We start from the raw sequence: 72,089 nt of genomic DNA, 5'->3' as shown, positions 1-72,089 counted from the left end.
CTTTTGTCTTCATTTAACTTTAGATGATTAATAGTAGACCAGTTTTTAATATCTCTGACACATAGTTCAAATACTGAAATTGCAAAATAACATAAACCTGACGTGTGTCGTCTGCACTTATTCCGTGAGCAACAATTATGCTTTCCAATGGGGATAAGTATAGTGAATACTAATGCAACAGCTCTTCCTATACCTTTGTACAGGGGTCAACCGTTGTTAATCCGTGATGAATCCACACTTGTACAATAGCGTTTACGCGAACGCAAGCGCGAATATGCTTTACGCGTGATTCGTCATGCCTGGAACTTGTGTTCGCATGTACACACTTACAAGTTGAATTCCGTATGTTTTGGAGGTAGCGGCTAAACATTGCCGCCTTATTCTGTAGTTTTATTGCTGAAATCGCCGATCTTTTTGTAAGGCTGACTGGCAATGATTAACTAATGAGTCCATGATGTCTGCTTTTAGTGTGCAAAAATTTAAAATAATTTAAAAGTCTAAGTGGCATTTTTGACAGCAAATATGTGTTTTGTTTACACACATTTTGCTGGCGTCAACAACATACCGAATGCGCGTAATCACAATATTTCGCATTCTCGCATTCCTGACTCATTATTTCCCGCCAATTTACTAACTTGTCTTGAGCCATGTGACTTTCAAGAGTTGAAAAGAATGAAATAAATCAAGTGAAAGAATACATGTCATGGACGAATGTGTCTCCATTATTCTGGCCTTCACTGGTAAATCATCTAATCTAAAACAATAGTTTGCAGCCGGACTACATGGTAAGGTAACTGGGTGGTGTGTTTTGGAAGGACCGAATAAAATATGTGTATGTGGCCCGGAGCAATACCTAAAACAGCACGATGGTTAGAATTTCAGCAGTATCGTTCAGCCAAACCTTTACAAGCTGCGGAAAGGTCCTCTGAATACTTGTGAACACTTTTCCTGTTGCAGAAAGGTCCTTCCTGTGCTAAAGAAAAGGTCTCTGATTACGGACATAAATGGATTTGTTTCTACAATGTTAATTTCTACAATTTAAATTTTCGTGCTCTGAAATTGTTAAAAAAACATTAATACCTGAATTTTTTTTGATCAATCCACTCACAAAGATTGTGTAGATTATGTGAAAGTTTTTTTTCCGAATAGAAATCCAGGTTATTGTTGCCATGATTTAAAACGAAAGTATTGTCCAAATGTTTTGTAATTTGAATATGAGACACAAAATTGTTAATCAGGTCTGTAAGCTTCCATGCACATTCAATTACACAAAATCTAGATCAAGCACTTGAACCGACTCAGTGAACGCATCAGCAGAAACTATGAATGAAATACCACCCGAGGAAGGTGAAGGAGATTCGTAAGTGATTCATACTCGGATTCACAACTTATAAATATCTTCTCAATACATGGAATTACAAATTACCAAAACTAATTACAACCAAATCAAACACTTGAATAAAATATCATCCAACTAGAGTTGTAAGTGTGATTCATACTCGGATTCGAACTTTAAAATATCTTCTTACCATGGAACATATTATTGGTTTTTGTTGGTGTTCTCACATCAAACTAAATCATCCATTCCTTGAACGCATCATCACAGTACGACAGCAACTTAGCTCACTTCCGGTAATTTTTACCGGCGTGACCATTGCTGTTACGTAACGTAATGTTGTAAATCAGGTGGCAAATACAGTTTTTCAGAAAACATCAAAAAAATGGAATACATGAGTGGTTTCTCCCTTCATTTCCATATTGAGCCCATAGATAAGATATGAAACATGAGTATAAGGCAAACAGTAACGTGTAAAAGTCCAATTATTGTGGAGAAAATGCATGTCACGATCACCAAAATGGTTATATCTGCAACTATGCGCCAACGCCGGTCGTATGCTTTTCTGTAATGATAGACATTAGCTAACTTGAGCGAAAATGATTGGTGGAACAATCGAGTCGTAGGTTGGAAAGTTGCTTTCAAAACGGCTTCCCCTCGCAATCGTGCGTGACCATAAGTGACCAGTGTCAGCAGGAAAATTAACAGCCGGCCTTGTCCATATAATCGATTAATAATTGTCAGGATCGTCCAGTTGACTACAGTGATATTTATTTATTCATACAAAATACTGCCCTGTCATACACAATATCGAAGTCAATATAAAACGTAATTTCAAGCCATTTGACTGAACTTACAAACAGTTTATAAAAGATTATTGTTGAACGAGACACTGAATTAGAAATGACATTGCAAAAGGTACGAGAATAAGTTAGCAGGTTGTGATGGTCTAGTGGCTAAGTCCGTGCCTGAAGTGCGTGAGGTTGGAAGTTCGAACCCTACCATAGCGGGTTTTTTTGTTTTTTGAAAATATTTATGATATTAGTAAACAACTTTCAGGAAGGGTTTCTGATCATTTGAAGCAGAAATAATGAGGTAAAATGAAAGAAAGCATTTTTTTATCTTGACCGCTTGTGGTGTTCTATTGAAGATAATTAAAGTTACTCTAGACAACGAAACGCTGATTCCAATTATGTGTATGTCTGGGTATGGTGTAAGAACGGTATAAAAATTACAAATAATATTATGCCAAAATATCAGGTTTGAAATTCGTAAATTATGGCTGACGCTATATTATTTTTTAATATGTAGGCCTACGCATAAAGAAAAACATTGCAAACGTGTTGCATAGAAATCAGAGAAGATGTAATAATAATTATTACATCTTCTCTGATAGAAATATTTTTAATTGATAATAATTCTCTGATAATACTGACGGGCCTACACCATAGGCCTAACAGAACAAGAGAGAAAAAAAAATCGAAATGCTGTAAGATTCGAACCTTCAACCTCTCGCACTTCAAACCACGGCGTCAACCACTAGACTATCACAACCTGCTGTAACATACTCGTATCTTTTGCAACCTTATTTCTCATTCAGGGACTCGATCAACAATAATATTTTTAAAACTGCTTTTAAGTTCAGTCAAATGAGGTGATATTACTTTTTATATTGACTTCAATATTTTGTAAGTCAATGCAGTATTTTACTTGAATAAAGAAATATCACTGGAGTCAACTGGACGATTCTGACGATTATTATTCGATATAATGACAAGGCCGGCTGCTATTTTGCTAGTGACACTTGTCACTAACGGGACACGCACGATTGAGACACGGGCCGTTTTGAGAGTAACTTTACAACCTACGACTCGATTGTTCCACCAATCATTTTCGCTGAAAATTTAATACAAGCTCAAGTTAGTTAATATCTATCATTACAGAAAAGCATAAGACCGGCGTTTGCTCATAGTTGTAGATATAACCATTTTGGTGATCGTGACATGCAATTTTTCTCATTTTCCCGGCCACTTTGGACACGTTCAAGCTTCTTTATTTTCAATATTATTCAACTTTTACTCGTTTTTTGTTCTTTGCACAAATGTTTGGTATCTTATCCGTGATCATGGTACACAATTTAAGCAAAAAAAGACTCGTGTCTCCCATTTCTGGAGCTATTTCGCTAAAACATGTTTGCCGGCCAAATTTTCAACATTTAGTTACGTAACCCGTGTTCACCAACCCGTAAAAAATTTCTATCGAACAAAAGAGGTCACAAAGTTGCCGTCGTACTGATCACTTTGTTTATTATATCATAATAAAGATGCATTCTTTTACATAGACATGAGTTATTATCAGTCAATAATAAATAAATAAATAAATAAATAAATAAATAAATAAATAAATAAATAAATAAATAAATAAATAAATAAATAAATAAATAAATAAATAAATAAATAAATAAATAAATAAATAAATAAAGGAATAAACGAATAAATAAATAAATAAGTCAAGCTGCATTATAACAACTTTGAGACCATCTAACACATAAGGAGAAGCTCCTAAAAGACATTGTTTTCATGAATTAACTCCATCTAATAATTTTAATTATTAGAAAGCTTAGCACATTATGTTGTTAATATCAAGCTGTGGTTTCCTCTTTAAATACATTCCTAATGGTTAGTAAAATGCAAAATTAATGACACAAATATTTGTGGGAGAAACTAAAAGTCATACCAATTGAATACAGACGTGAGTTGACGTGGTGGAGATACGACGCGGTTCGATATACTAGTAACCATGATAACGTACACGTAATGAAATGATTAGTCCGGAGTATTTCTTGGAAATTCATTCAAATTTGTAGTCAATCGAATTAAACTAAGTAAATTACCTGCCTGTTAGAAAGGTCATTATAAGGCCGAATCCTTTTGAGAAGGATAACTAACTTTTACGTTATGCAAGAACCTAATTACTGATATATACAGAGTGTCCCGATAAAAAATACCGGATTGTTAAATATTGACATAAATTCAGAAAAAAACATAATATTTGAAATTACGAAAAATTTTAACAATCTGTTTCCTACATATCAGTGCAAATTCCATTAGATTCTGTTCGGTAGTCATGGTAGTGTCAAAATAACGGATTATTATACAAATCAGGGCATAAATGTACTTCATTCTACTTTTGAGTTTCATCATTAATGGGCTCATTTAAGATCAGGCATGTTTGATATTTCTGTTTTCCAACGCAACTCTCTGATAGACACCACTTGTTATCTTCTAAGCATTCTGTCATTCATGTTTGTTAACCCTAGGACTACTGAGCCATGTTTTTATAACACGGACTACGAAGTTAGGGGGTTGTTGCAAACCCCCTAATTTTCATTTATAAACGTAATATATCGGTATATTTGGTGCTAATACATAGCTATTGGTCTCCTCTATCCCAGGACACCAAAATAATTACAAACATTTGCCGTATAATGTCACTATAGCGTCATAATGTGAGCGTACTCTTGCAAAATTGTGAAATTCTGGCTATGTACAAAAATATAGGCAAAATTGATTTTCGGCTAACAATTCTACAAACATGCGACTAAAATTACTATAACTAACAAGTAAAAGTCAATATCTCTTGAAACAATTTTACAAGTAGAAATTTTATTTTAGTAATCGGCCTATTACGGTTATCACTGTAATGAGCGCAAATGATGGATCTACGATTAGCGCAAGTCGTTTGGGCGTAAAGACGCGCATTTTTTTTTTACAGCGGATGAAAACCCTTGGGTTGGTACAACCCCCATCTCCGTCGTAGTACTAGGGTTAATGTTTTTAACTCAATTAAGATGGAGCGCGTATGAATTGATCTGTAGACAAACTTGCGTTATATTAATAACCCGTTTCTTAAAGGGGCATTTCGTGATCCACAGCCTCATCCCCCACTTTTCCAAAAAAAGTTGAGATTTTACACCACTGGATACCTCTGGCTACATAATGTTTATGTACCAAATATTTCTTGCAGATTAATTCGTTTAGCAAAAATATCGCCAAATTTGAATTTCGTTCTGGTGCACCAGAACGAAATTACAACACATTGTCTATGGAGCAGTGTAATACACATAATCATGCATAACTCGCAAACGCAAAATCGGAATCAACTGAAAATTTGGAAATAAGCTTTTTTCGTGGATATCTACTGAAAAATGTCATAAAATTACGAAGAATGTCCTTCTGATATCAAATAATTTTGATTTTTTGAAATTCGCAATGTAATACACATTTTATGGCAAATCATTAAAATTTATATTTCTGATATTTAACAGTACTTGAAGTAAACTTTATAAATCTGATGATTTATACTCAACGTGTATGTAGGTGGGATAAAAAGCCGATGATCAATTGAAAATTTTGACCTTTCGTATTGAGAATATGGATTTTTTTTCCCAAAACACCAAAAAAAATTAGGTCTTTTTGGAAAAAAATCCATATCTTCAATATGAAAGGTCAAAATGTTCAATTGATCGTCGGCTTTTCCTCCCAGCTACATACACTTTAAGAATATATCATTAGATTTATAAAATTTACTTCGAGGACTGTAATATATCAAAAATTTGAAAAATATCAAATTTTTATAATTTATCATAAAATTTGTATTATATGTGATTTTCAAAAAATGAAAATTATTTGATATCAGAAAGACATAATTCGTATTCAGAATGCAATTCGATAGGTCTGTGGTGCTCTCATGTCCCATAAAAAAATACTGTCGAAACGCTCTAAACGCTCATTTCAGATCCCTTAAAGCCATATTATAACATTTGCTGAGGAGGACGCCCTCAATATTTTTCAAAATTCTGTTGTTGTTTTTTTACACGGTTGTAATATACTTTATTAAACTAATATTCCCTGCAAAAATCAAGACTTTAGGTGCTGTATAGTAGTTTTGTACCAAAATCCGCGATTTTGAATAAAACGTAGGAACCGTCGCTTTATTATTACGATGGAAATATTAGTCGAACGCGTACACGATGTTCACATCACAGTGTGGGATGGTACACACACATCAAAGGCCCGTGCAGTATACAACCAACAGTCAACATTAATGGGTATATTTTCACGGGAAAATTTTCTGGACACGTGACCAATGCGTATCAATGTGAGTGTGACCTGCAAATTCGTGTATTGCAAATTTATTGAATATCATGCAATCTTAATTTCTTCACAATATCATCAAAACGTAATTTCAAAAATATCTACCTACGGAAAAAAAATATTTATCTACAAAAACTCTTACCATAATATTATCAACTTGCGACAAGTTACTTATTTTGCAGCAAAGATGGAATTCTTCCTATTCAAATGCATTGGTAGACCAACCGCTGTGCTCGGGGTCACATTCCATAATGCTAATATGTCTGCGCCCATGGGTGTCACGTGTCCAGAAAATTTTCCCGTGAAAATTTACCTATTAATTCTGACTGACCGAAGGAGTGACGTGCATTGGCGACATTTACACTGGTAGTAAATTTCAGTTTTCTTTGCTTTACTTCACTTGTCCGGCTCAAAATGTAAAAGGGTCTATATCTGACAGTAAAAGATAACATTTTATGGAAAATAAATACTTTATATCTATTTGAAATGGAAATGTTCTAACATGGCTTTATTAACCGCTAGACCGAATAGAACGCAAATTGTGTGCTGCGTGTTTCTGTTAAAAAAAAATTCCCAATATGTACTTTTTAGGGTGCGGTAATTTTTATTGGGACACTTTGTAGTAAAATGGATCTATCTACCGCCTCACTACTACAGCCTTGCACTTTGGTTTTATTAGTATTTCAATTTTACCGGAATGAAAGATGAATAGCGTTATTTATAAGATTTACGAAACAAGGGTGAATATGCATGTATGTACGTAATTATTACTTTGTAGAATTTACAACAAAATTCGTCACTTTGATAACAAGCTGCTAAAAGCAGAAAATGTGCAGAAGGAATGTTAAAATTTAAAAAACAAAAAACAAGAAAGACTACTAGGACAAGTTACCTATCTCTTCATATTGTATATCATACAGTAGGCAAAATATTTCATCATATGTACTGTCATTATATAAAAGCATTCGAGTTCGAACCCCGCGCACAGGGGTTAAGCTGCAAGTCCCGTATTGTTACTGAATGGTGTGTCTTGGGGGCACAGTGACTTTCTGTATTAAAGATGTACCAAGTTTTGGGGATGCATGTGCGTAGCGCACTACAGGGTGTCCCTGAAAGAACTGTATCTTCGGAAACATAATTGTTTGGGTATTTAACGCCACAACTAAACATAACTAAATAACTGGTGTGGTTGAGGAATACATCAACTATCACGTACTTTTTTAATGTTGACAATTGACCACACCGTTCTTGAAATATAAGAATTTTACGAAATTGCATTATTTTCAAACCTTTTCCACGGATTCAAATATCAATCGATGATCTGTATTAGGAGTGCCAATCACTGCGCATCACCAGTGTATGAGGCCTTTGTTGTCATTGATAGATATTTGACTCCGTGGAACGGGCTGAAAATGAGGTAGTTTCGTATAATTCTTGCATTTCAAAGACGGAGTGGTCAATTGTCAAAATTCAAAAAGTATGTGATAGCTGATACATTCCTCAACCATATGGGGTATTTAATTATATTTGGTTTATGCGTTAAAGTACCCACAAAAATCAGTTTCCGACGATACAATTGTTTCAGGGACACCCTGTATGAATCACAGAGCTTTTTTACATAATCAATGGGCGAAGACCATTTCAAAAGGTTGTGCCCACTGAGTTACCTGACATTATTGGGGTTATTGAGAATTAGATGTAAGATTGATTGACGTTATCAAGCTAGACACGTTAATTTCATTGAAACGAGTGATCAATAATATGAACATACCATTTGCCATGTTTCATTCAAACCGAGGTTTAATTTTAGCTAGCATATTACGTGCATATTTCATTTATATGATTAGAACTAAAGTGGGTTCCTCGAAGCCCTAATTTTCTACTCGCAATTGCATGAAGGTAAATGGAATTTGCAAAACTCTTTTGTGTAACTTTCATCCCACACGTTTGGGGAAAATGCTTCGTTTACCATATAATAAGTAAAATAGTTCACCCACTTCTGAACTCTTTCAACTATTAGTAATAGATCATTGTGTGGGGGATTATGAAAACAACCGTTCCGATATTTTGTCATAAATGTTCTTTTTGCCCTAATTTCAACACTTATCAAAATATTTTCAATTTGTGTGGCAACAACATTAACATTCCAAAGGCGCAGCGTAGATGTAATAATTATAAAGTGATTTTGGTACAACGACTTTTATGTGTAGATATTTTCTATATGACCGTGTCACACCCACACTCTCACAAACAACCCCACACAGACACTGTGACACCTACCCTCCCACTAAAGGTAAGGTTATAAATTCAAGTACAAATTAGCCCATAGAACCAGAACGTATTACTTTAGAATATTATTTTAATACAAAGCAACAGAAAGTATCATGTATCTGTGTGCAAAACTAAGAACTAAGGAAACATATATCAAAATTGCATTTTTTAATGAAATATATCGAAGGATTTTTAATTTTCAAAAGTACAGGACACCTCTGCTGTTTTTCTGTCCGTCTTTCTAGTTAAGAAATAAAGGGTGCAGCATTATCCTTTACACGAAAATAATGTGTCCGAGGCAGTAAAAACGTAAATAATGGGTGAGGCGCAGCCGAACCCATTATTTGAACGTTTTTACTGCCGAGGACACATTATTTGCGTGTAAAGGATAAGGCTGCACCCTTTATTTCTATTCTATTACCACAAAATAGTGTGATTTAAAGAGAAAATATCACATTTTTTGCCCAAATAATTATTTCAAGTTGTTTACCTCAAGGTGGAGCGCCTACGCGTACCCAAAGCGTAAGTGATAACGAGTATTGCAGAACACGTAACCAAGCGTAATGCTTTGCGTAGAATGCGTAACGACGCTAATATACTGCATCGCGCTTTGTTGTGCGCTGTTATGCGAGAAGAACATAAAGTTCGTTGCCCTGGCCACTTTATTGCTAATTAATGGTCTTTCACGTGACGCGTTTCAACAAATCACAGTGCGCGATTTTGAATAATGGGTCGCGGGGGTAATAGAATATTTCTTAATGTGTTGTAGTGGTAGCTGGATTAATGTCCACAAAAGCGGACTGCAAAGTCCACAAAAGCGGCCTGCAAACACTTTACACGTCGTGTGGACAAAACAATTGTCTTATGTAATGACATTAAGGGCCGGTGTCTCGAAACAGGGCTAGTGGTCAGGCTTCCTTAGCCATTAGGCTTAAGCCCAAAATTTATAGTCCTATTTCGATGCTTCTAATTTTACATCGTCCATCACCTAGAAAGATCAATCAATAAGATGGATCCACATTGGTAGGGCTTGCCTACTGGCTTAGGAAGCCTGACCACTAGCCAAGCTTCGAGAAATCCGACCTAAAAGCCTCACTTTTGAATGACAGTCAGACTTGGTTCAGCATGTTCGGTGGTTCTTGAGATAGCTCATACTAATTTGACACAATATTTGTCAAGACGTTTTATGTGGAAGCCTATGGCTAGCACACAGCGCATTAGCACAGGTAAAGATAGCCTAAAAGGGTCTTTACGCTGTGTTGATATATCGTCAATAAAGTAAACATAATTTGAACTATTATGTGTACCACATTGCTATGATCGCAGTTCCACATTTGGGTTAATAGATATGCCAATTGGCTTATTTGTTTGTTTTTCTAATGTTTTTTTAACTTGTGTTGTTTAAGTACAGTACTTAATGAAACGATATAGAATTATAGAACAATTAGGGTGTTGGTCACCCAACTTTGCACAATATATTTTGCCGGTCCTGAGAGCACATCAGACACAGCAAATTGCATTCTGAATACGAGGAATGTCATTTTGATATTATTTACAATATGATACAAATTTCATGGCAGATTATTAAAAATTGATATTTTTTATATTTTTGACATTTAAAAGTCCTCGAAGTAAACTTTATATATCTAATGATGTGTACGTGTATGTAGCTGGGAGGAAAAGCAGACCATCATTTGAAACATTTGACCTTTCGTATTAATGATATATATTTTCCCCCAAAGACGTAAAATATTTTAGGTGGTTTGGGGAAACAAAATGTATAAAAAAGTTGAAAATTTGCTCATGGAAACAGGAAGTCTTACTTCATAATATTATCTTAATTCTAAGCAACAGAAAGTACCTGTATCTGTGTGCAAACTAAGAACTAAGGAAAATTGCGATTTTTATGATTTCGAATGAAATATTGCGAAGGGCTTTTAATTTTCAAAAGTTTTTTCTGTCCGTCTTTCTGGTATTCCTTCATGTGTTGTAGCGGCAGCTGGATTAATGTCCACAAAAGCGACTTGTGGACAAAACAATAATGTCTTATGTAATAGCATTAAAGGCCGGTTTCTCGAAAAATGGCTAGTTAAGCCCAATTAGCCCTATTTCGGTGCTTATAATTTCACATCGTCCATCAGCTAGAAAGATCAATCAATAACATGGATTTACATTAGCTTAGGAAGCCTGAACACTAGCCAAGCTTTGAGAAATCTGACCTAAAAGCCTCACTTTTGAATAGCATTCAGACTAAATACCGAGAAAAGTTGATTCATCTATTCGCAGCCTATTTTATTTAACCCGTGTTTGTCCATTATACCGTGGATGAAAGTGTTTCCGGTGTAATGTGTATTAACTCTTTCCACGCTGGTGTCGATTGCAGACGATATGGTTTCAAATTTTGTTTCAAAAATTCTAAAATTAAATCAAATAAATTTTCATGACCATATTTGGAATCATCATGAAAAATGCATGCAAATGAGTACAAACAAGCCTAGTATTGCTTCAGTGGTTCTTGAGATAGCTCATACTATTTTGACACAATATTTCTCAAGACGTGTTATATAGATGCCTATGGCTAGCACACAGCGCATTAGCACAGGTAAAGATAGTCTAAAAGGGTCTTTACGCTGTGTTGATATATCTTCAATAAAGTAAAATAATTTGAACTATTATGTGTACCACATTGCTATGATCGCAGTTCCACATTTGGGTTAATAGAAATGCAAATTGCTTCATTTTGCTTATTTTTTTAATGTTTTTCTAATTGTGTCTAAGTACCTTATGAAACAAATTAGAACAATTAAATTATGAAATTTTAATTGCATCGAAATATTTTTCTTTGGGAATCTATAATTCACGCTTCAACAAGTAGTTGTTGACGATACCGAGTTGGTTACAGGCATGATTGTAATATCTTTTTGTGGCAGGCTCAAACACTGTACTAAATCTCAGGAAGTCTACAGAAGTAATTGCAGCTTAGTTATCAATTACCGCGTAAATTTAATGCTTCACGTGCTGGTCATAAATCCAAGTTTTGAGATATTTTCTCAAAATATTAAAAAAATCTCTAGAACCACTAAACCAATACTAGGCTTGTTTGCACTCATTTTAATTAATTTTGCATGCTGATTCCAAATATGGTTATAAAGATTAACAATTTTTTTTTTTCTTTCTTTTTTTTTTGGCATTATTTTTACCAAAAAATTGAAACTTGTTGTCTGCAAAGTTGAATCCCGTATGGTGTAAGTTAACGTAATCGCGGTCAGGCGGCAAACCAGCGAGTATTCAGCCGGGTATCATCACGAGCAGTTTTATGGTGTCATTTTGGCTAAGGTCAAAATTTATCCTCAATCTGTGGTGAAATATCATGTTATTACACTGATTTAGTCGGTTTTAACATTTTTTTATTTAAATTTCCAAGAGATATTTGCAAGGCAATGAATACGCATTAATGTTTTTAACATGGTTATTCCAGTTTATGATGTTGTGATCAGGAACCATTATTTTATAATTCATTTTTTTATAACTATATATTAGGCTTAAAGCTCCGTTATTATTATTATTATTATTATTATTATTATTAGTAGTAGTAGTAGTAGTAGTAGTAGTAGTAGTAGTAGTAGTAGTAGTAGTAGTAGTAGTAGTAGTAGTAGTAGTAGTAGTAGTAGTAGTATTACTATTATTATGACTATTATTATTACTATTAGTAGTAGTAGACGTAGTAGTAGACGTAGTAGTAGTAGACGTAGTAGTAGTAGTAGTAGTAGTAGACGTAGTAGTAGTAGTAGTAGTAGTAGTAGTAGTAGTAGTATTCAGTTTAATTAGTATTATTATTAGTATCATTATTACTATATAGTTTTAGTATCATTGTTGTTGTTTACGTTGTTGTGGTGTACTTGACTGCTTATTAAGTTGTTGTTGTTGTGGTTGTGGTGGTGGTGGAGATGGTGGTGGTGGTGGTGGTGATGGCGGTGGTGGTGGTGGTGGTGGTGGTGGTGGTGGTGGTGGTGGTGCTAGTGGTGGTGGTGGTGGTGGCGGTGGTGATGGTGGTGGTGCTGCTGCTGGTGGTGGTGGTGGTGGTACTAGTGGTGGTGGTGGTGGTGGTGGTGGTAGTGGTGGTGGTGGTGGTGGTGGTGGCGTTGGTGATGGTGGTGGTGGTGATGCTGCTGGTGGTGGTGGTGGTACTAGTGGTGGTGGTGGTGGTGGTGGTGGTGGTGGTGGTGGTGATGGTGGTGGTGGTGGTGGTGGTGGTGGTGGTATTAGTGGTGGTGGTGGTGGTGGTGATGGTGGTGGTGGTTATAAATGTAGTAGAGTTACAGCAGTATTAAATGAATGAAATTGCGTGGAGAACCAGCGGGTGGATAAACTACCTTTGCAGAACACTCGAAATATTTACTTTAGTTAACAATACTTACTTCATTTCATTTTATTTAGCACTCAATATATATCAAAAATTGCAAACAAAAAGAAAATACAATAGATTGCACATTATGGATAAAATACTTTAAAATCTACTGTACATGTATGTAATTCAGGGTGCCAGAATAAACTATTGCACGAGGTGACAATGGAATAAATACCAATGAGTACCAAGGATAGCCCAAAAAGCCTTCCGAAGAAAGCTTAATTCCATTGGGGTCCTTGTAAGGCAAAAAACAATGAAGCAGCAGCAGCAATGATTAAGGCAGGAGGACGAGCAAAACATAACAAAGACGAAAAACAAACGAGCAAAAAAGGGCCTAATAATTTTCGAAAATTTATTTGAAAATGTGAAATGAATTCCAATCACCTGTATAATATAGTATATTGCAATACTTCTGGAAGATGAAAGTAAAAGTTACCAACACGATATTTATAATTAACACTGTGTCATGGACAAACAAACTTGTGATAACGACCTACCTACAATAAAATTTGTAATTATAATTTGGCTTGGTTTGAATTTCATATTAGCTTTTCCTCAACATATTGTAATTTAAGAGATTTTGTATATAAATGATTTTCTAATATTAGAACCACCGTTGTATAATAACGATATATCAATTATGGCATTTAACGCGGCTTATTAAAACTGTCATATGCGCAAGTAACTACATTTGATACACCCTTCTCCGGCATGTCCGGGCTTTATACTTTGTACGCGTATACTTACTATGTTTACAGCCGTGGTTCATTTATTTCAATGAATAGAAAACCACCAGGGAAAAATAAAATCGGTGCTTAAATGAACCACTTTCTAAATATGTCATCCCGGAAGGCATGGGATGTTTTAGATATACGAAATGAGTGTCCACCCATTCATCAAACAGGAGATGAGACCCAATCAAAATACATCCACCCGTTATTACCTAGAAGGTCAATCTGCTTCCTATTAAGCTCACCCTTCAGCAGTTTTTACCACTAGAGAAATGAACACATTTGTACGGTTTATTCGACAACTACACACCCTCTCATTTCGTCTGAGATTTAACCCGAGTTAACAGTGTAAATAAACCCAAGTAAGCGTGAATGAACTTCGACCTTTTTCAGCCCCCGTATTTTCTTGTTTCATAGTTAAGGGGAGTATAAAAAGATGGTCCAATATTGGAATAAGATTTGGATTCGACAATATTATCAGCGGGAGTCTCTAACGCAATTCACTGAGGACGTTAATCGTGTCATGTGGTAAGTTATTTATTGCATTGTTTCCTTTATTATTATATTTTGCTGCATTTGCGTCAAATAATTAGTATTTTATGTCAAACTGTTGCTTTTAAGTTTTGACAACAACAACTATATGTAACCCGATACAAACATATGTTAGAACACGTTCATTCAGTGAAAAATTTATTCAAATTTTGATATTTATTTTCCGTTCAAATTTAATAAAATATTAACATATTTGAGTGACAAATGATTTGCCATTTTATATCGTTATTGATTAATGTCATTCATTGTACATGTATAACGTAAAGAATAATGTACAAACTAGATTCCACGTACTTAATTATTGAACTATCGGTAAAACTTCTCTTCGAAATGGCACCTATCGCGTGAGCGAAGAATAAATATCTCTCGTATCCTCAAAAGTACATTACCTTTCTGTAGAGATTGGTATTTTCATTCATTTGTTTATTTATCACTTATTTATTTCGATATTTGTGTGTTTGTTGACCTACCAATCCTTACATGGTGTTACCTTTATTATTGTTTATTTTATTCATTGCGTCATTGCTTCATTCATTCATGTCGTTTCGATTCACTTATTGTTCGTGATCATATTGCTTTTTAACACCTTCTGGGCAATGACCGACTTCGTTGTTTCTGTTTTTATTTCGTGAAATAACAACAATGCTCTTTCACAAAGCCCCTTGTTGTTGTTGTTGTTGTTGTTGTTTTGTTGTTTCGTATCATACCTTTTTACTATTATTATGTCATGACTTTTGATGTTCAGGTTTATGTGATAAAAATATCATTAAACCAAGTATTTTAATAATTTTATACTTATTATATATATGTATACAAAGGTTCAATTATTTGTTGTAATATTTTCAATTACATGTATTTGGTATACTACAGTTGTTTTCTTGTTTGTCCTTGAAGAAATGCAGTATACATCAACTCGAAACGTCGGTTGTCTTTTAATTTGCTTTCGTCTTCTTGTCCCGTTTTATCTATTCTAATAAATACACTTTTTTTACTCTTCTATGGTTTGCCTACATCACTAATTTTGTCTTTGGCTTATTTGTTTCCCGCATCAAGTTGCTTTACCTGGTTCAAATCTTTCCATTTTGCTCGTAATACTTTTATAAGATTTGTTTTTGAGCTACTGCTACGAGGTTTTGTTTTTCCAAGCTTTATAATCTCCTGACGAGTCTCCTGTAATGAATTGGTTTATTCATATATTTTCTTGACTTAATGCTTGTACCTAAGTCCATTCTGTGAACAGTTTCATCAAAATAAGTAGGGTGGGCATTTATTGCTGTTTAGGACCGACTCTTGACCAATCACGTAAGCCGTTATATAACGCATAAATATGAACACGCATTTTATCCAGTATAATTTATTTCTTGGTCAATACGCCATCGTTGATCTTTAATTTCACGTGATGACAAAAAATAACATGGACTAGTTTTTATTGTCATTACTACAATAAGGCTGCAGAAAGGTACAGCTCGTTTTTGTCCATGAAGCGCATAAAATGGGTTAACACGGAAAAGGGTTCGATCAGCTAATTGAATTGTCCACAACCATAACAACAAATCGATAATCTGATTGGCCGATTACGCGTCAGAGCAGATCAAAGCCTCGTTCTACGCAACAAAGCAGGTCATAGCCTCGTTCTACGCTTACAAAGGGTCACAAAGCTCCGTCCATATCGCGCATAAACAGGACGCGCGCGTCTGTCAGTGCAGCTCTTCCATGGTGAAAAGCATATTTTCTTCGTTGACATATCATGTGTATGGCAATAATAATGCTTCTCTTACAGTGTCTTAAAACAGTTTGTATCTGTTAATGGTAGACTACTACTTTAATTGCTAACTTCTTATTTCATCTTGTGCAATCATTTGCTGCCAAATATAACAATTATTTTCACATGAAAAAAGTGAAATGTTTGGCATCAACTTGTAGCAGTTGACAGTAAAATATCGCGCAATTCCTTTGAATGTATCAAGTGTCATAAGAAAGCCGATACCATCACATTAACGTGCTCTTCACAAAGGTTAATTCCAATATAGTTGTGATAGATTGTTAAAGTATAAAAGCATAAAACCAAGGATCGATGACGTCTTACAAGCAAAACAACTTTCCTTAAGGACGGAGCCGAACTATTCGATTGCGATTTTAAAAGGACTATACAACATTGGCCTGAAGACAATAATATTTCATACCGTAAATTCGCGCATATTTGCATCCTTAATTGCATTATATAAGGATAAGTTATTACAAAGGGATTGTGTTATTTCGAAATTAGACCAATGAATGGATAAATCTGCATAGTTTCAATGTATGGTTTTAGCAGGGGATGTATAGAGCCCTAGGATTGAGTGGGTTGGTCGAGAAGCGAATGTAATTTCGAGTTTGGTACTTTATCAATCTCTTCAATTTTGCTGCACTGAATATTTCATATGAGTCATTGCTTTTCTTAGCATAACTGATTTCACCTAACGTAATTTAACCTGCGTATTTTCAAACATTTTTAAACCAACTCGGCCCCCACACTAAAAACTATAGCGAGTAACCATGATCGAAATATGATCGCTGAAAAAGGGGTATCTTTTTGAACATCAGCAAGGACCGCGAAATTATTAAAATAGTGGGTATTTTCATGTCACACTGTCCGTGTAATTAAGAGAAGTTGAGTGCTTTGGGAATATCTGGTAATGCATCACGAATCAGATAACAAAAACGGAGAAATATACCAGTGGGAAAATCAAGATGCAAACAACACATAATAAAGTGTTCGTTGTTTCGAGATTTCAGAAAACTGATTATAAGAAACTTATTTATTTCCTTATTGTGCATCATAGCTTTTAACATTATTAAGTTTAATTGAAAATTGGGTGTTTAAAATTGCAGTCCAGTGTAAAGTCCTTCATTTTGTGTAAAAAATGGGTGAGGAAAATTTGATGAAAAACCTTTACAAAGGGGTATTTGAAAATTGAAGAACGATCAAGGTTACCCTTATTATAGTTTTGAGTGTGTGGTCGAGAAAACCAACTCATACGCGCTTGCTGTTTTGTGATTTTCAATGTCCAAAGCAACCTCAATGTTGATGTATCATTTTAATCAATCTCTTTACAGCTTTTAAAGGATACCAATTGACATACCACTATTCTTCTGTTAAAACTTAAAATAACCTTTAATTTTGTCTGAAATACGCTCACGAAACTGTTATTGCAAAACCATACTGATGCAGCCAACGATTTTACCATAGATTACCATTACGTTGATCATAAATACTTTATGATTCTCGTACAAAAATAACATTTGTTTTTGGTTTATTTAACGTGATATAAAGCATTTTTTGAGAACGTCTTTCTTAGTTTCATATCTTTCTTTTATAACTTAAAAATTTGAAATGTCATGTGTGTTGCCGGAGCGCTTGGAAGATTACGGATGCATGGCTACCAAATGGTCGTTTTTACCTGTTAATAGTATATTTTCATAGACACACGTGTGCCTTCTTTGTTGAATGATTGGTAAACATTATTTAATAGCGCTGAAACTTAATAAAGGAATAAAAGTTATATCGTGTTTATATAATGTAAGATTCCATAATGTAAGATTCCATTATGGTGTGGGCTACAATTTTTAACTTTTCATTTCATTAAAAACGCTTTCAAACTATTTTTAGAAATATTCTATTCTATGAATAGCACAAGCAAACATCGACGATATTGAATTGCAGAACCCTGCTTGTCACAAAGGCAATACCTTGAAAGTTTACATCCCAATGAATGTCGTCACGTGACGAGATAGGTTCCGCCTTTAAATGAACACATTTGGCTCCCGGCATGTGTGACAGAATCCGAGAGTCGGTTATGTGACGTCATAGCAGTATCAACACGTCATAGTGAAGTTGGCCTGTCTCACGGATGACACCATTGCTTCACTGCATTATCTTCCCCATTAAATTGCTTGGCTGCCCCGAGGCATACGATACATACGATACTGACTTTCTTTACGAGTTTGGGAACGACTCCTCGATTGCTTTAGAGGCGTGTAACAATATTTTAGTAACGCCACTAGTTTTATTTGTAATACCGCTGAGATATATTGTAATTGAGTCGATCTATTTTAAAACATTATCACGGTGTTTTATGATTGGCTGGGTGATTTATGAATGAAGGATAAATGGGTTTGAATTGAATGCATGTTGTCTTAGGTTTAAGGCGGAACATTGGCCAAATATTGAGAAGTATTTACTGAAATATGCATGTAATGGAATCAAACATAAACTCTATCTACGCGGGAGTCGACTGCAGACGACAAGTTTCAATTTTTTTTATTAATTCAAAAATTTCAGAATTATAAGTTTTCATGGCCATATTTGGACTCAGCATGAAATATACATTACAATGAGTACAAACAAGACTAGTATTGGTTCAGTGGTTCTTAAGATAGCTCTTGATGTTTTGTGACAATAACTCGAAACTTTTTATATAGGTTGAAGCATATGGCTATTGGCTAGCACGCAGTGTATTAATGTTTTATATCGCTGCTAAATACGGGAAGCGGTATTAATATCGTTATTAATTGGGTAGAGTTACGAATCGCTATTTGGAGAAAATTGAGTTAACATAGTTAATACAACCATTTCTCACATCATATCGGTATGACGTTATAATCGCGAAATTGATATAAAATTAATATCCGCTTTAAAAATCCTCGATTTCAACCCGATGTTTATTTATAATTCATATACCAAGTTTAGAATCCATATCTTAAGGATAATCAGTAATTAATTCACAAAAGCCCCAAATCAAAGATGAGTGGTACGTAGTTGAATGAGTATTTGATTAACATGCAACTATAGGGTCCACAACTATTTTCCCTCTAAATAAATCGAAAAATATTTGACGAAGTGCAAACGTGTAAAAAGGTATGGGTAGCCTTATTTGTTTTACACATATGAGCCTAATTATAGCGTCACACGTCATTGCGTTTAGTCACAATGGTTCATTATGTAAAAAAGAAACGTTTTAAACAGTTGCATCTGAGTCTATACGCTGGCGAAGTTACGTAATAATCGGATTAACTACCATAGCAATAGGTGAAAACAATTTTTGAATATACCGCGCTGCACTGATACGTTCACGCGGTACCTCTGCATTGAACCATATCATGCTGATCACTTGCACCTGTAAAATTAGTATCTTTGAAAAGGCCAGTATTGTATTCGGTCTACGATTACAGACATACACAGGTGATGAGTGTAACCTACTTGTAGTGAAGCGCGATATGTTCAAAATTGTTTTCACCTATTGCTATGGAAATTAATCCGATTAATTACGTAACTTCGCCAGCGTATAGGAGTAAACTCACAAACAATGCAGTAAGGCCGGGTCTATTCATGTGTTTGTTTTGTTAAAGAAAATCTGACTGCTATGGACTCATAGTGCAACTTTTAAAACGGCCTCTTTTCTTACACAATTAATCATTGTGACTGAATGCAATAATGCGTGACGCTATAAAACTGGTCTACATGTGTGAATCAAATAATACATACCATCTTACATTTTTACATTTCGTAAAATATTTTTCGACTTATTTGTGATGCGATCAAGCAAAATCCCCAGCAAACACAAAAACGTTTTAAAAACATTTTAAATAAGTTATATTTTGGCTTTTGGTTTAGGTAAAAACGTCATGATAACGTTTTAAAACGTTTTGTATGAAAACACACTACAACAATATTTTTAAATGTTTTCAAAAATGTTATTGTAAACTATTTTTGCAAACATTTTTGCCAAATATTGTGTCAACATTATGTTAAAATATTTGAACCCAGCAAACACAGAAATGTTCTTAAAATGTTTTTGTCAAAACCTTTTAATAACATTTAAATGTCGGGTTATATAAAGGTCATTAAAACGTTTTTAAAACGTTATTGAAAATATTTTGGGCAAACATTTTCGCAAAATATTTTTCAACTAAAATAACATTCTGTTTAGAATGTTTTGTATAAAGTTTTCAAGAATGTTTTTGGAATGTTATTAAAACGTTTTTATACCCTTTATATGACCCGACATTTAAACGTTTTCTGTAAAACATTTTTGTTTGCTGAGCAGTAGATTATCAAAAAATGTTTTTTAAGGTTATGAAACCGTTTTATACTCTTAATATACCCTTTATATAACCCGACATTTAAACGTTTTCTGACAACCTTTTATAACTTTTTGCGAATGATGTCGAAAACGTTTTGTGTTTGCTGGGTCGGTCGGAGCTCGGAAATATTAAATTTTCAGTTTCTTATAGGATAGTAAAAAGCATTTGCAAAGCTGGATTTTGCAGAAAACCCCATTGAAATTGAACCACCAGTCCCAAAGATATGAGCAATTAAAGAGTTTCCAAAAACAAGAGGAAACAAAAGGAAATAATACCTTGGTTTGGCTATATCTCAAAATCAATATTTCCGAGTTCCGACTGATTTTGCTTGATCGCATCACATTTTAAGAAGTATTAGGGGGACTTATAAGTTGCGAAACCTATATTTACGCAGCGACTAAGACTTTTTAGATTTGTCATAGCGCCGAAAAGCTGTAAATACACATTTTTGTGGCTATATCAATAATTGTTTCAGAACATAAAAGTATTGTAATTAAGGATACGATACATGATTTACCGACAAGTGACTCATTTCGGAATGCGATCATGAATTTTAAAGAAAAACAGTTTCAACAGGCTTCGTTGGGACTCGAACCAGCGATTCTAAACTTCCTTCGATTACGCGTCTAGCGCTTTATCGCTCGGCCACCGTGGCAGTTGAGCGGACGAGTGTAATGATAAAAGATACATCTCATAATGCCATCTTTAGCCTTTTGTTTACTTAAAAAAAGACGCGTTTTGTAAAGATAGATTAGCCGTTTTATGCATAAATAGCACGAACATTTGGGAAAGGTTTCAAACAAATAAAAAAGACACTGATGTGATGATGAAATTGCGTAAGTCGGGAGTTATCTGCGTGGCAATGTTTTGTTTTTGTTTTAGGAATTTGACCTTAAAATTTACGACTTCATGACATTATCATTCGAAATCAGCAAAAGATATTTCAACACTATATGTCCTCATTCTTTCTCTAGAATGTTTTGTACATGTATGTGAAATAGCTTCAACAATGGTTCGCTGCATAATGGTAAAAATAGCCTTGACCTAAAAAAAGGGCGAGAGGTACCATATTTACGGATTCAGGCTAAATTTAAAATGGATATAAAACGTTTGTTTTTTGATCGATTACAAAAATTAATTTTGTCGTATAAAGAAATTGTATCTGGTGTGAATTACACTACAGTTGTTATTCCTAGGGCTCTTTGACTTCTTCAAATATTTTTTAATGATAGAGTGAATCCCCTGGCCCTCTATAATTACGCACAAAAGATCGAGTTCCCTTAAATACTCCATGTTCACTTCTATGATATTCATTTCAAATGATTGATCATTAATGTTCAACATTGTTAAACGCCGTTTACTGATCATTTTTGCGTATTCGACACTTTATTAAACTCAAAAAGATATGAAAAATGCGATGGTCGCTGATACACATCATGTGGCAAAAGCCCGATGGAGATTTCTCAAAGCAATGATATTTAATTTTTTTCAATATTTTGTTTTGTTTAAACTTCCTCGTTGATTTTTGTGAATGGATCTTAAAGTTCAAAATTCATACTCCACTAATTAAAGGAAACGTGGGTGCCATAATATTTCATTTTAGAAATAAAATATTCGCATTGATCATTTGTATCCCCTTGTGATTGACAGCTTTGATCAATTGATAATAAAAAAGTCACAACAGAGGCGGATTTCAATCTATAATATTTAAATATCGTATATAATTTTAAATTTAATGAAATATTGCTCATATAGCCTTATTATTTCTTCTTTAATGACGTCCGACACTGACACACTGACAGAAGTTTTCCAAAACGGGCGGGGGCGGACGGTACTAACTCGAATTACACACTGAATAAGCAAAGGTCCAGGGGAATTATGAGATGTTTAATAATTATGTTTTCTCAACGGCGTCACCAAAGTTGCACGGCTTGATCAAATTGTCAAAACGATTTGCGATGAAACATACTGAGAGACCTTTCTGTTAAAAGATTAATCTTCTTTGATTTCAATTAAAAGGGATGAGTCCAACCTACGCATACTTATATAATTCAGACTCAGATTGCAGAATACATACAAGCATTTTAAAATTCCCCTAATCAATAAACATGGTATGCAGTGTCGATAATTCTCGTGAAGGTGTCCAAATATTTTTGAAATTTTTTAGTTACAGCTTAAAAGTGACTGACAGGTCAACAACATTCATTCTGAGTAGGGTTTTTTTTTTAAAAACCTTAATGTTATATATGTTTTTTCTTTCATATGTAATAATAGACAAAACAGAGGATACCACACAGTTCAAATTTTAGAATTGTAAATTATCATGACCACGTCTGGAATCAGTATCAAAAATGCATTAAATTGAGTACAAACAAGGCTATTATCGGTTCAGTGGTTGTTATGATAGCTTGAGATATTTTGAGAAAATACCTCAAAACTTTTATTATTGTATGGAGATGACAGAAGTAGTTTTTTGTGAAGACCCATTAAAGCCATATTATAACATTTGCTGAGGAGAACACCCTCAAAAAAAAAATTAAATTCTGTTTTTTACACGATTGTAATCTACTTTAGTCAATAGAGATACTCTGCAAAAATCAAGACTTCAGGTGTTGTAGTTTTGTCAAATTCCGAGATTTTGAATAAAACGATGGGACCGGCGTGTTATTATTACTATGGAAATATTGGTCGAACACGTATGCGATAACAGAGTACGTACACGGCGTGCGGGATATTCATACACCAACACCCCCCCCCCACACACACACACACCCCAGGGTCGTGCCGTATTACAACCGACGGAGTAACTTGTATTGGCGCTAGTAGTAAATTCCAATTTTCTTTGCTTTACCTCACTTGTTCGGCTCAAAATTAAACGGGGACATAACTGACAGTAAAAACTAACATTTTATGGAAAATCTATTTTTACAGAAATGTAATAATATGGCTTTAAGTGGAAATACTACATTTCTTGCTCCTTTGCATGATGTAACAACGTGTATTAATATAGTGGTGGTGTGGTGGTTTTGGTGGTGGTGGTTTTGGTGGTGGTGGTGGTGGTGGTGCTGTAATTCACATATTTATGTAACAAGCGAAATTTTATTCGAAATGAGACATTAGATGTTGGATATCATGTGATAGAATTCGTTCAGTTTTAAAAATAATATGTTCGCTCTTAATTACGTAATTTCCGCGTTTCTGTTTGGTCGAGAGGCGCGGGGTAGGAAAAATGAAGAACAAGTACGTTTTTTAATCATGTTACTTGTTATTCTTAGTATCATTTTAATGAAATAAGAATCACAACATGTTCTGGTCAGAATGCCAAAAACTCGGGTTTTATTTGACCATCTTAAAAAGTTTTGTGTTGTACTTGGACTGCCTTCTTATGTAAAATAATGATAGTTCTTACTTGAGTTTTTACTGCTTTCACGGAACATGTTGATGAGATGATATGTGGCAGTCGTCTCAAGCGCTTCAACATCTTCTGATAAGAGGCATTTCCGTTTAAGCACGGCGTAAGTGCTAGCCGCACTAGAAACACAAATAACTAACCATTCAGCGGGAAATAATTGATAAGATCCGGCAATCTGGTTTCCTTATACATTTTCTCGTGCTGTGATTTACTACAGGGGATGTTTGGCTCAAGCATTTCGAAGGGTAATTTTGCCAAAAATATCTGAGGGTTTTAGTTAAAAGAGGTCAATATTTTGTTGCATATTTTATAATAGTACGAAATTTCGTGCGCAAAAAAAGTAATGTTGCTTTTCGCTTTTTTAAAGATTGTTTTGCTTTAAATGATAGAGCAATGTATAAGAACGACACGTCCCCATATGCCTCAGAAATGTGCATTTTTCCCGAGCACTTGTTGAACAAAATAAACAATAAATTTGTAATCTCCTTTATTTTAATATATTATATTTATATTATATACCAAATGTCAACACCGGCTTACCATATAAATAAATATACTTTCAATATTTGTCTAAAATGATTATCTAAATCACCTTGTTATTTACGTACATTAAATTAATTTGTATAAGCAACGGGTGAGGACTACAATTTACAAAAATATGTAAATTCTTGTTTTGATAATATGTGCCCGTACACCACGAATCAGCCGTAAAGTTGTTTTATTTCTTGCTTGTTTAGAAAATATATATCATAAGCTTTAAAATGGTATATCATTTGATTTCAAACGATATCCAGAAGCGGGCTTGTGGTTTGTTGAACTCTGCTCCTTCAACAAAATGGTACCTTTTTCGGTTCTACATGTGTCTCTTTTTTCACATAGCTGGTAATAAATATCAAACAGTCATAATTGGCGGTCATTTCAAATCATCCTCAAGTCAACCAGGTTCGGGAATGTCCTCTCATTGTTAATTGTAACCCACCACTTGAACAGGATTTAGCCAAAGCAAACAAACACTAGAGCTATTTAAGGATTCTATAGAAATATGTAGAAGCTTATTATCCTCTTCAGCAATATGATTATTGATTGGTTCAAATGAGATACATATCGCATCTAATCTATGAATACGACCTTCACACACATTTTACACTATAACTCAGAATACAATTAATAGCCTACTTTACGGCTCATTCGTAGTGTACGGCCACATATGTTATAGATAAAAACACAACTTAGTGTCCTTTTTAGCGCAAAAATGGTTCATGATCCTTAAAATTTCATGTAACAATCTAATACGAGAACATGCCTAATATCACACATGTAAATGAATAGAGATTGCCCTTTGACCCTAAATTTGCATATTCAATATTAGCACGTTCCCGTTACGATTATGACATGAATCTGTAAGGTTAATGAACCTTTTGAACTCTTAATGACCTTATTATTCTTTTAATAAAAACGAGCGCAAAATGGTTCATAATCCTTCAATTTGTATGTAATAATCATAACTCGAAAGCGTGCTTAATATCACATATGCAAATAATAAGGGATCTCCCTTTGACCCTAAATTTGCATAATTACGTAATATTAGGCACGTTTTATTATGTTTATCTACCTGGATGACTGAGAATATTCACAAATTTATTAGGCACGTTCCTGTTTCGAAGGTTAATGAAACCTTTTAATGCTCCATTGTATTAAAACTATAAAACTGTGTGTATTAGTTGTATTAAATGCTAAAACTAAGTTGTGTTTTATCTATAACAAATTACAAAAAAGAGAATTTTAATATAGTTTATAAATCGTAGTATACTATTTTGATCATTTGAACATATCAAAAGGTCATTTGATTATATTCTTGACATTAGCTTATAAAATGAAAAGCGTTGTTAGAAAGTGTATTGAAAAATGGAGAGCAATATGGAAAGCTAGTTATATTGAAAAAATGTCATCAATTTAAAAAAAATGACTATGAAGAATCTTCTTCTACATTTTAGGCTACTATAGTATAATAACTATAATTATATCGATACAAAAATTATAGTGATGTAGTATTAATTACCATAACGATAGGTAAAAACAATATTTGAATGTATTATCCTGCACACTGTCACTCTGTATCGGATTATTGATTATCAATTAAAAAACAGGCAAATAGAAGACCTGGATCATAATTATATGGACATTTCACATTATGCGGAGTTCGGAGCAGAAGCAGCAAATAGAACCCAAAAAGCAGACTTATTTGAAAAAAAAAATACCATGGTGACACAGCCTTCATTAAACATGAATCCATTTACATCTATTTATAATATTATCCTCCACCACCACCCGTGCGTCCAACAGGGTTTCCTCCGCCACCACCTGCAGAACTGCCTCCATCACAAGGAAACTTACCACCTTGGTCACCAGAAGAAACTTTCAATGGTCCTACAACTCATTTATTGCATAAATATCCACTCGCAGAGCTGTATCTATGATTGCTTACGTACAGAGACATGACAGGTGATGAGTGCAACCTAGTGCTGCGCAATACATTAAAAATTGTTTTCACATATTGCTATGGTAATTAATCCTGTTACACTACTTCAACAGCGAATTAAAGTCACACACTTTATGTATGTACAAAGACCACCCATAGGAGTTTTAGTCCTAGCTTTAATTAATTGCTCGCCATTCAAACGTAGTGAAAGAAATGTGCATGTGTTTTGATGGATTGGTGTTATGCTGGTTTCATACTTTTTCCGCTTGTCGTTGAGCGGCGTGACGCTTCATGATGCCGCTTGCACATGCCTGCAAGCGGAGCGGCACACCGCTGAGCAGCAGCGGCATGACTCTGAAAGCCACTCTTGCCGCTCAGTACCGCTCCAAAATCGTATTTTATTCTCATACGTCAGAGCGGTACCGCTCCGAGTTGATTTGAATTCAACTCCCAGCGGTGATTCGGCTGCGGCAAAGCGATGGAGTGATCGATATATTGCCGCTGGTCACCGCTAGCGTTTCTGGTGCGACTGGGCAGTGAAGTAATATCGTCTTCAGAGCGGCAAAGCGGCAAGCGGCAGGAAATTATGAAACCAGCATTAGGGTTTGGGGATAGAGTAGTCCGTGTCGAACAAGTAGGGTGTCGAAATTTTTTTTTTTTTCATATTCCATTTGGGATTTGTTATTTATTTTATTTTTCTTTCTTTCAGGAAGCGGATGTGTTTCGTCTGATAATCCTCCTGCAACTAAGCCTGATAATGGTTAATTTTGTCTTCCAGGAGGCATTTTTTTATGTATTTCGTCTGATAATGTCCCTGCAGCTATGCCTGATAATGGTTTAATTTTTGTCTTCCAGGAGGCGTTTTTTATGTGTTTCGTCTGATAATGCCCCTGCAACTATGCCTGATAAATCTACTTCTGCTAGTATCCACAACGCAAGCAGCCTTCAATTCCATTCTACTCCGTCGACCAAAACTACACAGTCTAACAACTTACGGGTAAAAGATTTTTATTGATCAAGGTCACATACCGTTCATTTAGCTATTCCAATTGAAGTCCATACACCCAACAGGGAGTCCAGATTTCACATGGATCACCCATTCAGGTAGCCCTATTTGAAATACACACCCCTGAGTGGAAGATTAAGGCCATGTCTTCCATAGGGGTGAATGGATTTCAGTTGGAATTGCCCAAGTTGCTCAGTCGGAACATGTCCCTTAAATTTTTTATCAATTCTTGACAGCTTTAGTTCAAAAAGAAATCTTTTCCGCTCCAAAAATGACAACCAGAATCAGACACATTATATGTGACATGATCTGCTCCACGGGGGCCAAAGGAGGCATTTTTGAAAATTGAGTTACTATAATTATTATCTTGTAGGCTATCATATACTGAAAACAGCAACGGTCTAGCATATTTGGTTATCAAGTTATGAGGTTTTGTGATGTGTATTTTCTTATGTATTTTATTGTTTTTTACTCCATATATTTGCCTTTATCTCAGTTTCAAATTTGCCGCCTTTGGCCCCCGTGGATCAGATCATGTCAAATATGGCTTTGTTTAGTCCAGCTTTCCTGAAAGTGACCTTTTAGTTATTAAATGTTGAAAGTTCGTAACAGGTTTTATGAATTAATACGTTGGTAAATAATGTTGGTAAAATAAAACTGATTTGTTTAAGGAATATTTAGCGTTCAGTACATATTATTTAAGGGGGTACTACACCCCTGCCCAATTTTGTGCCTATTTTTGCATTTTTCTCAAAAATTATAGCGCATTGGGGACAAAAAAGATATGTATATTATAGGGGCAAGGACTACAACTACTGCACTGGTAATTTTATTTCAGCACAGACAACAGTTGTGGAGTTACAGTCAAAAATGAGGGAAAAAATATTTGATCAATAAATCAATAACTACTTGCTTTGAGTTGCCGAATTTTCAGTACAGTAGTTGTAGTCCTTGCCCCTATAATATACATATCTTACTTGTCACCAATGTGCTATAATTTTTTAGAAAAATGCAAAAATAGGCACAAAATTGGCCAGGGGTGTAGTACCCCCTTAAGGAGCCTTAAAATGTATTTGCAAATCGCTTGAACAAATTACAATTTGACATTAGCAAAACTTGTGCGGATCATTGAAGAATTCAGTCATCATAAAAGGGTTATTTTTTCATTACCTGACTTCATGCATGTCATGAGGTCACATTATCTTTGTGAAATTTTTATCTTCTTTTGACTCTAATATATCATTGGACTCTAATTTAATCTAATCTATTCTAATCTGATCTAATTTAATTCGATTTTAATAATCTAATCTATTCTAAGTGATCAGATCTGATCTGTTCTAATCTAATCATATCTAATCTAATCTAATCTCATGATCATCTGATCTCATCTAATGTAATGTAAAAAAAATAGAAAAAAAGCGCAGTGATATATAGTGCGCTACGCACAGGCACAACGCCTAGACGTTGATCCACAAGCCTCAGCACACTTTACAGGTTGTCGCTGACCACTACGGCCCCACATCATTACATAAACCATTTAACAACAAATCAGGGACTTTGCTGCTTCAAGAGCGCACACCCTAGATATTCCACAAATAACCATCGCAACCAGGATCAGCTCCCCGAGTTTCGTACGGGTTACAACGAGACAATTAGCAGTAAGTTCCTTGTCCAGGGGAATTTCAAGATAACACAATTTTCCACGAGAGCAAACTAGGCACCGTCAGGGTTTGAACCCGCAACCTCTCGCACTATAGTCGAACGCCTTAACGACTGAGCTAACTTGACTGTAACTAATGTTATGTAATGTAATGTAATGTAATGTAATGTAATGCAATGTAATGTAATGTAATGTAATGTAATGTAATCAACCCTAATCTAATATTGCAGCCACCACAAGATGAACCGATTTGCAACCGCTGTAGAGGATGTACAAAGTATCAATTACAGAGATCAGGAAATGCCGCACATAAAATGGGATTCCTTCATCGGCACTTGATCAATCAGTTCAAAGGAAAAGTATGGATGGAAACAACGACACACCACCAAGCGCACACAGCAATCGACCCAGGGCTCAGACTGAACCATCGGGACCCGCACAGTTGGCCCGTAAGTTATAGTTTTGGCAATCTAAATGTTCATGTTGTAAATCAGTACCCTCCTGACATATTTTCCTTGCAATCAACGATACATACACATCGTCGTCCGTATTCCATAGTGGCGTATAGTGGGGCGCCGCGAATAAACAACTTTTCGAGAAAATCGGGTTTGAAGAAATGCCAATTTAAAATCGAGTTGTGTAAATCAGACATTCATTATATTTTGTAAATGATGTGAAATTTCTGTAGTAAACTAAATACATTTTATTGTTATATATTTTTCAAAAGAAATAAATACATACTATTACTGGCAAACTGAAAATAAAACTATACGTCACTATGGAAAACAAACAAAACGCAATACCCTAACCTAACGTTAACCGTACGCCACCTCGGTCGCCGTGTAATCCCTATGGCGTTACTTTTCGTCGTTCGTATTCCATAGTGGCGTATAGGTCCGATACGTGTACGCCACTATGACATACGATGTTTTTCATTTTTGCCGATATTTCATAATTATAAAATGTGTATAAAAAGTGGCGTATGGTCGATACGCCACTATGGAATACAAAAAATGTCACTTTGTAACTATACGCCACATTTAATTAATTAATTACTAATTAATTAGCTAATTATGACTGATGAGACTTAGAAAAATGAAAGAGAACATCATTAAAAACATATGTGCCAATTTTCAAAAAAATGACCAAAAATCACTATACGCCACTATGGAATACAGCCGACGATGTGTAGTAAATGTAATGAATGGTATAAAGGATGACTGATTCATTATTCCGAACAGAACAGAATTGATCATGTCTCACCTCCTTTTTCAACCAAATCGATGGTAATAACTCTTATAGTGAGGGATCAACATTTAACCACAAATTGCCTTAGGCAAAACTCACTTCCTGGGAATTCAATACCACACAAGGTCATTTTATGCAACTCATTGACCCATGTGTGTCATATACTGGTTAATTACTGGTTCAGGTAGTGAAACGTAATGTAAAAGATTCGAACAAACCAAACCCATTTGTTTTATTCTTTTAAATAATTTGATATCGATAGGTAAAGCGTGGGGCAGTTGGTTAGAGTATATGTATTTGATACAAAAATTTAATTATGCCATATAACTGGTTTATCTGACATATTTGAAGAAATTAAAAATTAATGTTTTTCATTTGGCCAAGAGAATGCAAAGGTAAAAAAGTAACTCAGGAATTTGTTCATTTAAATTAAGTTATGATTCATTCCAGCACCTAATTAATTAATTGAGACTAAAGCCCGCTGTAACTTATCATTTTTGTTTGACGTAGAATATGCGGGACAACATGTTTTCACTGTTTAACCTATTCCCATCCAGTCATGTTTAACTTCTAGCGAATGTTTGATGATGTAAAATCAATAATATGTTTTCACCAGATATTTGATATTAAATATAATTGATTTTCCGTCAACAAACAAATGTTAGAAGCTAAATATGAATTAAAATAGACACGCAGGAATGACCCTTTGGCATGATATTTGTAATGTGTGTTAAATGCGTCATTGAATTGAAATTAGAACCCCTGTTATTATCATTTTCCAGCTCCGATTCATCGATGAACACAGAGTTAAGAATTTGAGATTTTCTGGAAGCAGAAGCAGAAGCAGCAGGCAGAACCCAAAAAAGCAGACTTATTTGAAAAAAACTAACATGGTGACACAGCCTTCATTAAATATGAATCCATTGAATCCATTTATGCCTATTTATTATCCGCCGCCACCACCCGTGAGTCCAACAGGGTTTCCTCCGCCACCACCTGCAGAACTGCCTCCATCACAAGGAAACTTACCACCTTGGTCACCAGAAGAAACTTTCAATCGTCCTACAACTCATTTATTGCATACATATCCGACGTGGCCTAGTGAAGGATACGAGGCACCGGATAGTAGTGTTAATTCTCTGTACGGCAACACGCCGACATCTTATAGTGAAATGCAAAACATTCCAACTAAATCTTCCAGTAGCAATATCTATCCCGACACGCCAGAGCAGGCTACAGGATTCCCACCTAATTACTTTCAGCCACCGGTAAGTTAATTCATTTAATATAATTCAGTTAATGCAAACGTTTTGAGATATTTTCTCAAAATACCAAGAGCTATCGCAAGCTACTACTAAACCAATAAATGCTGAGCTTGTTTGTACTCATTTAAAGCCAGTTGTAACATTTCTATAAAAAATAAGTTAGTTTTTCTTTTCCATAAAATGTTAGCTTTTACTGTCAGATATGTCCCCTTTAAATTTTGACCTGAACAAAGGCGGTAAAGCGAATAAAATTGGAATATACTACCAGCGCCGATGTCGTCAATGCATGTCACTCCATCGGTCAGGCTACGACACGGTCCTTTAATGTGTGTTGAATATCCCGCACGTCATGTTCGTACTGTGTTATGAACATCGAGTATATGTTCGACTAATTATATCCATCGTAATAATTAAACGATGGTTCCTGCGTTTTATTCTAAACTACAGCACCGAGAGTCTTGATTTTTGATAGTTTAATAACCTACATTAGAATCGTGTAAAAAACAGAATTTTAAAAAAATACTGAGGCGTCCTCCTCTGCAAATGAATGCATTTTTCTTATATAAATTTGTCGTCTGTTGTCAACACATGTTGGACAGGGTTAAAACTTTGTCCATGGCTACTTGCTTCAACATATACAAAAATCTCTCCTCAGGAACCACTGACTTAAGCTTGTTTGGACTCATTTTAATACATTTCTATGATGAATCCAAATAATGGTAATGAATGGTAATAATTGTTTTAAACAATATTATAAAGAATTTGACAATTGTCGACTCTATTCGACATTTGTGTTGTAATAATAAACCACTGTCCTTTAACCACATCATCCCTGATTATCCTAGAATACTAAGGCATTTCTAAGGCATTTCTTCTGCTACTGTATGACATTAAGTAATGTCACCGAACGTAATCTTGTGTAAATTGATACTTTGACATAAAACATTAGTTTATGTACCTCCTCCATGGTAAATTTTATACAATGTCAATATTAACATCTTATCACTTTGTTAGATAACGAAATTTGAGCTGACTTATTATTTTCTCCAATTCATTTATCAGAATCGTCTACCCCTATTACCTAATCGGATTTAACGGTACACTTTGTACAGGGTGGGTCAAAACAAGTACAATTTATAAGGCAAAGAAACAATCTTTATTTAAATTGTTGAAACTCAATGGGAGATAAAAATGAAGTGAATCAGGTTTATTTTATGAGTATTATTTACTGCGGCACCCTCTTTCAAATTTTGTCGACGTGGCGCCTGTAGTCTGAATGAGAGTACACAGTACGCAAGATCCCAATGCTGACCTTAAAGGAGGATTTCGTGATCCTAGCATCCTCTTTTTATGACATTTTTCAGTAGATATCCACGAAAAAGCTTATTTCCAAAATTTCAGTTGATTCCGATTTTGCGTTTGCGAGTTATGCATGATTATGTGTATTACACTGCTCCATAGACAATGTGTTGTAATTTCGTTCTTTGCGATATTTTTGCTAAACGAATTAATTTGCAAGAAATATTTGGTACATAAACATTATGTAGCCAGAGGTATCCAGTGGTGTAAAAATCTCAACTTTTTGTGGGAAAAGTGGGGGGATGAGGCTGTGGATCACGAAATGCCCCTTTAACCTGATTCACACTTAATGTTTGAGTTCTTTCGGATCCTTTTTATATTCAAATAAAGTCTCTCACACATATCTTATATCCATCATAACTACAAAAATCCAACTTTAGGTTATCTATGCCCAATCCAAACTATTAAACAGTGTACCACGAGACACTGTGTTTTGAATGAAAGCAATGTCATGTAGAGTTAAGGGCGTTTGGGTAGTATTAATTGCATGTTGGGCGTGAGACCACATCAGACATATGGAATTGCATTATGAATACGAAGAATGTCCTTCTGATATCAAATGTTTTGATTTTTGGAAATTCGAGATACTCGTACACATTTTATGGCAAATGATTAAAAATTTATATTTTTGATATTTAACAGTCCACGAAGTAAACTTAATAAATCTAATTATATGCACTTAAAGTGTATGTAGCTGGGATGAAAAGCCGACGATCAATTGAAATTTTTTACTTTTCATATTGTATTCATAACTTATACCTGTCATGCATTTCATTTGTATGTTTGACAGTAAGTCCTAATTTCAACATTACTATAGCAAAAAGACATATCAGATTAGAAGACTTTTTTTGGAAAAACAAATCATTACTGCATCATGCAGTTATTGTTAACTACATGTATGCACACAACACAGGGGCACTCACAATAGGCAATTGAACCCTACTGGTAGAGCTGTGTTGTAGCTATTGGGGACGAATTAGTTAGTATCATATATCAAAAAGTATAAAAGCTATGATTTTAGTACTTTCTCTATGTTTCAATTACTTATTCTTTTGCAAATATCTGAATCTTCAACCCGGTACAAGCTTTAATAACGGGGAACATACATTTTATTAAAAGAAATCCTACCATCTATCCAAACTCGCCGTGTTATTCCAATGCACATTTTACTTCACCGGGCAGCCATTTTTTGATCGTATTTTGAAGATTGGTGTCATAAAACCGTCATAGGTACAAATTTAGTACTTTCTGTCAATCAATTATGGCTTATTCTCTACATGTCAAACTTTAAATAATTGGCATAGTCCTTATAATAACGGTGGTCTGCCTTGATGAGTAAATGACAGCAAACAGCTGCAAACCAGTGAAAAATATCCCAAAACTTGGTCAGTGGAGCTCCGCTGCACATGTCAATAGAGTCATTATCGATTGGATTAGTCGTCCGTAGCGGACAATTCGGTCGCTCATTGGATCAATATTATCAGGTGGTAATAAATTTGCATTGGACAATAGATTACTATATAATGGTTTAGTACTGCATATATCGGTTTAATCTTCAATAAGCGGGTTTATGGCTGGAAAGGTCACGGTGAATTCGCCGTGGACGTAAGTGCACTATGGCCTGATGAGATAATAGTAGTTGACCCACTTCCACCCGGTCTGACTGTGCTAGAGGGCGTTTTTACTCTCTTCAGCAAGTTCGATTCACTAAACTTACAACATCTTATTGTGGTGTCCTCAATCAAATGGGCCGAGTAAGAGTTGATGTGAATTATTCATAACCGACCCATACTTACCTCACTTTGCCAACAAGCCAACAAGCCAACAAAATTCGTCATAGGTTTACGTTGCTAATATAAAAACCGTGCATTTAGTGTCATCCCCTGGTATTGCATGTGTTCGCATCCAATACTATCCCGATAATAATGTTGTTTTTATAAGATAATACTAATTTATATATATAATATAACCTACTAGCCGAGCTCTTTTAAGTCATCATTGGCTAAATGCTAGTTACAGCCATTTATCGTAGCTTTTATTCTAAGATCTTTAAGATGTTGAAAAAGAGAGATCGTCCTATTTTGCCCAGTTACAACGTTTCAAGGTCAACCCAGGTCAAGTAAAGCATACACGGTCCCCGAGTAAAGTCAGTACAAGGCTAGTTAAAACTACCAAGGTCAAAGTAGTTGACAGTTTTAAATTCTTTTATTCTATTTTTTTTAATAGTTTCAGTAAGCTTAGGGCATTTCTTTGATTCAACTGCTTTGACCTTGAAACATTTTTAAATACGATTTCGGTCAAATTTTAATTTGTTATTTTTTGCTAAATATTATGACATTTTAAGCCAAACTAATAAGGCAAAATGAAAGAAAATTCATTTTCTTATCCGCTTTTAAGCGGACTTTAAATCCCTATAGAATTCCACATTTAAAAATGTGGAATTCTATAGGGGATTTAAAGTCATAATTATGATTTTCATTCACACTTGCTCAGTTGTCATACTAACACCATGAATTGAGATGAATCCAATTATGTGTAATTTGGGAAATGTGTAAACATTACAAATATGACAAAAAGTCAGGTTTGAAACAAATTGACTAAACTCATTAAAAAGAGCGTATACATTGTTAATTTAACTGGCCTTGTCGATCCAAATTTAACTGACCTGGTCTTGAAACTTTTATCTGGGTTGACCTTTAAACTTTGAACTTGACTGGACAGGCACTAATTTACTGGGCAACTCGTCGGCTGTATTCCATAGTGGCGTATAGTGATTTTTGGTCATTTTTTTGAAAATTGGCACTAATGTTTTTAATGATGTTCTCTTTCACTTTTTCTAAGTCTCATCAGTCATAATTAGCTAATTGATTAGTAATCAATTAATTAAATGCGGCGTATAGTTACAAAGTGACATTTTTTGTATTCCATAGTGGCGTATCGACCATACGCCACTTTGTATACACATTTTATAATTAAGAAATATCGGCAAAAATGAAAAACATTGTATGTCATAGTGGCGTACACGTATCGGACCTATACGCCACTATGGAATACAAACGACGAAAAGTAACGCCATAGGGATTACACGGCGACCGAGGTGGCGTAAGGTTAACGTTAGGTTAGGGTATTGCGTTTTGTTTGTTTTCCATAGTGACGTATAGTTGTGTGCTTTTTATTTTCAGTTTGCCAGCAATAGTATGTATTTATTTTAAAATATATAACAATAAAATCTATTTAATTTACTACAGAAATTTCACATCATTTACAAAATATAATGAATGTCTGATTTACACAACTCGATTTTAAATTGGCATTTCTTCAAACCCGATTTTCTCGAAAAGTTCGCGGCACCCCACTATACGCCACTATGGAATACAGACGACGAACTTTGAAATAGGGTACCCTCTAAGTTTTGTTGTCACAACCTGGGGTACCTTTGTGTTACATAATAAAAAAATGAAATGTTTCAAACATTTTACCTACACGTCTCATCTGAAGTAGTTCATCCTCCTGAGTATTTTGACACTTTTTTTTAATGGAAATCGGTTAAAAAATGAGAGAGTGCGGGCAAAAACAATCACAAAGTAGGTGGGATTTAACTCCACCTCTTTTTTCCACATTTACAATCATTCTGAGCAAGTATTAGTCTTTTAAATGACCTTCTGTATTTATTTACTTGGTTTAGATGTCTGGGAGTTCATTTTATTACTAGATTCAAATTTTATTGGGGGTTTTAGATCATATTTACAATACGAATCCCTCCTACTAATCCTCCTCCTCCTAATCCTCAATCACCCTTGGCGCATTTTATGCCAAACGTCATAAGAAAATAATTAAAACATTATTTTAAAACAGGATAAAAACATGAGTAATATAGAATAAATTAGCCTCAATTTAAGACCTAATTGAATCTTCTAAGTGAAGGAATACTCAAACGACACTGTTTTGAAGTCCAAGCTGCACATCAAAATGTAACAAAACCACCTTTTAGCGTACCCCAACGATCAACTAGCAAAAAAGACACTTGGTTTCTGAGCCTATATGTATTACTTTGTGCAATACAATTGTTTTACTTTTCTTCGTATTCAGCCCGACGTTGTTGTTAGAATACAAACACCAGAAACCAGTTTGGACTGGAATATACCAGCTTTACCACAATTTACATGTTTATCACTACTTGGAGAGATCTATAATTTACACTATTCAGGAATACCAATACGCATGGAAATAGGTACAGAAACAACTGAAAACATGGACACATGTCTGTACGTAAAGCAAATGTTAATTCAGGACCGTGATTTGGATTGGAAGGTCACCATAAGTGACGATATTGGCCAGGTGAGTGATATTTGTTACTTTAATTCGCCGTAGTAATGACGTAACTAATCGGATTAACCACCATAGCAAAAGATGAATAAAATGTTGAATATATCGCCCTGTACTACAACGTTCACGTGATACCTATGCATTGAACCACAAATGTCAAAGAAATGCTGATCACTCACACCTGTAAGATTAGTATCTTTGAAAAGAGTGGTATTGTATTCAATCTATGTTTACATTCAAACATTTTATTCATCTGTTGCTATGGTAGTTAATTATGTCATTTTTACGGCGAATAGACTCGATCAATGTCATCTTGGAGCATTGGAAAGGGTGAAAGAATATTGGACCCCGAACATTGTCCGAAGTATGCAACATATTTGCTATTTTCCTATCTTCGCAATACGCCCAATCTGGGTTAATGCATTCTGACACTTTCGACTTAGTAACTTTATTTAATGTTAGTTGGGTTTATTCCTCATGTAATTGTCCTTTTACGTTATTTTACGTGGAAAAAACGATTGCCCAGTAGCTGAAGAAATAACTATCTCCGCAATTTTAGTAGAATATTTTACTTCATTGTTGAAGGCGCATACAAACAAGTAGTCTTATTTTCTGTGTAAACAAGCGGAATAAAACACTTTTCATTTATTGACTTGCGCTGGCTTATAGTCAAACAGAGAATTGTGTTTAAAATTGTTCTGTTTGTGTACAAGTGCCTTAACAGTCAAGCTCCTATAATCAAACCGAAATCTTTCAGATTTGCATGCCGTAAACTAACTGCGTTCACTCGGCTTTTTTGTAAAAACAATATTCACTGCAGAAGGAGACATTACCTCTTGCCATTCAGTCACATCGTTTAAGAACCAAACTCATTTACATCCATATTGTTTATTGCTCATGTGTTGTAAAATTCTGTTGTGTAATCAAGATTGCAGTATATTCTTTTGATGTAAAGCGCTATGGTCGTGCTTTTCAAGTAATAGCGCACAGTGTCAACACCCTGCATTATAAATATTTTTTCCATACAGCTCAATACTCCGTTGAAATCAATATTCTATTATTGACACAGATAAAGAAAGTTTACATATGCATTGTGTTATTGGACGTGCACCTGGAACTTAACTAAATGGGCTAAACGCGTTCCTTTATACCTATAAAGTATAATTGTCATTCTCAAAATTAAATATATCTCAATTTTTACTTTGGATTTCAAATTTTTTACATTAAAAATGCAGTAAAAGATATCCACAGCAAGCTGCAAGGCCCCGCTAATTAGTGTACTGCTTTTCGAGTGAGTGTACTGGAAACAAAACCCTGGTTTTACCTGAAAACAGATTTTTTCTTGTAATAGAAACATCATATGGGGTACTAGAGCATGCACAAATCGTAATAATGTGTAGAATATAGAAACGCTGTGGTATCTCATATGATAGTCATGGTATGCTTAGCCTGAGTCGCTCGGCCTATCTCGAACAAAATCGCGATGCGTAGCTGTTAAAAACGAGAGGATTCGCTGTACTATCACGGCAATTTTTAACACAAAGATATGGGGATGATGACGATGTGTAGCGCTTTACTTTTTAAAAGCCACTTTGCTCTTGCTGTCTTGCTGTTGTTATTGTTCTGTTGTTGTTCTGTTGTTGTTGTCCGCACTATACACTACAATGTATGCAAACGTTCGGCGACAAAATATCTTTGATTCAGTAAAAAGCAATCAAACTCAAAATGTTGAAATTTTTCAGTTAATAATTAGAACAAGTTCGAGTTACAATGCTGGCCACAAGTGTTGGGACGGTTTGATAGGGTAATGTAAATAAACCCCCCACTCCCCCAGATCAATGTTGAATCCTACTATATTGGTCACACGCGCCTAGTGGCACCCAACATTGATTGGTGGGGAAGGGGGGAAGGTTGGGGTGTTAGGAAAGGGTTTAGGCTTGTCACCAAAGAAACCACCACTTTATCACGTTAACAATAACGGAAATAAGGCAATAATATAGTGTACGTTTTCCATAAGTGTCCCAACACATTTTGGCCATGGTTGTAGATATTTCGCATTAATTGAAAGACTTAGCTAATATCTATGCAATCAGAGCCTGATAAGATGAGAGATTTATATTGTAGTTAAGCACACACAGTTCAACAGGTAACCTACTTAGGACACTACGTATCAACAAGAACAGCTTGATACTGAAGACGTTTTGCGATTCCATAGCTATTAAGGTGTTGTTAAATTAAACATGTCTCTAATAAATGCTCATAAGTAATGGGGATTTAGATTATTAAACATATATAGCGAGATGCTACTATGAAAAATAATTGTGGATGTGGATCAATACATGTAGTACACGTCATGCTTGTCGACTTGTCGTCATGAACAAGAATTGACATCTGTCTTCGATCGCGAATAACAACGAAGAAACTGACGTACTTTTGTTACCCCAATGTCAACTTAATTCTCTTCACGCGGGTGTCGACTGCAGACGACATGTTTCAATTTTTTTTTTTAATTCAAAAATTTCAGAAATGTAAATATTCATGACCATTTTGGAATCAGCATGAAAAATGCATTAAAATGAGTACAAACAAGCCTAGTATTGGTTCAGTAGTTCTAAAGATAGCTCTTGATATTTTGAGAATTTATTTCAAAACTTGATCTTTTTCCGTTGAAGCGCAGGGTTAGTACGTAGAGCATTAAATGTCTAATTTTGTCTTTATCTGATTTCTATCGCCTCTGCCATTAGCAGAATATGTTAGCAAATGCATGTTTGATTCACAAATACCAAACTCGGAATTTTGATGGATTTTATAGTGTCTTGATCTTTAACATTGGTTTACGCTGAGCACTATTTGAATTTACTTTATTACTCTCTCATTCCTGGCCTCGTTTGCCTGCTTGCTTGTTGCAACGTGATGACGTCAAATCGCTTTTCTCGTCAAAATTCAGATTACAGTAAATCCCGAGTATGACCCGTAGACGTCTCCAATAAATATCAATTACAAACAACGCGGACAAATTGCTGCTAATTATAGAAATGTTAGACTGGAATTGGACTGTTTCTGTTGTTTTTGTGTAAGTAGAGACATGTAGCCCAAACGACTGTAGATAAAGACATTTCTTGTCGTCAGAATAAACAGAGTGTAATGCAAATTAGTTTTTGCTTTGTTTTGGTCGTTTTTGTTCTGACTCTGTTTATCAGAGTGCATGGTGGCGCAGGGGTAAATCCTTCGACCAGGGCATTTAAATAGGAATTGGAAGTAAGAGTGAATTGACGCGATTAAATTACACGTACCTTATATTTAAACATAAGGCGCAATATTGCAGGAGTTTGGGAAAAGATTAGGTCAATTGCAGGGCTTGACTTTCACACACGCCGCACCGGCACGCAAAACTGCAAATTTGTGCGCTCTTCGTGCGAATGTGTTCTACCTTTGCACAATAGGGCCCCTTCTCAATTTAAGCTTCAATATGACAAAAATGTGCATTAAAATGCACCTAAAATGTGCATTTGTACCATAAACTTATTCTGTCGCCAAAAGTATACTTAAAGAATTTTTTTCAACACCACCCACCCCATCCTTAATGAAATAAGCAAAGCTACGCCACTGTTAATAAAAAAAAGTCACAAGCGCTAGCAGTGCCCATATTTAATTGGTTAACAACTTTTAAGTTGTAAAAACACGTACATAAATGCTACGTGAATTAATACTAGACTCATCTATCCTCTTCTTTTTCGCTTTTATTGTAACATTATTTGGGTGAAAGATTTGGGCTTGTAAAATTTCTGTCGGGAGTGTAACCTTTTATAATTCTCAGTCCATGTATATCAGTTGCAGCACATGGTCATGTGGTCATTTATAAATGTTTCTAACAAAACATTATACAGGCTTATGTTCAATTCTAGACCTGGACAATACCATCAGCTATCACACAAATTTTCACACATATTTTTTAGCTATTTTTAATATAGATTTTTGTATCTATATCAAATTATTCATCTTTTTCTGCAAATTGAGGGCGCTATTTACATATATTTTTTTATTTAGATTAGCCAAATAATATGAATTATTCATTGCATATCATGATAAAATGTTTTTTGAAAATTTCCTTCACATTTGATAGTATTTTTTTCTGATGTTCTAATACAAGTATACAAGTGTCTACCCCTTGTAAATATGCAAACAAGATTTACGATAAATAGCGCCATCATTGTTCAACTTTACTTTAAATTGACACAGTTCTACATGCCATCAAACAACCGTGAGTGGTACAAATTGTTGTATGTGTGCTGGTACCTTGCGGTGAAGTACATTTGAAATAACAAACATTATTTTATGTTTTATTTATTTATCACACAGATTCTCTGGGAAAACAAATGTCTACCAGGTTCCACGTTCTTTATACGGTACGGATATCATGTTGTGTTTGAGGGACTTCCTTCAATGGACGTGGTCAATATACCTACAATGAACGTGGTCAGTATACATGATAATAGCAAAATAGCAAATATTGTTCCCGTACCTCGCAATCTACTAAAACGTACTTGGACGGAAGCACTCCCAAAGCAGTTCGTCAATTTGAACATAGATCACGTGGTACAAAGCGATGACAATAAGGGCAATGTACTTTCTATTTATATAACCACTTCTACAGGGTGTAGCTTTCTGTGTTGAAATTATCTGTACACAACGCATCTAATTTTTTCAAGCATTTTGGAACACCCTGGATAGAATTTAACCTGTTTTTGTAATGCAGTGTTGCTTCATATGTAATTTTAGATTTGACCAATTTGTTAATTGAATCAATTGATATGACAATTTTAAGGTTTCATTTCATGATTACAATGTACAATGTCTCCTGTTTGACAATTTTGACATACCGTTTCTTAGTATTATGACCTAGATTTACAAGATTTACAACTTCATTTTATATACACCGTAGAATTGCATCTTCAAGCATACATGTCTCTCAATAAGAGTTTGTTGGTTGTCGCAAGAGACAAAATGCAAACATCCTCCACAAAGACATTGTATAGATTGGTCTTACAATAATACATGTTTGTACAGCGGCCTGTATCAGTGATATAAGTTTTTTTAAAATTTTTATATAGTTGGGTACAGATCATTTCAACTCACCACAGCATAAACATTTCTACATAACTTTTACGATTGTCTGTCTCTATCACCAATATTGGACACTTCTGTGTGTAATCTTACCAAGACTTCATGATAATATGACACTTTCCTACAACATCCGGCAACCTATATTTTGAGAAAAATACATTAAAAGGATATTCGCGATTAAAACGGTTTGTGCAATGCACAGGGTGCATGGTATTCATTTACCAGGTCTGGCTATTACCCAAAACACTGCAAATTAACAAATGAGTCAAGGAAGGTAATAATAATCTATAATTCCGTTGTTTTTTAATGTTTTTCCCTTTCGAGAAAAATCATGCACAATACGGCGGTAATGACACCCATTGGGTTATCCCAGAAAATTTTCAACACCCCCCCAAAGATGATTTTGGGATTTCCCTCAGTTTTCGCTCTCAATATTGCTGGGAATTCCCATCAGGAAATGTCAAAAGAACATCACATTTTCCGTCCAAATGCACATCTCAAAATTGGGTTTCCGATAACTTTTTGGTGTAAATGCATCTACATCCCAAATCCCAAAGGTACAATCTAAATATATGGCTGAGAAATCCCACATTTATGTTTTGGGTAGCTCTGGAAATCACATATAATTTTGAGAAATCATTCATGGGAATCTCACATTTTGTTTTAAATTTAACTTTGTCATCTTTGAGGGGGTGGAAATTTTTTGGAATAGCCCAATTAAGCAATGGGACCTCTTTATTCAGGTTGTTTCAAATAAAGTATACAGTTTGAAAAATGTCACTAGATTAAAAAGTACGAGGTCTTTGTCAAAATACTTTAATTGGAAGCTGTTCCTCCCACAACTGTAAAATCACTGGCGTGTGACCATTAATAAGGATTCAGTGACTATTTATTATGAGGCGTGTAAAAATGCAAGTGGGTGTTGTTTAATCGGACGAATCCACTTATTCTCAGAACCCGTGGTAAACTGAATTGTATTTTTGAAAGTACATATGTGCCCGTACACCACGAATGAGCCGTAAAGTCGGCAAATTGTATTCTATGTTACAGTATAAAATGTGACCCGGCAGCACAAATGAGCCGTAAATTCCCTAAATTGTATTCTGAGTTACGGTGTAAAATGTGTACGAAGGTCATATTCATCGGTAACTTAAGCTGGCCCGACATCCGTCTCATTTCGATAGTGAAAAACTAATCAATAATCCTATTGTTGAAGTGGATAATAAGCTTCTACCTTAGATGGCTATAGAACAGTTAATAGCTCTGGTCTTTGTTTGCTTATATTGCTAAATCCTGTTCAAGTGGTGGGTTACCAGGCATTGTATTTTGTACAGGTATGCATAACCAACAATTAACAATGAGAGAACTTTCTTAAACCTCGTTGACTTGGGGATGATTTGAAATGACCGCCAATTATGACTGTTTGATATTTATTGCCAACAATGTGGAAAAAGGACACATGTAAAACGTAAAAGCTATAATTTTGTTGAAGGAGCAAAGTTTAACAAACCATAACCCCGCTTCTGGATATCGTTTGAAGTCAAATGATATACCATTTTTAAGTTTATGATGTTTATTTTTAAACACGAAATAAAACAAAATTGACCGGCGGAGGAATTTACGGCTCATTCGCCGTGGACGGTCACAAATGTGCATGAAGGTCGTATTCATAGGTACCTCAATTTGGTGCGACATGTATCTTATTTTGATAGCGCCAGTCAAACACCTTTTAAACCAATCAATAATCCTATTGCTGAAGAGGATAATAAGCTTCTACTTTATCTATAGAATTCTTGAATAGCTCTAGTCTTTGTTTGCTTTGGTTAAATCCTGTTCAAGTGGTGGGTTACAAAGTATTTTGTCTAGGTATGTATAACCAACAATAAACAATGAGAGAACATTCCTGAACCTCGTTGACTTGGGGATGATTTGAAATGACCTGTTTGATATTTATTACCAGCATTGTGGAAAAAGAGACACATGTAGAACCGAAAAAAGATATTTTGTTGAAGGAGCAGAGTTCAACAAACCATAACCCCGCTTCTGGATATCATTTTAAAGCTTATGCTATATATTTTCTAAACACGAAAAAAACACGAAATTGACCGGGGCAAGGCTCATTCGAGGTGTACGGTCACATATACAAAAAAATAACTTCACGTCAATTTACTGCTTACTTCCTTTCTAATCTTTACGGCTATATCAAAATATCAAAAAAAGTTTAAATGTTGACATTTTCCGGTTTTGTGCGAAGGAGTCGCATATACTCTGAAGACCTCTGTTCGGTTTAGTTGAGAAAAAAGATCCATTACCTAATACCTTCTAGAGAGTCAAACAAAAATAGTACGCTAAAACTCTGGAATTACCAATTCATGTTCCCAAAGCAAGCCACTTCCTGTTTTCTGACAGAATATGTATAACTTAATCTCTCAAAATTATCTTGTACTGCTTTTTTCCTGTCATTAACAATTTGTTATTTATCGCCGGGTATTTTGTATTTGAACACACTTGTTTTTACTACGCTGTAATCTTTTAAAAATGGCGCACTATATAACCGACATTTAGTATTTTATATAATGTCAATTTCTGCTATTTATAGTTGCTTGTTTATTGTTTCTCATAAATAAACTATTATATAAGGTTTGCCAACTTTAGAAAAACATCTGAAATAGTTGAAGAAAGATATTTTACTGTGAATTTGTTGACCGATGTCGGGTACACTCAACAGAACGGTCATATTTTAGCGGTGGCGGCCAGAGGATAGAGGATGATTTAAGGAAGCCCCATCATGCACTGTAAAAGTGTTATCACGCGAGTTTCAACCGCCACTTAACTTCTCAAATCCCATTGAAGTCTGTGCAAAAGATGTTGTTTTAGAATTGCCCGTGTGTCATAATTACTTGGTCGATTTCAGATCTAAAGTGATGTATGCATGAAGGATAATTCACACCTTTGGTAGATAACATAAAATGTGAAATCGACTGACATTTTGAATGTGTTTTTATTGTAAATATATCAGTCCAAATTCAAATTTAACCACACACGTTTATGCAGTGGTCCCGGGCAGTGGTGTCATATTCACTCACACAGCTGCTAACCGCAAGTTGACCCCAATGGAGTGCTGGGAAGTGCTTAAATCATCCTCTGGGTGGCGGCCAAGGATACATTTTACATCGCCATTACATTGGTTTATAACGCAAATACAATACATTGTCAAATAATATATTATTCCAAGTGTGTGATATGTTACCAAACAATAATTTCTCATTCTAATTCCGCTCGAGAATTAATGTAACGGTTAAAAACATTGCTAATCTGGATTGTTGCCACATTGGAGAATTTATGAAATGCAGTTACTGCGCCAATCTTCATTGACTCCAAGATTGTGACATATGACACATCTATCTTTGGATCTGCTGCGTCACTTACAATCAATGTTACAAGCATTTGAATGGGCGTAGTGAACGAGTAGTGGAAACAAGTATACAATTTTACGGTAATCTCTCCGCATATCACGCTACTCTCTTCATGTGAAAACTCATACAAGACTGAAGTTGAGGACACATATGTGACCATCCACCACAACTGAGCCCGGATGTCGCCAGTGCCACTATTGAGATATGCTCCATTGTACTTAACAATATCAATAGGAAACAAAGGATTTATTGACTGTTTTATTGATTTTTCACTACTTAAATGTCAAGTACTATAGACATGATATACATCATTTTAAAGCTAATTTCAAGCAGAATATTTTGGTTGAATATCTCAAAATGATGATTGGCGACTTCAGGGTTCCGTTGTGCTGGATGGTCACATATTAGTCCGGGATATACAAGGGTTTAATGTGCATCCCCAGGACTCTACCAAACCAACTTTTAGCTTTCTTTTATGGTCCTATAACACAGTCAAGATGTTAAGAAAAATAATTCCTGTGGCCATATTCAAGGTCAAAGGTGAACACAGTGGTCAAATTTCAATGTTGCTCAAATCTAGTTAAAGATTTTGCACACTTAATTATTCCTGTCAAGGATTCAGAAAAAGTATAGTTTGACCTACCTGCGACATACCGTCCTTGAGTTATTAGCAAAAAGGTCAAATCATAAACAGACAAAAAGATTATTATCTCCATCTCCATTGACGTCAGGTTGCTGTGTTTCCTTCATCATCTCGTCAATCTGGAACAGATCACGACATACCAATAGCTGTATGTTATGTCCGATAGTTAACTTTATTTTGTACTGTTAAAAATAATAGTGTAGATTAATGTAAAATAGCTTATTGTCTAACTGCTTTGTTGGAAACAGTAAGTCTATGCACATATATTAAAGATATATTTTATCTCTAGTTAATGATGCTTTGTAAATTATATTTTCTTGTCAATTATTTATAGTTGTGTTGGGTGTAGGAACCTCTATACTTCATTACATTTTCTGAGTCAACTAATGTGATATTTTTTCGCACCATATAGTCGTGCGATAGATTATTTTCATACTCATTCATCTGTAAAGATATGTCCTTCAGTAAAATAGGAAAATAACAAAAGGCAAGCCCCGATATTTCAGTGTGAAAGTTACGGAGTGGAAAATGTCTCATTTGCATAACAAGGAACCACTTTACTAAGCGCAAGCGCCCTCTATATCAATGTAGTTGATACCTGATTTGTCATCAGTCATCAAAGGCTATTTAATAAAAGGCACTAAATTTAATGCCCACGTGACCCATGAGCGCCACCATACCAAGACCACCAAGTGATCAGCAGATGTGCTACAATGCTAAGAGATAGGAACTTTTCAGTTTATTTTTTTGAATTTTGACCAACTTTGAGAAATTTGCACCAAAATGGTCAAAAATGCAAAATTTTCCAAAAAATCATAAAAAAGCCTGATTTTCGCCCAAATTTCAAATATTTTTGGTGAAGTTGGTCAAAATTCAAAAAAATGAAAAAACGGTCCCTAGATATTTTTATGTAGTTTTTAAAAATTAGTAAAAAAAAAAATTTGGGCCGAACAATTTTTTTGTTACGTTGCACGAAAAAATGTGGGCCAAAAACCCGTTTTTGGGGATTTTCTCCAAAAAAGAGCATTTTGGCCCAAATTGACCTCACAGATGAATTCATCAAGTCATTTCCATTCTAAAAATGTATACTTTTATATTCTTTAGACTAATAATTTAGCAGTTATGAAGCCCGAAAGTTTCCATTATTCCAGGGTTCAGACCAGCTTTAAGTACTTTTACTAGAAATTAAATATCATCATGATAATACCATTCTAAGCTATTCTACGCCTTTCTCGTTATAACTATAAATGCAGATCAGTTATGAGATCGAAGGTCGAATGCTTTATATTACTACTTCTTGCAGTGCTCTCTAATCACAAACAAAGTCTGACCTTCTAAAATAAAAGTAACTTTGTCTCGAGAGATGAACGCATTTTTTACACCTATCCCAGCAAACACAACGTTTTAAAAACGTTTTAAAAACGTTTTAAATAAGTTATATTTTGGCTTTTGGTTTAGGTAAAAACGTTTTAAAACGTTTTGTATAAAAACACACTGTAACAATATTTTTAAATGTTTTCAAAAAATGTTATTGTAAACCATCTTTGCAAACATTTTTGCCAAATATTGTGTCAATACTTAAATAACATTATGTTAAAATATTTGAATCCAGCAAACACAGAAATGTTCTTAAAATGTTTTTTTCAAAACCTTTTAATAACATTTAAATGTCGGGTTATATAAAGGTCATGAAAACGTTTTTAAAACGTTATTGAAAATATTTTGGCCAAACAATATTCGCAAAATATTTTTTCAACCCCAAAATAACATTCTGTTTAGAATGTTTTGTGTCAAGTTTTCAAGAATGTTTTTGGAATATTATTAAAACGTTTTTATACCCTTTATATAACCCGACATTTAAACGTTTTCTGCAAAACATTTTTGTTTGCTGAGCAGTAGATTATCAAAAAATGTTATTTAATGTTATAAAAACGTTTTTATACCCTTTATATAACCCGACATTTAAACATTTTCTGACAACCTTTTATAACCTTTTGCGAATGATGTCGAAAACGTTTTGTGTTTGCTGGGATAATCTTGAGAAACTATGACTACACCTCTGCCCGTATATGGCAAAAAGGGTGTGTCTTCTACACTCTCCACAAAAAGTAAACATCTACCAAAAAGTAGTTAGCCCCATTTAATGAATGACCATTATTCCAAAACGGTTAATAGTATGCCTAATGTGGGATATGCATTCAAAGTAGAATTTATTTCTGCGCATTATGACACCTCATTTGATGGAATGGTCCCGATATTGATACCGCAGCGTACATTTAAGTGAAGGTAACCCAAGATTTGAAAGTTGCAGCAAAATCCTATTGCCTTGTATTCAGTGTCCATGGAAGGAAATATTTTCAGTGAATTTGGAGGCGGTCAAAACATGTGATAATCAATATAAAAAAAATCATTATTCACATAAGTGGTCATTATTTATTTAATCCCATATTAAAACATGTCAAGTTCAATGCCTTTTGGGACCAAGAAGATCACAAGAAGCGGAAGATCAAGGGTTACATCAGTTGGTACTCCCAATCAGGAAATTGTGAATTACCACTGAAAGGACAACTTACAATTATTGAAGACCATGACCTTTTTGGTCAGAAAAATATTGGAATCTTAATACTAGTATTACAATTCGACATTACGTGAATTATGAATACTGATGTGAATTGTTATTGTATTGATTATCACATTTTTTGATCCCCTCTAAGAGCTTGAAACAAAAAGGATAATCTAATATAATGAGAGCTGAAAACATTTCCTTCCATGAACACTGAATACAAGGCAATAGGATTTTGCTGCAACTTTCAAATCTTGGGTCATGATGCAGTCATGTCTACAGTAGAATTCATCTCGACCTTTGCAGGACTTAACCCCATTAAAAGCTATTAAACCAAGATAACACTCATTGAAACAGCTCAACTGATTAAATCGGATCTTCTCTGGCTGTGCACATGTGACTGTTTTCATGTGCGATATCGCAATAAAGTTTGTATTATAGCTTCAGTTGGGTAACCGATTATAAAGGAAACGAAAGGAAACAATGGTATGTGTACTTTTGTTCACGAAATGAGACAATGGCGTGCTTTTTGTAAACCAGCATTCTTGAAAATGAGCAACATAATGATTGTTGACTTAACACGGTTTGGAAATAATTTCTTCATATTTTTGGTGTTATCTGTCGTTTACATATCCTTCCTAAAACACAAAAGTACGACCCTCTCCAAACACCTAAATTAGCTAAAAATTTAGGACATGTTACAAAACTATATTGTCTAGAATTTTAGGAGAGTACTTTTAATATTGGCCGGTTATTTTTCACACAGCGACGTTAACTAGTCATATCCCCATACTTATAACGTAGGGCTATTTGTAGAGGTCACGCGTCAATGGGAAAGAGCACTGTGTATTGTGTATAGGAAAACGGACAGTAACTGCAGTATGTTACCTTTACTTAAATGTACGCTGCGACATAAATATTAGGACCATTGCAACAAATGAGGTGTCATAATGCGCAGAAATGAATTCTGCTTGGAATGCATATCCCAAATTTTGCATACGATCAACCATTTTGGAATAATGGTCATTCAAGGGTGTAATATACTTTTTGGTAGATTTTATCTTTACGCTTGGAACGAGCCCATATTAAGTTTAAAACTGACATATGAAAAATCTATCTTTGGATTTGCTGCGTCACCTACAAACAAAGTTACAAGCATTTGAAAGGGCGTAGGTTTAATTTTTATAATGATTGACTAGTGGAAATAAGTACAATTTTACGGCATTCTCTCCGCATATCACGCTACTCTCTTCATGTGAAAACGGACTCATAATGACACTTGTACATTAAGACCTGAGCGCAAGAAGACCGTAAGTCCACTTGGCCCCTCAACATGTATACACTAAAGTTTGGTATAGTTTGTTAGGGTTTTATAATGTTTATTACATTTTACGGGGGAAAACATCATGAAAGGTTGTGAAAGATTTGTTAAAGACCCTGAACATGTATAGGACATTGCCAAACTATACAAAACTATATGCAACTTTAGTGTATACATGTTGAGGGGCCAAGTGGACTTACGATTTTCTTGCGCTCAGGTCTTCGTTATATTTTAATAAAGGTTATTTAGATTAAGATACTTTTACATTTTGATAATTCAACAACTCGATTGTAATGCAACCCAAAATAGGTTTTCAGTTACTTTTAAGTACTTTTGGTAGAATCTAATAACAATAGTTTTACCATAACTACGTTATTATCGTTTAACTTTGAATGCAAATCTTGAGTTGACGGTTTTATATTACGCCTAAATTAATGCAACCTAAGCAAAATAGTAAACGAATTGGCTTTTTAAAAAAACCAAGTGATTTTTCACTCACTACAATATTTCGTCATTTACCAGATATGACTGATTTGGTCATCTGATCCACTTTGAATGTACCTCGCTGGTTATATATTAAAGATAAACAGTATTCGCCGTAGAAGTAGTGATGTAACCAGGATTAATTACCATAGCAATAGGTGAAATCAAGTTTTGAATGTATTGCCCTGCACTAGATGCACACTGTAACTCTGCATCGCACAATTGATTATTGACAAAGAATAGGCAAACAGATCTGGATCGGTATTGTCAATGTACGTTTCACTCTCACCTGTACGGTTAGTGTCTTCGAAAAGAGCGGCATTGTATTCAATTCATGATTGTACACATACACAGACATGACAGGTGATGAGTGCAGCCTACTTGTAGTGCGGGCAACACATTCAAAAATTGTTTTCACCTATCACTATAGTAATTAATCCTGTTACATCACTACTTCTACGGTGAATTAAAGAAGAGATGGTTAAGAGGATTATTTAATTAATAATTGAATAGCTGCTGACCTTTATTAATCCCTATTGGTTGTTGTGTCAACGGAACCCATTTATTCCCAGAATTACATCTTCACTAATCTTCATGCTTAGTTCCAAACAGCCATTGGCAAATTGCATTGTATCTTGAAAATGGTACATGATACAAAAAGAAACTTCGTGTCATTTTAAAGCTTACTTTCTAAACTGTACGGCTATATCAACATGTTAAATTATGAAGCTTTATGACTTGTTCCGGCTTTTGTGGTAACGAGTCTGAGGACCACTAAATGTTTGTTCACATTCAAGAGTCACACTTAGTCTGAGAACCTCTATCATGTCTGTTCAGATTCAACATGTGCAAAGGTCATATACTCTGAGGACCTCTGTCGTTCAGATTCACTGGGCAAAGATATCCATCATCGAATACATTTCAACAAAAAACTGTGGAATTAATAATTCATGCTGCCAAAGCATGCAGGCACTTCCTGTTGTCAGAAAAATATTTATAACTTAATCTCTCAAAAATAACTTGTACTGTTTTTTTCCTGTCATTGGCAATTTGTTATTTATCACTGTGTATTTTGTATTTGAGCATACTTGTTTTTTCTGCGTTGTAATCTTTAAGAAGCCGACATTTAATATTAATATATATGCTAAATGCATATTTTGGAATGTTTAGAAAACATTACAACTTTTTATATCAACTATAAAACCTGATAAAGTTGAAAGAAGTGCCTTTGTTGCCAATGCCGGGTACAGTCAACATAACGGTCAATTTTAGGCGGTGACGGCCAAGATGTCCTACCTTTTGATGTCAACATTGTATCGGTTCATAATTAATGAGAACCACATCGTTACTGCGCACTTTCACAGCTAAGAAATGCGCAGTAACGATGCTCGCTGAAGGATATGCACATTGGCGTGACGTCGAATGACGACATCTCAGGTCTACCCGCTAAGGCTTATGGATGGGATTTAGCGAAAAAGTCAATTGAAAGAGTAGCAACGCCACATATTCCATCATGCCCATGAGCGACAATCCAAAACGACGTATTTACCATAGCGTTACACACGGGCAATTTTGAGTTGGTATTCTCTGAAGTAAATTAGGCTGTTGCATTTAATATTCACACAACCCCTGTAGCAGATTTTAAAATATCTTCCACAGGGAAAGTATGAACTTCAAATGGAATTAGTAGATTAATTAACTCTATTGGAAACTCACCATCCCTCTGTGGAAGATATTGCCAAAATTTTCCACAGAGGTGGTGTAGATTTAAAATGGAATAGTCCATTTGGAACTGGTGGAAACATCGGCAAACAGAGATGGAAAAGACGCCACATTGCGATGGAATAGGTGTTAAACGGCGTTAATATAACTTAACATCTCGATTTTTCGTACAATGCACCAATCCTCAGTATAACAGATATATATATATTTTTTTATCCGAAACAGTATTTTTTATTTTAAGTAACCTATTAAGGTTGCAAGAGATCTTCTTGACCATACTGAAGATATGTTTTTCCGTATATCACTATATCCTCTTGATGGAGTTTAATTTAATATTATATATACAAGACGAAAGTTAAGGACCCATATGACACTGCATTATGGTCTACTGAGATTGAAATATGAACTTTACCAAATTATTTCAAGAACTTCCTTTTTGTTATTCAACAACTCAATTGTAAAGTGATCCAAAATACGCATTCAATTACTCAGCTTTAAGTACTCTTGATAGAAATGTAATATTAATATGTTTTACAAATTATTCTATCCTACTAATATACATCGTGTTTAGATTTGAATTTAGATGAGTGCGAGATCGAAAGCTTTTAAAAATTTGTACAACCTAATGAAACGTAACAGTACAATATTATTTCTTATAATGTTACGATTCTCTCTGATCACAAATAAGAAGGTCTGCAATGACGAACAAGATAACTCTTTACAATAAACAAGAAGTTTTCTTGGCATGACAACCAATAATTGGGTACCAAAATTTGCTTGCACCTCTCGGCCTGCCAAAAAGTCTTTCACCTCATTTTTCCCTCCCTAGGGCTCATAATATTCCACAGCCCCTAATAATAATTTAAGATCATTGCTGACATTTTGTGAGCTTTTAGGAACCGGGAGCTGTGGGCTCAGCCCCTCAATAATTTTGGTGCGGGGCTCGAATACTCTTCAAACCTCCACCAATAATTCCAGGTTAAGTGAAAAGATGGGTGTTTTGGACGTATTTTTGGCAGAATTTTGACACCTCTGGCACCCCCATAATGGGTCATCAATAAATGTTCATTTTGTCAGACCCCTCCCAATATTACAAATTTTCCTAAGCCGCTGTAAATGAGTAAATAAAATAAATAAATAAATAAATAAATAAATAAATAAATAAATAAATAAATAAATAAATAAATAAATAAATAAATAAATAAATAAATAAATAAATAAATAAATAAATAAATAAATAAATAAATAAATAAATAAATAAATAAATAAATAAATAAATAAATAAATAAATTAATTAATTAATTAATTAATTAATTAATTAATAAATTCGACACCGTGGGTAAAGCCTCGGTGTGGTGCACGAAGCAAAGACCTTAGATATTCTTGTGGTTTGGTGTTAATGATAAGACTGCGCCTTTAACGTTGATGTAAGCATCATGTCACAACAAGGATGGCGCTTTTCACTTGCGCAATTTTTGGAGACAGACTGTAAGTGCTAAGGGACCGTTCACAAACACTTATGCAAAAAGTGGCGCCCTGAAAATTGTTGACCCTATTTATTTATTTTTTTATAACATTCGGCGAAACGCCAGGCTAAATCCATATTGACAAGAAGGGATGCCTATACATAGAAAATAAATAAAAACACAAAAAGGTACCAAAATATGCCAAACAGACAAAAGAAGCAAAAGGAAATAGCTGAGAAAATACACAAAGATACTGGCTACAAGAGGTGGGATTGGTCAGCCAATTTGAAGGCCTGAAGGGATGTGAACTTGACGATGGCTTCCGGGAGGTAATTCCAAAGCGAGGGAGCATATGGATAAAATGATCTCTTAGAAAGAGTCAGGCGGCAAAAAGGGGGATCAACAGCACAGGAATTTAAGTCACGCAGGGTAGGACGAAGATGAGGTCTGAAGGGGTTTGGCGAAGAGCACAGACTGTGGAAGATTTTATATAGATGACAAAGAGTGGCTACGTCACGGCGCTTAGAGAGGGTTAGTAAATCAGTCTCCTGGAGAAGCTCATCATGCGATAACTTCCATTGCTGAAGTATAACACGGCAGGCAAACCGCTGCGTGGACTCAACCCGATTTGTCAGTGTTTTGTTGAGAGGATGCCAGGTTGTACAGCCGTATTCGAGGATGGGACGAACTAAAGCAATCTGCGTGTTTCTACTGAGGGCCAAATTCCGTGCCATGCCGTGCCGTGCCGGGTCATACCGGGTAACAAGCCCAGTAGAAACGATCTGGGTAATCGGTTGCCGTGTCATGCCGGGTCATGTGCTCGCCTTTCGTAATCCACCTCTTGAGGTGGATCATGCCGGGTCAAAGCGTGTAATCCGCGCAGTAGAAACGAGCCGTGTGATCGGTTGCCGGGTCGAGGTCATGCGTGTTGCAAAAATAACACGATTTATAATTATTCTATACTTGTATAGTCTAGCCTAGGCCTATAATGTAGTAGGTTCCTTCTTTCTGATATTATATACACTGGCATGATGTGTGACTCACATGAACTTGATGAAGTAAAATGGATATGACTTTACTTAGTCTAGGCCTACTTCTTTATAGTTGGTTATATTTTGGCTGTAAATTAATTATCATAATAGCCAATTACTAGATCCACTGGTAAATTAATGCAGTTTGTATTTTACGAAAACACTAAATTGTGACTTGTAGGAATGTAGGTCATATGCCATGAGCTGCCATGCGTAGACATTTAAATTTAGGATACAACCGTCAAATCTGTTTTCCGTACTTCCGGTTTACAGGAAAAAAATGCCGTGCATCGTGCGAGACACGGCTTTCTGGTCTCAGTAGAAACAAGCTGGGTAACGGTGGCCGGATTATGATCGGTATGTTGTGCCCGGAAAATAGCGGGTCAAAAAGCCGTACGCTCAGTATAAACACGCTGATGTATAAAGTGCGGCGAGTATTGATAGGAGCCGAGTGGAAGGACCTGTGGATGAAGCCCAAGATTTTGCGGGCCTTTTTACAAATGAGGTCAACATGGATGTTCCAGGAGAGATTATCAGTGAGGTGGATGCCAAGAAATTTAGCAGATGATACCCGCTCAATTATCTGATTGTTGAGAGTGAGGGTCACATCTGGGAATGGATCTTTCTTGGTAGAGATGATCATAAGCTTGGTTTTGGATGCATTTGCAGTGAGATGATTAAGAGTGAACCAGTTATGAATAGAATTAATATCAGACTGGAAGTCAACCAGACGTATCGTTGATAGGCTTGAAGAGAGTGGTATCATCTGCATGGAGGACCAGGGAGCTATTTAAGGAAAACATGGTAAGACACAGATCATTGACATAGATGAGAAAAAGAAGAGGCCCCAGGACAGAACCCTGGGGAACACCAGAAAGGACAGGGACAGGATGGGAATCAACGCCACGGATGGCAACCAGCTGCGTTCTACAGGAAAGGTAAGACCTAAACCATGACAGCAACGGTCCGGCAACACCGGCGGCTCTAAGTTTGAGAAGCAGAGGGCGATGTGGCACACGGTCAAAAGCCTTGGACAGATCAAAAAGTGCCGTGGCGATGCTTCTGCGTCCTTCCAGGACAAAGCCAGGTTTAGATTGCTGGATGCTGAGCTTGCATTGAAGCACTGAATGATGACATGCACCAAGGGGAGATAGATAATCAACCTGGGTGACCAAATTAGGATCATTGGTATAGATATGATCAAGAAGGGACGGAACTGTATTGGGTGTGTGAAAAGTTGGTTGAGTAATGAACTGATATAAGTTATGATCAGACATAAAATCACTTATGTCATCATAAAGATAGTGAGCTTTGTCCAGTAGATTGACATTAAAGTCGCCCATAACGATAATCTTAGGTTCATAACCATCAGGGCATCTTGAACTTGAAGCAAGAGCAATACTATTACTTAATAATAATACTAAGGGGAGCCCTGAAAAAAATGACCACACGTTTTCTTGGGAAAAATGAGTTTATATGCTTTTCTATGGGGTTGAGCAATAATTTTCATGTCAAAAATTTTTGAGATCTCAAAAGGGGGGGCGAAAAATTTTCGCGATGAAATTGTTTTGCATCAGGCCCCCAACAAGTGTTTGTGAACGGTCCCTAAACTGTGCTAAAGGTTCTTTGTATTGTTTTAACATACGGTAAATATGTGGTGTGACAAGCAAAATCAGTCTAAAGTCGGTCATATTCAATTTTCAGTTTCTTATTGGATTGTATTTGCAAAGCTACATTCTGCAGAAACTCTTGAATTGGACAACCAGTTCAAAATATTTGATCAGTTATAAGAGCTTCCATAACAGTAGGAAACTAAAAGAAAATATTTCCTTTTTGTTTAGCTAAATCTTAAAATCAATATATCAGACTTCCGACTGATTTTGCGTGATCACATCACATTATTATCAGAGTATATCAAGCTTTGACAGCATTGCAAAAGTGTGATGTCATACTAATGCCTATTTCGTCACGAGCATCAAACGACAGGTCTGTGATCAAACTTGCAATACATATCTCTCCACTAGAAAATAACAACGTCATTGATTTAACCCTGGGATGTATGTATCCCATTTATCAGTTGAATTCCCTTCAGGCTTATAGGATGCCAACAAGCTGTTATGCTAACGTATAACAACACTCGCAAGTAATTCCACTTCCAATATATGGCTCATTGAGGAGGGTGCTGTCAGCTAGCAGCTTTAGTAATCAATAGCCGTAAGCTACATTATTTTGAGTAGGCGTGTTGGCACACTTTAGTAAGTTCCAATACTGATTACAGTTTGTAATTGGTTTTATAGGAGCATTACGAACTGTATGATATCAAAAATGAAAAAAGATGCGAAAAGTAGTCATCTTATCACATATTGCCGCTGGGTTCTATATTATGTGATCATACAGTCGCCTTTATTGCCGTAACCAGAGTTTAAGGGGGTACTACACCCCAGTCAAATTTTGTGCCTATTGTTGCATTTTCCTCAAAAATTATAGCGCATTGGTGACAAGTAAGATGTGTATATTATAGGGGCAAGGACTGCAACTACTGCACTGGAAATTTTATTTCAGCACAAACAACAGTTGTGGAGTTACAGTCAAAAACGAGGAAAACCAATATTTGTTCAATAAATCAATAACTACTTGCCTTGAGTTGCTGAATTTTCAGTGCAGTAGTTGTAGTCATTGCCCCAATAATATACATACCTTACTTACCACCAATGCGCTATAATTTTTGAGAAGAATGCAAAAATAGGCAAAAAATTGGCCAGGGGTGTAGTACCCCTTAAAGTGAGTTGTAAATAGGGTCGTAAATAGAGTGGATACATAGAGAGATACGGGAGATTTTTTCTGCCCGGAGACTAGATTATTAAGAATTATGTAAATATGCACACATTTCTGTTTTAGAACTTGTCATCAAAATGAAGTAGTTTGCTGCATAATTTACAGAGTAATAGGAGTACAGGATACATATTTTATCATTGTTTTGTATAACGAAATCATATTACAATATTGTGAGAGATTAATGTCACCCAGGGCCGTAGCAAGCAGGGCAGCCGGGGATGCCATGGCCGCCCCACTTTTTGAGAAATTTTTGTAGATTTAAGTCAATAGGATCCACAACAAGTTCATCTATATATCAGGGCACAGTTCTTTAACCCCAATATAAAAAAAACATCTCAAAAATGTAACTAACCCCCTAAATAATGGCTATTGGCTATTATTCAAAAGGGGGCTATTGTATTACAATTTCTTGAAAGTTGCACTTACATACAAATTTTAAAAATACAAAAACAGTCAGATATCATTACACAGATTTCCTTCCATTACACTGAATACAAAATCAATACAATTTACTGCAACTTTCAAATCTTAGGTTACATTGATTTAAATGTACGCTGTGACGTCAATATGTAGTCACTTGCTGCAACTGAGGTGTCAAAATGTGCAGAAATAAATTCTGCTTCCAACGCATTTTACAGATTTGTAATACAATTACCAGTTTTTGAATAATGGTCATTATTTAAGGGGGGTAGTTACTTTTTTTGAGATGTTTATTTGTACATTCATTGAAAACCCATACTCTGCAACTTGAGGTCAAATTTTCCACTATGAGTGTTCATCAAGGTTATTGAACTATGCCATTTGGATGAGGCCATTGTGGTCCATAGTGAATGCTTAATAATTAAGTGGACGGTGCAAAGACAAAGACACCAAAAATGTTTAGACCAAACATGACAAAACAGACTAGGTATTGAAGGAACCGGCATCCGGACCATTAAATAAAGTAGACAAAAATCTCAAAAAAAATAATGTGTGAAAAGCCAGTGGTCGGCAGGACCTGAAATGCAATGATTGAGCTCAAGAAGGTCTGGAATAAGGGTTTTCAAAATGCACACGGAATTAACTACACAGGCTCGTTACAATCTGATAACCTAATGATATTTTAACACTTTTGAAAAAAAACAGTGGTCCGCAAGGACTAAAGTAATGTGCTGCAAAATATACAGAGATTATAGGATACATAATTCAGCATTGTTTTGTAATTCCTGTAGCTATACCGCAAAAAATGAAATAAATGTATAGAACCGGAATAGTTTTGAACAGTTAAAGACCCATTCAGTGATCCCAGCTCATATCAAGTGTAACAAAATTAAAATTGTTTATAAATTGCTTAAAATTGAAGGATAAGTCATTCAAATTGTCATTTTTTATTTTTGAAATGAAAAATTTGGCAAAAAACGAAGAAAACAGCAGTACTGACGAAGTTGAAGCCCCATTCAAATACACGTAGCTAATTTAGATACTGTCATTATTTAAATTACCGATTCGTGAAAATGTCTTATTTTGTCTTAACCACTCGCAGGCTATGTTAGCACATCTATGACAATGACAAAGGTACCAAAATCTGAATTTTTATGATTTTTATGATCGTCCGGATGAGCAAATCACTGAATGGGCTTTTAAGTTATTGAACATGTTAATAATAATCTACGAACTAGTGTACACTGTTGTACTTTCTGCTTTAGATGGTGCGACTAGATAGCTAATTGACTTTAGGTTTCAAATGTCCATTCCCGTAAAATTATAATTATACTAATAACACTTTAACACTTCCTGAAATCAAAGTGCAAGGCCGTACAAGTAATACCGTGTAGCCTACATTGGACCATTATATCAGTAATTAGGTTATTGTATAACGTACAAATTAAGTTGTCTTCTGGGTGACTTCTGATCGTCTCAAAAGGATTCGGGCTTATAATGACCTTTCCAACAGGCAGCTAATTTACCTACCTATTTCGGTTGTTGATTACAAATTGACAGAATTTCCTAGAAATGCTCTGGACCGATCGCTCCATTAGGATTTACGTTATCATATTTATGCCGGTTCTTTTATAGTACATCACGTCATCACACATCTGTATCAAATCGGTACAATTTTTCGCCTCTCCCACAATTAGTTCTTCGGGGCGAAAGTCACGTCGTTAAGGGCTGGGGTATGAACGTTTGGACAGTATTTATTTTGGGACATTAGAGCACATCAGACATATCGAATTGCATTCTGAATACGAAGAATGTTATTCTGATATCAAATAATTTTGTTTTTTTTAAATTCGCAATTTAATACACATTTTATGGCAAATCATTAAAAATTGATATTTTTGATATTTAACAGTACTTGAAGTAAACTTTATAAATCTGATGATTTGTACTTAACGTGTATGTAGGTGGGATGAAATGCCGACGATCAATAGAAAATTTTTACCTTTCGTATTGAAGATATGGATTTTTTTTTCCCAAAAACACCAAAAAAAATTAGGTCTTTTGGGAAAAAATCCATATCTTCAATATGAAAGGTCAAAATTTTCAATTGACCGTCGGCTTTTCCTCCCTGCTACATACACTTTAAGAATATGTCATTAGATTTATATAATTTACTTCGAGTACTGTTATATATCAAAATTTGAAAAATATCAAATTTTTATAATTTGTCATAAAATTTGTATTATATTGTGATTTTCAAAAATGAAAATTATTTGATATCAGAAAGACATGCTTCGTATTCAGAATGCAATTCGATAGGTCTGAGGTGCTCTCATGTCCCACAAAAATACTGTCGAAACGCAATAAACGCTCATTTTAGATCCCTTAAGGAATGGGCTGTTACAGAAAATAGATGCACATCCTATAGAGGAGTTCAGATTTGCGGACTATTTGTCCAGGTGATTTCAAGTATCAAAAGGAGAAAAAACCAGCAGAAAAGTAGTTCAAATCAAATTGAGAGCTCAATTTGGACGATTCCGTGATTTTTCATTCATTTAATTGCGCTCACGCGCGGTCCGACTGTATGAGTTGATATAAAATATATCCAGTGCTTATTTCAACATGAAAATAGTGAGTTCTGTCTTTTTACAAGCCGACGTCAAACGTCGGCTTGTGCTGTCTCTTCTCAATTACCTAGCCGGGACTGCGGCTAGGTCTTGAAATGCTATCGGTCGGTTTTTCTGGCAACAAATATACACATTTTTTGCTCCAGCTCGGACATGCTTTGACCGATTTTGACCTAACTTGGTCACAATCATCATTGACTACGACTATACATGTCACATTACTTTTAATGGGTTAAAGGTCACAGAGGGGTCAAATGAGCCAAAAATATGATTTGAGCTAAAAATGCTTTTCTTCCTACATAAAACATCCTACAATAACGTCACTTGCACATAAGGATCGGCTATATCTTGTGTCTATAGGGTTAACACAGAATTGGGGTCAAAGGTCATTAAGGGGTATTTCCGGTATAAAACCAAATATCTTCAAAATGCTTCTTCTGCCACAAATTACATAGTACGATGACGTCACTTCCACATATGCATCGGCTATATCTAGTGCCTATAGGGTGTTCACAGAATTGGGGTCAAAGGTCATTAAGGGGTCATTTCCGGTCCGAGTCTAAAAAAGCTTTTAAAAATTATATCTGCTACATGTAACATAGTACGTTGATGCCATCTGCACTGACAGCATGGTCATTACCCATTGCTTGGAGTCAAGGGTTAAATTTTGAAATCGCCACAATATTTGAAGTAATTTATCCGTTTTTGCCTACACATTTTTAGAAAAAGCACACCTTGTAGATATGTTCCTCCGATTTTACGAAACTAAAAATAAGTGGGACATACTGTAATAATTGGGTAATCCATCATTTTGTGCCTGTCAATCATGAGATAAAATACTTGAGTAGCAGGGTACTCGAGAATCGTGACGCGTGAGATATTAAGGTGGCGATTGGTACACAGTAATTATTTGGAATTTTAAAGAGGGAGGGAGAGACTGTGTGTGAAACGGAGTGGGTGGGGTGGGGGCAGTAAGAGAGGAACTTGGGAGGTAAGGGGGAGAGACAAAGTGGCGGGAGGGTGAGAGAAAGAAGGAATAAGGTAGAGCCTATTATGGTTATGATGATGATGATGATATGATGATGATGATGATGAATCATCATCATCATCATCATCATCATCATCATCAAAGGTAGAACCGATCTCATCATCATCATCATCATCATCATCATCATCATATCATCACCATCATCATCATCATCATCATCATCATCATCATCATCATCATCATCATAATACCATCACCATCATCATCATCATCATCATCATGATAGGGAATGATGACGACCATGATGATCATGCATGATGATACATGTGCTACATGTATACATATTAATGTTTAGCGTTCAATTTCCAATTTTTATCAACTTTTCCTAGACCATGACATAAACCAGAATCGAGACATACAATAATTGGAAAGCGATACCGTTTGGGTGACGTGCCATATCATGTGAGTAGTCACGTATTAAAAACATACAAGCACTGCACTTTGAGATTCGCCGCCTACTACCCACTCAACGTGTGCTGATCATGCTCATGATACTTTGAACATAAAGTGAAGTCATTTATTGGCTAATTCGCAAGCTCAACCGCGAATAAAGCATTTTCAATCCCGCCATCATCTACCTTTTTGCATAGGCCTACCTGAAAAACAAACAACATAAATACACATATTTTGGGGAGCACCAAGCTTTGAGTGCCAGACACGAGCCGACGTTGTACGGATCAGGGTATGGATACAGGAAAGTTCTGCACTTACCGCATGGCCGACTGCCAGCCTTACCATACCATATCATGATTTATGCTTATCCTTTTCCACAACTTTATTCTCCTCTCCTCTTCATTTAACGCTGCCCGATCATCCGCAATCTAAGATGAAGTCATAGCTATGCAAGTAGAATCTACGAATATCGATCTCCAAAAGCGATTCGCGCTACTGGAACGGACTGAAACCGCTTCCTCCGATCCGCGTTAAAAAACCAGCGATCATGGCTTAATATCATAAAAGCGCGCATTGTAATTACGAACATATTAATAAAAATACCGATACATTGTCTACTCGTTACCTATTCATACAACCTTCCCTCAATTGGTTCTACTCAACAAGAAGTATTACTTGCCTCATTTATCGGATCTCTACAAATAATCGTCTGATTATTTTCAAATTGGTTGCAAAGTTGCACGCCCGTGTCTTTGGCTATCAAACTTAGTCAGTGATCGAATCATCCCATGGATGTATTCGCCCAATACACTCCTTGCTCACTAGAGCATATCCTGCACATTATTATGCAAATACGCTAGCTTTAGCTACTATTGAAAATATATTTATTGGCTAATTCGCAAGCTCAACCGCGAATAAAGCATTTTCAATCCCGCCATCATCTACCTTTTTGCATAGGCCTACCTGAAAAACAAACAACATAAATACACATATTTTGGGGAGCACCAAGCTTTGAGTGCCAGACACGATCCCCATAATCAGATCTAAAGAACGGGCATGACTGAATGAAAGGCATATAGATCTACAAAATTAATACTACTTGGCTCAACTTTCTATCTTCTCAGTCCCAACTTCTCCATATCAGACCCGATTTATCTATATCAATCGAGATTTGTCCATATCAGTTTCATGAGAAATTCAATAAATGGCCGGCAATACCTATACTGTGAATATACCAGCCGTCTTTATCATATAGTACAATCATTGACATGTAGGTCGTCTAGGCTTGTTCTATGGGCCTATCTAGCCCATCATCTCTCGGTTGTATCAGCTCGAATTACTAGTAGGCCTATTGGCATGCTTAAGATAACAAATATCCCAACCAATCTTTCAACTGCTTTAAATCTAAGCAAATACTACGAATAAATAACAAACTATCCTAGGCCTCTTACTTAATAGGCCTACAATTATACTACGTAAGACTAGTAAAATACTTGAAAAACATATTCTAGATCTACAATATCAATCCCCCGGTCACAATTATGTATAGGGCCTAATTGGCTACAACTGAAATCGTAAACTTCGGAAATATATAGGCCTACCTAGGCCTGTGTGTAGGCCTACGAGCCTATTCGAAAATAATTTGGAACATCAATGCACTGAAATATGCAACGTCCATAACGTCGTGTCGAACATACATTGATAAAATATAGGCCCTACTCACTGCTCTCTATATTCCCTGTTCTCCCTATTCTCTGTTCAAACATATAGGCCACAATAATATATTCAACTTATGCAAAACTAATACATGATTAATCATTTCTATTGGATGCCAGATGTCTTCTCTGTCTCTTCATCAACGTCCGAAATATTAATTCGGTATTCAGTCCATACAGTATCATTCTTTCTCATCGTATTAGGCTTCCGTGATCTAATCTATAATCTCCCTTATATGATAAATACCTGTTCGAAAGAATCGTCAGCACAAATAATTTGCACTTATCACACGGATTTCTTCCTATACCACCTGATAGGTAATCTCTCATAGGCCACACACGTGCAAAATATAGGCCCTATACCGGGGCCCTATGTCATATTTATCAATACAACCGATATAATGGTTTATTGCATATCGATATCATCTTGTTTTCGCCTTCAGAACTACCCCTGAGTGTGACATATGTAAACATGGTAACCTACTGATGTTATATGTATGCCTATACTCATTCGCCCAACAGCTATAATCCACTCCGAACTCGTTTATGACCATGCGGTCTAGCTAGCTCAGGTTGACTAGTATGAATCCAATATCTTGTCATGGTTATACCACCATTGTCTACGCAACGGTAAACATGGCCCATTCAGTGTAGATACAACATTGCTATCTAAAAACCATTTCGGCTTCTGAATGCTCATGAGGCTTGTATGCATATTCATGCATTCTATAGCTATGCAGCTAAACACCGCGTGTCGCATAAGTGTTACTTATTCAGCATTTCTCAGCCAATCTTGCTATGCAGCTACAATGCGGGTTCAAATCAGCCCATGCAGTCTATACGCCTATATTCCTTACAGCTCGACCCTATCGGTCTAGTTACATTCCACTTCAGAACTACAAATAGCTATACAGCTACTATCCACTTCAGAATTATACTAGCTATCCAGCTATTTAGTATATTTTCCGCTTCAGAACTATTTCTATGCCGTAAATCAGTACGGTACATGGGTCTAGGCCTAACATCTAAGCAGCGTTGCGACTTGAACAAACTGCCCATGAAATCTAGAATCAGCTAGAGCATGGCTGCTTGAGAACTGCACATCATGCGTCATGTTTAAGAATATTTAGCTAGACATATATTAGCCAAATTACGTGCTCAGATTAGGCCTATATGACATACATAAGGCCTACCTACAACTACCGGCATACAGTAGTTACGCAGTTAAAATTGCATGCACCCTGGCAATGCACCTCGTCAGCACTGCACTGGTCAATAAGCCAGCACGATTCATATATGTATCGCCATTATAGGCACTGATGCACTGATCCATATTGAACTGTCCACCATATTTTGCACCGATACCATGCATGCTTTGATTAGGCCTAGGGGAGAGCGGGGAGTGTTCGCCCTAGGGGCAGGTTCGCCCACCCCTTGTTTCTCAGCACTACGGCTATCAGGGAATTTGGTGATGGCAAAATTAGGTGACATAGGTCATTATAAACTTCTCATATTAGCTACGCGACATATAGGGACGTGTTCATCGAACTGCAGCCAAAACAAAAAAATTACACCAAAACGTAATTTTTTCTTGCATTAATAATGTTGTATTATCATTGATACATAAATACAGATGGTTTTAATGGAAATCTGTTTTGGGAACATACGGGATTTGTCAAAGATTTAATGCAGTTATAAACTCCTTATTCGATTTGTATTTTGCATACCCTGAAGAAAATACAAAAATGTGCACAAGGGGCACGTTCGCCCTTTTGAGGATGGGGCATGTTCGCCCCATATCTTCCCCGGGCGGACTTACCCCAAACTGGAGGGCGGACCTGCCCCATCAGCGTATTATGCAAAATATTTATAATTATACCATTAAACAAGGTAAAACTACTGAAAAGCATGTTTGTTAAAGTTATGTGGTATCAGTATTACTCATACCACCGTCTATGTCCTAATCCATAATCTCCCCAAAGTTGTAAACATGATACATTTAAGCTCACTTTGGACCCCTACATTTTACCCTGACCCGACCCCTGCAACAAATTTAGTGACTCCCAGAAGAGAATGAATGCCCTGTATACTCTTGCTAAATGTTTGCATTAAATATGTTATTGTTATGCAATGTTTAAACCGTTTTTGTGATTAGGGCGAACTTACCCCACCATATGGGTGAACCTGCCCCAATATGGGGCAAGTTCGCCACTTTGCAAAACTTTTTTATTTGCTCTATCCTGTTGCTATTGTAAGGCCTATAGTTCTGGGATTGTGGTCGTATATAGCTAAGACATGGGGCTTTCACATGGGCTAATCAGGTCATCCCTAACCTTAAAATTGACATCGCTAGGCTGGTCAGAAAAATATAGGGCGAACACTCCCCGCTCTCCCCTACCTATTGTCCATAATCTCATCAAGCTATATTTATTAGCAGAACAATATCTACTGCAACATTATCATAATGAATTAAACTGTCACCATCACCATGTCATGCACAGGCCTACCATAACATTATTGTTGCGAGATAAACATAAACACAAAATGCCTATAAATCTTGAATCTGAAATTTCATCTGATATTCCTGATTAAACTATGCTCAATAGAATCGTCTCTGGAGTCTAAAAACTTTTAAAATATTAACATGCCGGTAGAAATAAGCACGAAAGAAATACAGAACAGCAGCAAAAATGAACTGTACACTGTATAGGCCTGTATAGGCCTAAATTAATTGCCTCCGTAGCTGAAAACTGCAAACTCACGCAGATCACGCTCTCCAGTCAGTTCACGCTTAATTGTGCGCAAACACTTGTGCTCCCAAAAACTAATCAGTGCTAATCGTTTTAATAATAAGCATCTAGAATCTGGAAATTAATCCATACAGTTATCTAATCTCTAATCCAACCCAAGGTCAGGTTATTACTACATCAGGTTACTTCTTCCTGTAATCCGAAACTCCATTAATTTTCTAGTCTATGCCATACTGATCTTAAATTCTTCCGTCTCTATCTCAAATTTCTGACCAGGTACCGTAGGCCTACCTTTAAGACTATTATGGACCACCGTAGGCCTACCTTTAGGCCTATCTGAGAATCTCTACGTTGACTTAAACCACAGTACAGATACTATTCATCATACTATATTCTCAATTAAACACTTGCACCATCTGCATTGAATTGATCGATCCGGAGGATTATAATCATCTTCCTTCCCCAAAAAGTACCTGTCATAAACCAAATAAAACAAAAATGCCCGAGTCTGCAGGACCAACAAGTGTGCCTCCGCACGAGTCGACCGAAAAAACAACAAACAAAACAAAAAGTTACGATAATGCTAAACCATGTCCCTGTTTAAAGAAAATTCTTGTAAAAACTAAAAATACTACTGTGTAACCAGGTAGTAATTATGTTGAGCTTATTCTGTATATCTTTGCTGAAACACTTGACAATAAATATAATATTGAGAGAATATACTATAGTAAAACTTCTCCATCCTCATTAACTGCCTCAGCGTGCTCAAGCAGTACTCGATCGATATGCACTAATTTGTAACACACTGTGTATTTATGCATGATCACCATTTCTGCAAGACATGATTATATCCTTATACAATAGCCTTCATACGATACCTGACCATGATGGCATATACATCATGCCTGCACATTGTCATGATTAATGATCTAATTTCATCTAAAGCTTTGTTCAGATATAGAGGTTCCAATGAATTGGAAAGCTCCCTAGATATCGATTCGAGACTCAATCTCCTAACTTAATCACATTGTTAGCAACAATAATCTATAAGCTGTTATCCATTATCTCGGTCACTGCACATAACCTTATTTAAGATTCTTGTTGTAGGCCTTTGTAGGCCTACCATCCGTAATTCGTTCTATATCGAATTGTAATGGTCTCTATTAAAAATTAGACAAACGACCTTAAATATTACTTAGTTGGTATATCCCAATGTCAAAAGCCGAATGGATATATAATAGCATGATATGCAGAGGTAAATAACCTTTATAACAACTTAAGAAATGAGCTTACAATTTGCGTAGCCTATATATAGGCCTATACATTTCATAACCAATGTAGCATGCCTGGACATAGGCCTCGGCCTAGATAAAGAAAATATTAATCGAAATAGGCCAACGCCTACAGCAATATCTTGGACCAATAGAAATATCATTCCACGATTATTCCATATACCATTTCAGTATTAAAATAACCCAAATTTGCTTCATCATCCTGTTATGTTTCTGATTTTGAACTGAACTGGCCTTAGCGTAGGCCAATATAAATTTTGACCAAGGCAGCTGCGCAATGATCATCCGTATGACAATATATTACCACGGGCCTTTATTATCGCCCATTCTTCACTACATTCAGACACCGCTATTTATGTAAAAAGTATACCCAACGGTTTACAAGAACTGCTGTTCTAACTGTGTGTAAAAACGGTATCTATAATTACCACATCCTGTATGATGTAAATCACGATGCATAACTAAACCAGCAACTCTCATAAAAGAAAATTTATTACGTCCACCACTTAACACATCATTGAATCGATAATGCGCGCGTAATTTGTGTACCCTGCACATGCATGTGATTTATTATATAAATCGAATAATCTTCTCACTATATACACATGGGTTTCACCTTAACATGTTGGAACATCAATAAGAAAAAACAACATGATCGAAACACCTCCAACAAGAACAATTCCTATCATACTCTAAATCTGAATAGGCCTACATCTCACGCATGCAGCCAGTTTGACGATATCTATCAATCTTGAGCAGTTTTCTCAGCGAATTGCTCGCATAATTAATAGGCATACCTTTTTTCCATCATCTTTGACCATGTTTACGAATTGAGTTGAATCATCTGATTTCATACTGCCGTAGGCTTACTTAAATTCCCGGTGAAATCAGTTATCTATAGCGCTGTCCGGAATCTGAATCCTAATTTCATGCAGAAAACCAAACATCAGTGGCATTCAGTATCATGTGCATCATGTATTGAGCGCAGCTGTAAAGTTGCACGCCCGTGTCTTTGGCTATCAAACTTAGTCAGTGATCGAATCATCCCATGGATGTATTCGCCCAATACACTCCTTGCTCACTAGAGCATATCCTGCACATTATTATGCAAATACGCTAGCTTTAGCTACTATTGAAAATATATTTAATTATTTGGAATTCAAGAGAGGGGAAAGAAGAGATTGAGAGCCAGAAATTATTTGGAATTTAAGAGAGGGGGAAGGGGAGATTGAGAGAAATGATGGAAAGGGGAGTGGTGGAGGGATGTAATAGATAAACTTGGAAGGTAAGGGGGAGAAACAAATGGGGGAGGGGGGGTAAGAAAAAGGAGTAAGGTAGAGAGGGGGGGTTTTAAAGTTACCCAGCAAAAGTCGCAATTTTATTTTAATAAACCTGAATACAATAAAGAGCAATTATTTGGAATATAAGAGGGAGAGGGGAAGGAGAGATTAAGAAGGCGATTAGTACAAAACAGTAATTATTTGGAATTTAAGAGAGGGAGGGAGAGATCATGAGAAACGGAGGGGTGGGGTGGGGGAAGTAATAGAGGAACTTGGGAGAGGGAGACAAATGGCGGGAGGGTAAGAGAAAGAAGGAGTAAGGGAGAAAGAGGGGATCTTTAAATTACCCAGGTAAAAGTCGCATTTTTATTCTAATAAACCTTATAAATACAATAAAGACTTATAGAGAGGAGAGAGGGGGAAGGAGAGATTAAGGTGGCGATTAGTACAAAACACAGTATTTATTTGGAATTTAAGAGAGGAGGGAGGGATCATGAGAAACGAAGGGGTGGGGTAGGGGAAGTAATAGAGGAACATGGGAGGGGAGACAAATGGAGGGAGGGTGAGAGAAAGAAGGACTAAGGGAGTGAGAGAGGGGATCTTTAAATTACCCAGGAAAAGTCGCATTTTTATGTTAACAAACCTTATCAATACAATCAAGAGTAATTATTTGGAATTTAAGAGAGAGAGGGGGAAGCAGAGATTAAGGTGGCGATTGTTACAAAAAAAGTAATTATTTGGAATTGAAGAGAGGGAGGAGAAACGGAGGGTGGGTGGGGAAGTAATAAAGGAACTTGGGAGGGGGAGATAAATGGCGGGATGGTGAGAGAAAGAAGGAGTAAGGTAGATGGGGTCTTTAAAGTTACTCAGCAAAAGTCGCATTTTTATTTTAATAATACAATAAAGATTATTTGGGGAAGAAGAGATTAAGATGGCGATTGGTACTAAACAGAGTAATAATAGTATTTGGAGTATTGAGAGGGGAGATTATGAAAAACGGAGGGGTGGGGTAGGGGAATAATAGAGGAACTTGGGAGGTAAGGGGAGGGACAGCTGGCGGGAGGGTGAGAGAAAAGGAGTAAGGTAGAGGGGTGGGGTTGGGGTCTTTAAAGTTACCCAGCAAAAGTCGTATTATTTTAATAAACCTTAGTACAATAAAGAGTAATGATTTGAAATTTAAGAGAGAGGGAGGGGGAGAGGAGAGATTAAGGTGCCGATTGGTACAAAACAGAGTAATTATTTGAAATTTAAGAGAGGGAGGGGGAGATCATGAGAAACGGAGGGTTGAGCTGGGGGAAGGAGAGGGGGGGGGAAAGAATGGGGATTAAGGTGGTGATACAGGAATGATTATTACGACATTCTAAACATGAAAAAAATTATGACCCCAAAGGTCTAGGGGTCAAATGTTAAGTTTAAGATTAAAGGTCAAAGTTTAGCGGTTAAAGGTCAAACTTTAAGACTGGCATTTCCGGCCCCGGCTAGGTCCAGATCTGTAGCCAGATCTAGTTCTTCTTCTTACCTAGCCGGGACACCGGCTAGGTCTTGAAATGCTACCGGATCTTTCTTTACCTAGCCGGGACACCGGCTAGGTCTTGTGATGCTATCGGATCTTTCTTCTTTCTGGCAACACGTGCGTGACTTGCCACGTTTCGCCCTAGCTCTGTTATGCTTTGACAGTTTTTGACTATACTTGGTCACAAACACCACTGACCATGTCCCCACATGTGACATGACATTGAACTCCATTTGACCTTTGACCTGCTCACAATGGCAAAAATGTGATTTTTACTCTAAAATGCTTCTTCTTCCACAAATAACATGTGATGGTGACATGCTTAGGTCATGTGACTTGACTTTGGTCGGTGTCTATAATTTATTCACAGAATTTGGGTCAAAGGTCATTAAGGGGGTCATTTCTGGTCTGAGAGCTAAAAATATTCAAAAATCACTGTTTTTACAAATTACATAGCAGAGTGCTGTCATTAGCACACATGCATTGCTACTAACCAGGGTCTTTGGGGTGTCTACAGTTTTGGGGTCAAAGGTCATTAAGGGGTCGCTTCCGGTCAAAACCCAAAATCATCAAATATGTTCATTTTTTTATCTCAAAACGTAACCAGACCAGAGTGACATAAACTTCATATATGCATTAGTGTTACCCGATGTATGCACAGTATTTTTATTTTTTTGGTCAAAGGTCATTTAGACGTCATTTCCGGTTTTAAGCTAAATAACTTCAAGAATTTTTATCTCCATAACTAAACATAGTAGATTTTTTAATTTAAACTGTAACAATGCATTTTCTCGGTGTAAATGAGGTTTTTTAATATTGGGGTTAAAGGTCATTAAGGAGGTCAAAACGTCAAATTTGCAAAAATGTTTAAAATTACGGAAAAGTAGCTGTATCTCAGCCTATGGAAGACGGATAAAGCCCCTACATGCTACAGTGATGCACCATTAATGGTGTGAGATGTCCATAATAGCCGGTCAAAGGTCAAACTTTAAGTTAAGACTGGCATTTTCGGCCCCGGCTAGGTCCAGATCTGTAACCAGATCTAGTTACCTAGCCGGGACACCGGCTAGGTCTTGTGATGCTATCGGATCTTTACCTAGCCGGGACACCGGCTA

The 72,089-nt window shown here is 35.8% G+C and overlaps 1 protein-coding gene across 1 annotated transcript; it reads left to right on the top strand.

The window, feature by feature from the left end:
- Nucleotides 1-14,366: 14,366 nt before the first annotated feature.
- Nucleotides 14,367-42,701, top strand: LOC140156438 (uncharacterized). The gene is made up of 6 exons (XM_072179387.1): nt 14,367-14,430; nt 27,324-27,465; nt 29,365-29,583; nt 31,165-31,650; nt 37,096-37,344; nt 41,692-42,701. The coding sequence occupies exons 1-6, from the start codon at nt 14,426-14,428 to the stop codon at nt 42,004-42,006; spliced, it is 1,416 nt and encodes a 471-aa protein (XP_072035488.1). The 5' UTR covers nt 14,367-14,425; the 3' UTR covers nt 42,007-42,701.
- Nucleotides 42,702-72,089: the final 29,388 nt, after the last annotated feature.

The sequence above is a fragment of the Amphiura filiformis genome, chromosome 7, assembly GCF_039555335.1.
Source record: "Amphiura filiformis chromosome 7, Afil_fr2py, whole genome shotgun sequence".
In the NCBI taxonomy this organism is placed as follows: domain Eukaryota; kingdom Metazoa; phylum Echinodermata; class Ophiuroidea; order Amphilepidida; family Amphiuridae; genus Amphiura; species Amphiura filiformis.
Note: the sequence above shows the minus strand (reverse complement) of the source record. Positions and strands in the feature narration are given on the sequence as shown.

Coding starts and splice junctions, on each gene's coding strand:
- LOC140156438 (XM_072179387.1), top strand. Junction 29,584..31,164: donor GGGACCCGCACAGTTGGCCC/GTAAGTTATAGT, acceptor ATCATTTTCCAG/CTCCGATTCATCGATGAACA. Junction 37,345..41,691: donor TAAGTGACGATATTGGCCAG/GTGAGTGATATT, acceptor TTTATCACACAG/ATTCTCTGGGAAAACAAATG.